This window comes from Ambystoma mexicanum, chromosome 3q, assembly GCF_040938575.1.
Source record: "Ambystoma mexicanum isolate Mex_15411 chromosome 3q, UKY_AmexF1_1, whole genome shotgun sequence".
Taxonomy (NCBI): Eukaryota; Metazoa; Chordata; class Amphibia; order Caudata; family Ambystomatidae; genus Ambystoma; species Ambystoma mexicanum.
In genome coordinates this window covers 713,317,368-713,389,456 of record NC_090926.1, presented here as the reverse complement: position 1 = coordinate 713,389,456, position 72,089 = coordinate 713,317,368, and positions in this window count along the sequence as shown.

The following is a 72,089-nucleotide window of genomic DNA, read 5'->3' as shown; positions in this document are numbered from 1 at the left end:
TAGAGACAGAATGAGACTAAAGCATCACCAGAAAGGATGACCAGGCTGAAAGTAGGGGGATATTGGGAGCTTCATAAAGCTGTTGTAGTGAGTTCACTGCTGGCTTCAGGGTTCTGTGCGCAGCCTGTGGAACAGCCTCAAATTCCAGCAAGGCTGATTCAGACCATCTCTTTTTCAGGTTGATGCATTGACTACCTATGACATGGATAACAATATCATGACTTATATGGTTGGAATGTTGCAAGATCCATTGCAGACCATGCACCAGCAGGATCCAATAATATAGTGATAACACCCGATCCGTTGCGCCGGATCGGGTGTTATTGGTCCAGGGCCAGAGTTAAAGGCTGGAGCGAAGCAAGGGAGTTTAACAAGGGTCCCCAGGCCAATAACGACGGAGTGGTTGTTAATGCTATTAGCACCCGAGGTTACCAATACAGGTGCTAAGAGCAGTGCATTCTTTTTCAATGAATGGGACAGCTTATGGTGCCCCGTTCACTGAAAGAAAATACTTACATAAGATGGTCGCCACAGAGCTCGAAGTCGGGGCTCCATAGGGAGCCCCTCTTCCATTTCCATGGCGACCGTTTTAGGGAGATGGACCAAAGCTGCGATGGAGGCGGACGTCGCCACCACCACGATCAGGTAAGTGGAAATGGGGAGGGTGGTTGAGGTTACTTAAAAATGATGGGAAAGAGGATGGGGGGAAGATGGTGCGGGGCAGAGGAAGCAGCCATTGGGTTCCATGGAACATGGGCTGAGATTAGCAGTTTCAGCCCGCAATCCAATTAAACTGATTGGCTGCATCCCCCATGCCGGGTGCTAATGAGGCATTATTGCCCATGGGGGCATGTTGACCATGCCCATAATGTCCAGCCCGCCAACTTAAGAACCTGAATGAAGCAAATGTTTCTTAAAGCTGGCAGCAGAGTCTTGACCGGCAGAGTCATCCCACCACTGTGGGTAATAACTCTGTTCACACCCACGAGGACTGCACATAGGTACTAAAGGTTCATTATGGACAAAAGGAAAACTTATCAGTGGAGAAGAGAGCCATTCGGACAAAGGGACAAGGGAGTGATGGCTGAGCAGCACTCATGCTTCTCTGAACAGTGGACTTGCACTGGCAAGTACAGCCAATGTTGGAAGCAGCCTGAGTTGCTGACCAATGCACCAAGATTGCCAAGGGCTGGTATACATCTTCTCTCCCAAAATTCCAATACCTCTTCCTTACTTATCTTTGATTTAATCAGAACATTTTACCCTCATTGGGTGGAATGTTCTAATAGCATTATGGCCCTTATGTGTCATGCTCTACTGGCTGTTAATATCCTCTCCATAGTTCTAGGTCCTGCTGGGTATATGGATTTCATTTTAAACCAACTCTCAGCCAATCAAAATGCTTAGAATGCAGTCTATAATCTAGGAGCAATAGCCAGGTGCCCTGACTGCACCAGGTGTTTAAAACTGGGCTGAGCGCTCTGGACTTTAATATGAGGCCCCAAATGTTACCATCTGGTACCGCTTGGGGACATGGTTAATATTGCTATCAGCACCCAGTGCTAATGTCCCGAAGTGTGCTCTCTGTGACCCTTTGATTCAAGCAAATACTCATCCACAATGGCCACCATGGAAGTGGAAGGTGGGGCTCCAAGTGGAGCCCCTCTTCCATTACCATGGCGATTAGGATCAAGGAGCCAAGCGGCAGTGCCGAAACGAACCGTGGATGAGTGGGAGCAGTGGCATCAGTGGTGAGCGGAAGGAAGCGGAAAGGAAGAGGGCAGGGCAGGTCAGATTCCAGGCTTAGATTGTGTGATTCAGCTGAGGTTTGGTACAACCTCATTGGATGCTGTACTCAGCACGTGCGATAATCTTAATTAGTACCCGGCAGGCGCGGCTGAACAGGAATACTCTGTGGTGATTGGCTCATTTGCGAGCCATACCACACGGTATTCCCATTCACGCCGTGCGTGCCGGCTACTCTGTTCCCGGCGAGGGACGTGGCAGCCCCTCAGCCAATGAGGAGGCTCGAAACGGGGCAATATCCCCGCTCCGAGCCTCTCCATGTCTGGAGGCTTCCTTCGTCCCCCGCCGGGGACTCAGGTAAGATTTTTTTTTTTCCACAAGCCTTTCCTCCCTCCTCCCTCCCCACCCCACTTACCTTCTATCCCACGGTCTCCGGCGGGGGACGATGGAAACCTCCAGCCGTGTGGAGACTAGGAGCGGGGCCATCGGTACGTTATTTTTCTTTTTTTCTTCCTCCCCATCCCCTCCCTTCCGCCCTCCCGACCCCACTTACCTTCACTTACCTTCTTTTTTCTTCTGGTCTTGGAAGCGTCTGCTTGTGATGGCCGCCATGTAAAGGGAAAACGGACTACGTTTTCCCTTTCCATGGCGGCGGCCATTTTTGTTGCCGTTTTTTTTGTTGTTCCGAAACGTGTTTTTCGGAACAGAAAAAAATGCCATTAGCACCCCGATCCAACGGGCCGGGGTACTAATGGCAATAAGACCCTCCGCGGGGCCAATAAAGCCGCAGGTAATGCCCGGGGCCTTCATTATAACTACGGCCCCGGGCATTACCTGGGGTGGTATTGGCCCGCCGCCTTGGGTCTTATTGCCACAGTGTATATCCCATTTCAAACATTCTGACTTCAGCAGCAGCCTGACAAGAAGCACAGAAGCAACTGATTTGAGATGTGTAAGTAAGTGGGGGGCTGGGGGGTAGAGGGGGAGCCAGGGATTTCTTGATTAGGGCCGAGCTAGGGCTAAGCCAGGGGCTCTGGCCTGGCTCTTAGAGCCAAACTTGAACCGAGCCAGGGGAATGGACGTGTGAAACAGGGGAGGTCTGTCAAGGGTTTGGGGGGCATAGAAAGGAATCTAGATGACTAGGGTCTGAGAAAAGCAGAGCTAGGGCCCGAGAAGGGGGGAAAGGGTCTGAAAAGAGGGGTGTGAGGTGGCTAGGGTCCGAGAAGAGGGGCAAGGGTCAGAGAAGAGGGGTGCGTGGGGGCAGAGAAAAAGGGTGCAAAGGATCTGGGGTCCATGAAAAGGGGTGTCAAGGGGCTGAGGGCCATGAAAATGGGTGTGAGGGGCCCAGGGCCGTGAAACGGTGTGCAAAGAGGCTGGGGCCATGAAAAGGGGCCTGAGGGTGCTGGGGGCCCTGAAAAGAAGTGCAAGGGGGCTGGGACCATGAAAAGGGATCTGAGGGAGCTGTGGCAAGGGTTGCAAGAGGCTTGGCCCGAGAAAGGTTGTGCGTTTGGCCTGGGGGACATGAAAAGAGGTGCGAAAGGGCTGGTGGCCAAAAAAAGGAACTTTCCTCTAAATTTGTCGCTCCGCTTTCGTATAACAGGAGCATATGCTCGCTTGACTTCCTGCCAAGGCCGCCTAACTTCCTGTTGTCCTGTCCCAGCCAATCAATGAGTGGACGACAGGCAGGAAGCATGCTCCTGTTGTGCGGTGGTAACTTCAAGAGCATGTTTTTTGTTTTGTTTTTACTTTTTGAGGGGGTGGGTTGAGGGAGCCTGAAGGGGCTCGTGGCCAGCCCCTGCTTTCGTCAGGCACTGACCCGAGACAAGGGTCAGGCCTGAGCTCAATATTTTACCTGGGCTGCACCAGGACCCTCCAGGCTCTTTCAGGTCTATGTGTAAGGAGAGGAGTCTGTGAAGTTGCAGTCTCCTAACTAACAAACTGCAGTGGAAGACACAATGTGTTAAGTTTATTGTTTATAGTTCCATGTTAATTAAATTGCAAGTTACTTGTGCATGCTCATGTTTCCCCACAATAAAAACACTTTTCAACTCCATGTGACACCTGCCTTATAGACCATGGTAGAGGTCATTAGGGGTCATTATAATAATACAGTGGCCCCGCCCCAGCTTTAAATATTAGTTCTTAGTGACAGCAACTATCTGACAGGGAATGCTATATAATAATGTGAGCTTATTGTCGTAAGAAAGTGGGGGGATTGCGGACAGTGGCACCTGTATAATCACAGGCACCGGTGGATTCCTTAAGAGTAGCCCCCCCTAGCCTCCCAGAGTCAGATGTCCCTTCACAGGCGCTGGCACATACCTTCCCGGGGAGCTCTTATCTTGACACGGAACACGCTTTAGCTCTAATGTAAACCTTTTTATCGTCCCCAAGGGCTGGGAAATCCAGCTATTTCAACAGTGCTCGAAGGCAGCCTATCTCCTGTTTTCTCTCTGTGTTCTTCGCTGATGCATCAAAACGGCTTGGATGACGAGTTCTAAAAATTATTAACCACAATGATTCCAGAGTGCATTGTAATGAGAACGATCGTCTGGTGCCAACTTGTCGAAATGCTGCTCCCTCCTGTCTATGCTGTGAACTGCATTCACACCCGATAAGCGATGTCGGTTGAGCACACATGCCAGGCCATTCTTGCAGGACTTTCTCACCCTCCATTGCTAATACTTTTGCGAGCTACTAACCGCAGAGTGCAAAAGGAGGGCTACAAGGCGACGTGCACACTTGTATGCTGCCCCTTTTGGCACTCCAACTTGCAAATTGAGTAAACGCTGCCTGCTATTTTCAAATGGTAGGCAGCGTTCACAAAGGATTCCTTTGGAGTTCAACTCCATAGGATTCCCCAGGACTTGCGCCTGCACGGAAAGGCATTCCGGCGCAATTGCTGCTGTATTTGTATGGTGCAGAGGAAGTGAGCAGCGGAAACACAATGGGGCCTTGCGTAAACAAAATGGGTAAATACCTATGCAAGACTTTTACACATTCCATTTACGCTACGCACAGCTGAAAATGTGCTCCATTGTCAGGAAAATTCAAAAAGAGGAAAGATTGATATATCACCATGGTAGAATTGTATCAGAAGTGTATCTATCGTTGGGATGCACAGAATAGGAAACTTACTGTTCTGCTGACTACCAAATAGTTGGCCAAGTATTCGGCCAAAGCATTTTCCCGAAATGACAAACACCACTTCATCGAACAAATTTAGCATATCAAATTACATGTGCTCTCTTTTATAGTGTGCTTATGGGGCAGAACAAGGGCAAAACGCGCATGCAAAGAAAGTGTCAATGATGTCATATGTTGTTGAGTCAATCCTGGTTTTCTTTGGGCACAAGCACCATTGTCATGTGCTTTACAATGGCAATGTGGGCATGCCTTGTTTAGAAAAAAACCTCTTAATTTTCAGTGAGCACAAGAAACATGGACAATTAAAATGTGTTTTACAGTGGCAAAGCTGGTATTTATTGGTGAAAGAAGTATCCTGATTTTCTTTTAACACAGTCAGCAATGAAATTGCTTTATATTGGCAATACTGGCATACATTGTTTATAGACAAGCCTTCTGTTTTCAATTTTTGGCACGAACATCATTGTAATGTGTAATCTGAGGTCATGTGTGCATATATTGTTATGAAAGAAACCGCCTGGCGTTCGTTGTGCACAAGCAGCATTGTCAATTAAATGTACTTTACAGATGCAATGCTGGTACACCATGCCTCTTGATTTTCTTTAGGCACAAGCATCATATAAATGAGACTAGGGAGATACAATTATACAGGCCCTTCTGACAGCAATTGTGCAGACTTTGAACCATTGCTGAGCAAAGCATGGCAGCCCCAGATATCTGAGGGGTGGGGTAAATAAAACACAGGTTCGGACAGGGTGCAAGGCATGGTGGCACCTGTTGTACAATGTAGAGGGGAACAATACAATAAGGCAATACTGTGGGGTTGGGGTGTAGCTGGTGGGCACAGGAACGTGGCTGCCTGATATCAATTTTGCAAGTGAAATGTGCCACTGTAGATTGAGGTAGCATGAGTTCGGATATCTGTGGGGAATGTTCGAAACATTTTAGGCAATGCTGTAAAGCCTGTCGGAGAACCAGGCCAGTGGCACTGATTTCAAAGAGGATGGGGAACAAATAATTCGAAGGCTAGGAGCCACTGTGGATACATTCCCAGTGTACAATCATGCCTAGGTGGTGTGCATGCCGATGGTACTGCTTCTGGGATGCCCGGGAATCAGGTCTATTGTGTATTAATGTAGTGGGGGCAGCAGGTACACATGCAAGTCAAAACCTAAAAATCTGCACCCCCCACCCTAAATTATCCTTGTATATTCCACAAACTCTGCTAACATTCTGCCCTGATTGAAGGCAACACCTGTGCTCCAGTGATTCAGCCTACAGACATCTAAAATAGTCATCAGCCAGCCAGTATCAATTGTGGGTAGGATATAACCACAATAAAAGCTCTATAGTTGCCATGAGGTTGCCAACCTCCAGAAGGAGGTCTGAAGACTCCCTTTGGAATTCAGTGTGGGGGGATGATTGAGTCTTCTGAAAGTTCAGGAAATAGCCCTTAGTGTCTGACCTCAGCAGATGTGTTGTTTCCTGTGTCCATCAATGTGGAACTGCGCATACACATTTACATTGCACTGTGTTCCCGTTTTGAGAGCGAATGGCAAAAATGATCTCATCCACCGTATGTTGTGAAGAGCCTATCATGTATTCTTGAATTCTGGAAAGAAAATGCTCAGCATGTCCCATGCCCAAATATTTAATGTACATATCCATTCTTTGGAAGATGTTGAAGGCAAGTTGGAGGTTGATGACCGTGTACAGCGGTGAAAATAGGAAGGTGTGATACTTGGCCCAGGTAGACTCTGTGGAAATGTATCCTAAAGAAACCTAGAAGTCCTAGTCCCAAGGTTCAAACATTCCCTTGATAGTCAAGATTGTTAAATAGCCTGTGTTCATTGTGAAGAGTGATCAAACACTGACCCACAGATCTGTGGGAGGCTGGCTAGTGCACTGCTTCCCATTAGACCCAGATACATTATAAATATGCTCACCTGGTTACTTGGATAACTGTGGTAATTCTAGAGCTAATACATGCCGACGAGCACTGACCTCCCGGGATGCATGCATTTATCAGACCAAGACCAATCCGGGCTCGCCCGGTTACTTAGATAACTGTGGTAATTCTATGCTCACTGGGCATTGTTACTTATTTACAAATGTACCAAGTAGTTGTTTTAGGCAAAATAAATTATGCGTAATTCATCCTTGGGCACTTTGCAATCAGACAATCTCTCGCAGAATAATACTGTGGTCACTATTTAGGTTACACACTGCACAGATCTGCAGGTCTTTTTTGGCGCCGTGCAAATTTGCATGCCCTAAAAATCAGTCAATGATTTACAGATGTGCGCATTTGTATCATCAAGTTGTTCTAGTGCAAAATGTGTGCTGCGACAAAATCACATTGTGTTTTGTATATTTTTGTTACTTGGTGCACGAATTTTAAAGTGTGCTTTGTGGCCCTTCTAAGTTTCATTTTCAACCATCAAAATGTACCCATACTCCGTGCGGCTTCTGTAGAGAGGCCCTTAATTATCTCACTTTCTTTGATTTTGGATTCAATTCTCCAATAGATTTTCGCTTTTTGGTGAGGCATCTGGAAAGAGAAAAGCATAGAAATTACACACAATCAAAATGTATCCAGTGCGGTGGAGTGTGTTGCAGTGTTTTGTGTACAAATATTTCAGAAACAGTGCATCCTCAGGCCTTGATACATGGTTTTCGAGGTTTCACAGGGACCTTCAACTTTTGTTCCTCGCATCGAGATGCTTAAAATGCACTTTATCTGGTCCTTCTACGACCACATTGATATTTTTCCAATTTCAGGCAACAGTCTCATGTGTGCAGGGGCTGAAATCTGGGGAAATGGATGGGGTGTCCACATGACAAGTAGCCAGCAATGTCCGTAAGGTCCTAAAAGGTAACTATGCCAAATTAGGTGCAGATTGGTGGAACGGTGTAGAATTGTATAAGGAACAAACTAACACATTTTCTGCTTTATATATATACATAGATGGCAACTTATATATATATAGCTGTGCTACTCTCTGACAGCAAACCCGTGGCATAGGTGATATGACATGTCTCAAATTTGACGCAAAAGCCTAGTTCCAGAAGAGAGGAGGGTGTTAAGAAGTCTCACAGTGGTCCTTTACTGCTCCACCGCTGGTGTATGTGCAGAGTGAATCTTTTTTTAAAACACATGGGACTGCTGCCAACCTTCTAGTTGTGCATCACAGAGAAGGTGGGGGAGTGTGGGCTAAAAAGGTGCTGTTCTCAACAAGTGTCCTCCACCCAAGTGCAGTGGGGTGCAAGGAAAAAATGGTATCCATCATGGGCTCAACCGTGGTTTCATTTGCAGAATTCGGCCAGTAGAATGCCAGTGGCACTGCAAATGTGAAGAATGTGCTCCAGGCAACAGATGGGAGGGCAGCTTGAAGGTGAAAGGAGCCCACATACTGCACAAGATGCTAGGTTTCTTTATGAATCCAGTTCATGTCCTGAAGCAGACTTCTTAAAAGGAGGAAGCAAACCTGCAAGTACTGAGTTGTACATACACCAAAAGGAAAGATTGCACATACATGTTTGCACCTCCGGATGCTTCCACGCATGGGAGTCTACTTATGGATTTCCTGTGGGGTGCCCAAATCTTGGAAGTGACATGACCGGCAGTTATATGACCGCATTTTCATGTAGTCGCCAACTTGGTGCAAGGGGGTGCAGAACAGTGGGAACATTGGCTAGCATGTACTGCATATGCTAAAGTCAAGTAAGAATGAGATGCAAGCCTTAGAGTTGCATTCCAGTAAGCCACCACTACCCCTTCTCCACCCCTCTATTATCATCCAGGTTGTAGTAGCCCTCAAAAGGCAGAGCAACATGACTAGGATGAGAGAACAACATGTTTGCTAAACAGATGGTCCAGCTGTAAGGTGGAGTACCAACACCAATGACAAGTTCCCGATTCAAGGGAAAACAAGTAAAGACGTTTCTTGATTAAAAGGACAACCGTGCTTTGTTTGTCATGATCTACATCATACCCTGCATACTGAGCATAACCATCAACCCAAAGTGTTGTAAATGATCCCCACAAAGCTATGGCAACAACACATCATAACAACGAGCTGTAAGTTTGTGACAAAGGATCTGCATGTCTATCTTTGTTTATTACACAACTTCTTAAATCACTGAAAGTACAGTGGTGTTAACTTGATTTTTTAGGTTGACATTATCTTGCATTCTGGGATTAGTAGTTTACCCTTCAGGATGTGAAAATGAAAGCCACAATGGTTTATTTTGGCTTAACATGTTTTACATGTTGTCACGTGGCATTATTATGCAATTTGTGTTTTTTGTAAGTAAACTGTAAGACATTACTGAAGACCTTGAAATCTAACAATTTGGGCCAAAGTGTGTGATCCTGGTCACCCCACTTCCCCACTCGACAAAAGTAACCCCCAGCTCCACTCCCTTCATTTTGGATGCAGCCACACTAGTTACTTTTCTCACCACTGATTTTGGCCAATTAGGCGTGGGGGAACGGTGTAGGTGTTTGTGTGAGGGGGGGCAGCGATTAAAATAGGAAAAGGCCAGAGGACCAGGAAATACAGAGCAGGGGGCCGCTTTCTGACCTCTTAGCACTTTGAAAATATGCAGGTAACATGAAAATCCAGAATTAATGGTTAAAACAACCATTGATTTTTATAGAATCGGCTCAGGCTGGACAGTTAAGCACTGCCAGTTTCCCAAATCACAGCTAGGCCGACACACACAGTGTCCGTGGCTCTGCAGATCGTTAAGGTGCTCAGGTGTCAAACACATTTCTTTTATCAGTGCAGAACCTTTGATATGCATGATGTGAGCAACAACACATCATAACAACGAGCTGGAGGTTTGTGACAAAGAATCTGCATATCTATCTTTGTTTATTACATTTCTCAAATCACTGAAAGTACAGAGGGTTAACTGGATGTTTTAGGTTGCCATTACCTTGCATTCTGGGATTGATAGCTACTTTCAACCATGCAAACAATTCTATGAATCAGGTCCTAAGTTTTCAACCATCATATCAATTGATAAATAAACAAATGCATAGTATTTAAAGGACTGGAACTTTCCATGTGTCAACCAGTTACTGATAAATTTGGGTAAAATCATGGCAGCTCCAACACAGTCCAATCATGAATTTTTTTAACTGCCAAGAAACTTTCAAAAATGTATCTACCAGCCATCGTCTATGTGCCGCTACTTCCAATCTAGCCCAATTATTTTTCTTGGGGCATAAGAATGTCAGATTGGGATGGAATGAAATCTATGAAAACACACCCCTAACTCCACCAGGAAGCTGACGGTCTCTGGCATCTTACATCTATCGGAATCCAAAGCCTGTGCACATTAGGCTGAGCTATTTGCACAATTTCTGAGGTCAAGGGTCACTAAACATTAAGACACCTGGCCAGAATTCAATGTAGAAACACTCTGTGCTCAGCGGATGTCTTTGCAATAGTGTATGGAATTGACTGAATTCATAAGGAACCCACCCCTCAGACTTTGCCCATGTTCTCGTCAGCATAAGCCAGTCTACCGAGTTGTGAACATGCACTCCTCGCACGCGCCATACATGAATCACATAAATCTCTCAAGAGCATGCAAGAGAAAAAGACAATAATGGCCTGCACGTACATGTCCTGGAGCAGTTAGTTCTAGCTAATTGGACGTCAAATTCTGCATGTGAGTGCATGCTCTTTGGGTGCTTTGAAACACAATTTCATTGATGTGTAAGCGCCTTACAAATGCACAATAAATAAAATAAATGAATACAATGCATGTTCAATTGGTGGTGTTGGTGTCTATCCCATGAAGCCATCCTGATCCCTGTACTGCACCCACGGAGGCAAAGTGAAGAGAGGTGCAAGGGAGCCCACTTAAAGACCTGGAGTGCCAATTTGTGCCAATTACAAGTAAATTCTGATGCCGATATATCGATTCTAAGTGATCCGGCCGCGGCTGATTTTAAAAACCGATATATCAGTGATGGATACCAATCATACGCATCAGGGAAGGCAGCTGCATACTTGTTTTATGCTGTATCCTCCATAGCATTGACACTTGCATGAACATCACTGTGCCTCACAATGACTGTTCACCGGAGGATGAGGATGATGGTCTTCAAAATGGCAGCAGTGGAACAGCAGCATTGAGCAATGTAGGACACAATATGAGGGAGGTGCTTAAGAGGAGCGTCTTTCACCTGGTGACATTCCTAAATCAACATGTACAGATCTTATACTTCTGTACACAATGCAACTGTTCTTATGCTGGCATTGAATGACAAGTTTTGAAAAATAGGCTACTATGAACAGGTTAAGTGGATGAAACATTTTTTACATTTCATGTTTAGTAAGTGCACTATTATTGTATAACTATTTAACACTTTTCTAACTGTTGCACATGAGGGCACATTTAAACAAAACAATTTCATCTTCAACCACAGGCTGAGTATGGCTTCCCTCACTTTAAAAGAGCCTCCATCCTCACATGCAGTGATGGGCGGACTGATGGGGTGTTTTATTATGAGGTATCCTGTATTACTCTGTCTATTGCCGAGCATATGATGGAATGGGTATCTGCTTTTTAGTTTTTACTATAAGGTGGTGCTTTAGTGCCATCTATAAGCTAAGCTGAAACTAATTCATTACAGTACAGCTAAGTAGAGATGGCAAACGAGGAGGGACATAATACTTGCAGGTGTGTTTGGTCATTTATCCACCCATTGACTGCCTCTCACCATGCTGATCACTATGGTCATTCCTGCCCACCCCCTGCCCCTTTCCACACCCTCCTGGGATCTCTTTGAGCTACCTTAATCAAGCCTTATAATTAAACTTAACACTAGAAGTGTCTGCCAAGGATTTTTCAAAGCAGTCTTCTGAAAGCGAATGGTTTAATTAGTGCTGTAAAAGCGCTACTGATGTAATAAAATGTCTTACCCAGACCCACCTTCAGTCACTTAATTTATAAGCAGTATGCCAGTCCTTCACTGAGGTCCTGATAAAAGCAAACATTGTCAAAGCCAACTGTTTTGGTGGTATGTGCAACATTTTCCAGCTGTGACCGTTAATGATATATAAAAAATAAATGATTGAAAGAGCTGATGATGGCTTGATCCCTTTTGCAATGGCACAGGCGGGCTAAAAAACAGTGGTGGGGAAGGTTGCCCAGAGCTGTGCCAGTGGTTCAGATTAATTAAAAAAATATCAATTGTTCCATTATAGTTGTCTCCCTATGGGAGAGAGGTTATACCCAGATGTGGGTCCCTTGTTTGCGGCGCTATAGGGATCCAAGCTGCACCTCACTGATGAGGCCCAACAAGGCTAAAACATGTCTGTGGTTGCTTGTGTTTCCATGCAGAGGCAACCTGGCCTAGAAGTTCTGGCTGAGCTCCTACCATTGGTGGCAGTACCTGACTGACTTGCACATGGATGGACCCCTTTTGCAATGGTGCAGGCAGGCTACACACCATTGGTGTGGAAGGTTGCCCAGAGCAGTGCCAGCGGTTAACCTTCCCTCCATCACTTAATTGGTTAGAATTTAGTAACTTCACCTTACCCCCATCTAGATCAACACGCTCCTAAAGCACATTCTGACACTTCCCATGATAAACTCCTCATAGGCTAGTAAATACAAGATTGGTTGTTCCTCTGCCCACGGTGTACAAGAAGCTATGCCATCCTATTTGACTGTCACTGAATCCTCTGGGGCACTTTCTTAGAGGCAACAACCTTGCTGGGTGCTCCTTTTGTTGACTTACAGCTCAGTATATGCGGTAAAATATAGCCTCTGAATGTCAGAAAGAAGGAGGCCAGGCCAGGCCAGGCCAATATTTAAAAGTGAAGCTGGCTGGTGCTGTCCATTGGAAAATGCAGGTGAGTGACATGGAAACAAATGGGCCTAGTTAAATTCTACTAAAATGGACAAGTGGAGAAAGACACTTACTTTTCACAAATGAACTGACATTTAAATGGAAAGGCTTTCTTGGAGTATTAAAGGGGATATCCGTTTCCCCTGGTAATCAATGGCCTATGCGTGGACAATACCGAAGGGATACTCATGTCGTTTCAAATGTTATATTAAAGAAATACATAACACATGGACAGATTAAAAAACTGCAGCAGTACACATTGGACGAAAAGAAATAGTTGAGCATGTGCAAGCTAAAATGTAGGAATAATGCCTTTTCGATTTGGAAATAAAGTCGAATGGCAGACTGCTTTTATTCAGTAATAAGAGACTTGATTTCTGCACATCAAAATGACATTTGTAAGAGAAAGGCCTATTTCGGTTTTGATGAAGGAACACTGATTCCCTGTGCTAACTATGGCCTATTTTGTATGCAGGAGATTGTTTCATTGACCTCTGTCCTAATATTGTATATGACATGATAGGTTATTTATAATGCGCTTAATACCCAGAGGTTTCTAAGCGCAGACCCGGGGATCGAACCTGTGGTGCTCCGTGTCGTCTTGCTTCCAAGGTGAGCTCGTTGCCCCTAAGCTATCCTCCCAAGACCAGATACAGAAAATATTATATTGTGGACAACAGGCTATGATGCAGCATTGACTTTTACAGGTACACGGTAGGTACATGTAATATGCTAGCCTTTCAGAATGGTGAACTGAAACTTGTTCTCTCTGAGGTGAAATCTTCCACTGACATTTTAGCTGGATAGTGCAACTGGATCCTGACCTCACAGCCCTTTGGTTGATGCATACCAGGAATGCACGACTGGTTTCAAGTACAGGCTTAAATATACAGGGAAAGAAATCGGAATTGTGGTTAGCAGCGTATAACACGACCAACAGAAATTACCTTTAAGGTCAGGTTCCTCATAAATGGTTCATTAGCTTTGAACAAATACCCTTTGAAAATCAAATCTCAACTCAAGACCTTTTGGGCTGGGCCCACCAATGAAACAGGTCTGGCTGTCAATTTAAATGCTAAAATATACATAGAAGTAGATTGAAATTATGTGAGTTGCTGATAACATGTCCTGCAGAAGTGACCTGAAGGTCAAACTTCCCATAAACAGTCCATTAAGCTATGAGCAAAGACCCTTTTGAAGCCCAGGATGAAAAGGTTAAGATAAACATGGATAAACCAGATGGCTGGTCATATGTTTTAAGTGAAATGGAAACAGCTTGGGTCTGATCTGAATGTCAAACTGGCCATGTTATGCCCTGCCATTGATTAAACATTGAACATATTTTTCCTAAATAAAAATAGCATTGTGTGTCCTATGGAGCCCACCGCAGGTTCAAATTAAAGGGAATGAAAAGCCAGCCGTGAACAAGTAAAAACAAAATTTGTGTGATGCACACCAAATCAGTTATGTGGAAACTTCTGATTCTGCCATTTTCATACATCTGTGAAATGGGAAAGTTGGCAAAGGGATAGATCACGAAACTAAGGTTTGAATTGGAAATGGTCTCATTTTTAGCTATTTTTGGCACTGCAGCAAACCGCGAAAAATGGTAGCTCAACCCAGGAAGGGCGTGCTGAAATAAGCATGGTATTGTATGACTCGCTGTAAAATATAGAACTCAAAAACATATATATTCATGTGGTTATCTGAAAGATCAAGGGAGTTACCAAATTATGAGATTTTTCAGAACAGAAAATGTAAAACTCTGTGTCATTTTAAAAGGCTGTATCTGTTCTCCTCCCTCAGCCTACATTATACATATCGGGTAAACAAAGCGGGCACTAGTATTAGGTGGACTGCTAAGAATATACACTTGGCATCAGAAGCACTAAATATTGAAAACTGGCCCCAAATACCCAATTTCAACGATATGTCTATTGAAGCTATAGAAACTTGGATCAGTGTTTTCTCTAATACTCATGCCTCAGCCCCCAACTGGAGTATGACTAGACCAGAGGGTGGGATACTCCCATTTAATAAAAAGATCAGAGACACTAAGAGGGAATTTAGAAGGGAGCTACGCACGATCAAGCAAAGATGCAAACCTATAGAAAATCTTAGGGTGGCTGTTAGGAAAAGCAAAAATAAATATAGAGCCAATATCAAAAAGCTACGGCTCGCTGAAAGATCTCTGGCATATCAGAAATTGATACACACCATTTGTTCGAAAAACACAGGTAGCATTTGGGCACTTCTGGGTGAAGCTAGGGAAACAGTCAAAGGGCAATTGGTAAATCCCATCGGTGCAAAGGAATGGGAGGACTTCCTGCAGAATCGTAATGCCATCTTGCAGACAGAGGAGAGGTTTCCACCGCTACCTCCAAGATCCAGTGTATCATTTGATATGTCATACACTGCGATATTCTGTAAGATAAAAACTCTAAAATCCTCTAGAGCCCCCGGCCCTAATGGCCTAGCCAATATAGTTATCAAAGCCCAGCCCGAGTTTTGGGCAGGATTGTTGGCAATTATGTTTGAGAAAATTTTGAACCAGGGGGCGATACCTAAGTCGTGGCAAACAGCCGTGTTGATTCCGGTATTTAAAAAGGGGAATCGGCTAGATCCGAATAATTATAGACTCCTTTCTATGCTGGATACGACAGGCAAATTGTTTGCCGCCCTGTTGCTCAAGGATCTTCAGACATGGGTAGACGAGGCCCATATACTATCTAAATTCCAATGTGGCTTTAGAAAAGGCTACTCCACCGGGTATAATCTGATGGTAATGAACCTATTGAGAGCTAGAGCCCGTAAAAGAAATGAGCCACCGCTTTATGCACTTTACATCGATTTTAAAGCAGCTTTTGACCTGGTACCTAGAGAACGCCTATGGTCTAAACTTGCTGCTCTAGGCTGCCCTGCTGGCATACTGTATTTTCTTAGATTGTTACATCATAATACCTCGGTCAGGTTAAAATTAGACCAGGAGGGACATCTGACTAGTAAGGTACATCAAAACAGGGGGGTCAAACAGGGCTGTGTGACTGCCCCCCTAGTTTATAATCTTTATATGCATGATATTCCGCTTGCTCTAACTTCTGCCTGCAATTGCCCCCCTAAAATCGGGGACTCTGTTTGCACCGTTATGGCATATGCAGATGATTTGGTCATCTTTGATCATACTATTGGTGGCTTACGTAGATCAGCCACAGCATTATGGGAGTACGCCAAATCCAATGGTCTCATCATTAACCTAGATAAAACTAAGGTATTGAGATTTTCCAGCAAAAGAGTGTCCCGTGTGAACCTCACGGTGAATAATAACTTGATCCCATACGCCCCACTCTATCGCTATCTAGGTATTGATTTTGAGCCCAATGGGGAATATGTGGCACTTAAGCTCTCACGTACAATGCGAGCGGCGCAAGTAACATCTCTTATAGCCAACTTCACCAATAAGCAAGGAGGATTTACGCTTTGGGGTACGCGCCAATTGTATACGCAGGTATTTATCCCTATGATGACTTATGGCCTAGAATCACTTCTAGACTTAGATCTTAGTTGGCTTCAAGCCATCAAGGGGAAATTCTGGCGTCGTATACTTGGCCTGGGTCCGGGAGTTCCGATGGCAATTATTCGATTGGAATTGGGACTACCCTCTATGAAGGCTATCGTCATGAAAAGGAGATTGGGGCACTTCTTGAAAATGCCTAGTGTAACATCTAACCCTCTCCTGACCACTATCTTCCAAGAACTGTGCAAGAAACAAAATCTTCAGTCTCCATCTGCGATGATGATAAAACATCTTGCTACTATTGGTTGGACCTGGCGAGAAGGGCCATATTCTAAGCAAGTTCAAAATGCACTTGACAAGCGGGTAGAAATGTGGGATTGGTTAGAGAATTTCGCTCACCTTAGCTCGTTGAAAAGCTACGCATTTGTACAATACAGGTTGTACTCATTCATGCAACCACAAGGGTATCTCAATCTCTGCTCTTCTAAAAAACTGCGACGATTTATTCTTTTATTAAGGCTGGACCAACTCCCTATCCTGTTGGTCACGGGCAGAAGACTGCAGTTGCCAGTGGAACAACGCACTTGTCGGTTGTGTAAAGGAAGCAATGTATTAGAGTCAGCAAGACATGTTTTGACAGAATGTGGTACTATGATCAATGTAATCCAATGTCACATTGGAAAGTTCTCCCATAAACTGGCATCAATCGGAACGTCATTATTCTGGCATCACTGCATGAATTCTGAGAGTATGCGAGTGATGTTAGCTCTCTTCAACATCTGGACTAGGATAGAAGAAATATTGGATATTCAGATCTGAAATTAGTATCCTAAAATAGTCACTACCCCTGCCTTGGGACGAGGTAATCGGCTGTGCTGTGAGTTCCCCTGGTACTGTAGTTGTGAGAAATGGACTAAGTCCAGTTTACCTCCTTGAATTGCTGTCCGTATATCATAGTGGGCATTGTGGGTGTTATTGTGTAAATTTGTACTGTCTCTTTTTCTTTCTTTTTACATGCTACTTGAGCTTTTAGATTGATTTATATTTGTAAATGGTTTATTCTTTATCATATTGCTATATTGCTACTATTTTGTTTGTTTGAAGCTTATTTTATATATGTGTTTAGTTATCAATATGTGTAAAGTTTATTAAATAGACTGTATCACATTAATTAAATAAATAAATTATACATATCTCCCAACTTCTGGTCCTATGAGGAGCCAGTGGGCCTCTTGGTGGGAGGTGAAGGATGTGAGCTAGCCAATCCTGACTGTTGGAATTATGACCATGTTGGAGTGTCTTCAGCCCTATAAGAGGGTGTGTTTGTATCAAAACAGGGCTTTCTGACATTATTCAGGGAGATAGCCTGCTGCTGGACAATAGCGAGCAACAACTATCAGAGAGGCAAGGAGAGCTACCTTGACCATCTTGGTAAACCTTGTCTGGAAACCTGGGAGCCCTATCTGAGAGAGGCCTATCTGGCTGTGGGAGAGGCCTGGTGTGAGCTGCCTTAAAGAGGGTCCTAAAGATCTGGCTGGCCTCCTGAGCAGTAGAGATTACAAAGCCATCAATTGCGTGGGGAGGCACCTGCCTTCATCCCTTTCCATTAATGGGTAAAGGGGGGGGGGGGGTGAAATTGGCTAGGCCCTTCACACAATTTATTAAATCTCATTCAAATTATTTCCCACTAGAAAACCACCCACTCTGTTGAAATTGAATTTTGTTGGGAACTGCCTGCCGTAATCCTTGCCATTAAATTGTGGGGGAAGCGGGAGACACTGTGCACATTTGATTAAAGTAAATCAATTAATTCCCATGTAGAAAATCATGGGATGAGTGTTGATAGGATGCGAAACTAGCAAAGCTCATGCCCAGTGTGTTAGAGCCGGTATGGCCCATAAAGACTTAGTTGATTGTTTTCTGAAACCCTTAACTTCTGTACAGAAGGGGTGGGTCCTTAATCCCAAAAGAAGTAATCCACAAAACACTGCCTTTACAGTCAGTGTGGAGGGTGCAAAACTACATTTTCCATTCATCCCCATTCATTTTAAAATCAGAATTACAAAGCCTTGCATCTCATCTGTATGTGTGTTGCAAAACAAAATTCCCCCTTTGTACCCGGCTTTCTCTGACCCAAATTACAAAGTCCTGCCTTTCATTTTCTTTTGTGTTGAAAAACAATTTCCCTTGGAGTTCCTTTTCCCAACTGTTCCTTTCAAACGAAAGCCTAAAAAACTAAATTTTCCATTGATGTCATTGCCTCCCAAAGCAGAATCCCAAAGCACTGCCTGACCTTTGAATGTGTGTTGCACAACTATTTTTCCATTGTATTGTGAGTGTTTTCTATTGGTTAAATTGAAATTAAATTTGTTGTTAGTTGTGACTGCATGTTTCAAAGTAATTGTGTCTGTGTTGTTTTAATAACCAAGTTATTGTTGTGATATTGGGTGTTGGCTGCTTGTTTCCTTTGTCAAACCTTAAATAAATAAATAAATAAATACATGTATACTCTTACTATACAGTGGCCTGGTTCCTACTCCATTGGTGACACACAGTATTTGTTGGGGTTGGGTGCAAGATGGGGTGGAGGTCTCACCACAGTGAATATGAAAAAAAGCATATTATTGTGCACCTCCTTGCTTGTGGTGGGGAAGGAACTGAGTTGAGTGTGACTGCCTAATAAACTGCGACAAGTATTGGCTACTGTTTCTGTGCTTCTTTCTCTTGCCCTTTAGGACAACATGAAATACACAGAAGTCCTCACACCGTGTTCTGCACAGCACAACTGACCTCCCCCACACATACACTGAAAACAGTAGTTTGTCACCGCCTTGGGCATTTGCCAGATATCAATTGGCCTGAATTATAAACAATGGGCCCAAGTGATGTAAGGCCCTTTCCAACAACGAGATATCTGTCACCAACACCATTTTCACCTGGCAGTAACCTGTAGAAGGAGGCATTTTTGGCATGATATTACGGAAAGGGATGGAAGAATGACAAAGGAAGACACAGCAGACAACTGGCAATTGGGGCTGAGGATTTATTCCAGCTATAATTCCCCCTGCCACAGTCTTTCTGCAATGGTACTCACACAGGGAGTACCACCGTCGATTTGAGAGCTATGCTTCTTAGCCTACAGGTCTTTCTTGTGTGTTCCACAATGTAGGTTGTACCACCCATTGTTACACTCTTCAGCATCTTTTTGTTGTGCCAACATCATTTACCCTCATCCTATTCTTCTCCCACATGGCTGACATTATGGGCAAGGGGGTGTGATGGGCAGAAGACCCATGGAGCTGGAGCTAAACTTTGCAAACTTCGGTCCTCATCACGAGTTGGGGAATGAGCACTAAAAGTGGCGGTAATGTAATTAGCGGCACCAATACTGCTCCGCCGTATCACGAGCTGGTGCAAATATTGCCTACAGTAAAATCAGCCAGCGCTATTACAGCCAGCGGTATCTGCACGTGCAACACAAAGCGCAATCACAGCCGCATCACAAGTCCATGTACAGCGGTATTAGCACCAAAAAACCATCCCTATTACCGCCGCAAACACAGTGCAATTACCTCCTGCCTCCAGCTGGAGTTACATGAACACAGGTTTTAAAAATTAATCCACAGGTGACCCTGATGCACTCCAGAGAGCTAGAAAAGGCATACCCCTACCCCAAACATGGTTTCCAACAGCATGCTGCCACTAGACACTGTGAGCTGGGACAGGCAGCTGCTCATGCTGCACCCGGAAGTAGAGATGCAGGACAACCAGTCTTGGTCACAGGGAGTACGGGGGGGTGGGTCCCTCACCCTGGTCCTTCACTGGCAGACAGTTGGTCAACCTGTACTGCCTCAACAGGGATACCATAACTGAGATGCTCAACACAATACAGGATGACATAGGGAGTAGGATCAAACATCCGGACAGCTGTGCCCCCACTGCTGAAGCTAGTGTCTGTCCTACAATTCCTTGGAACTGGCACCTTCCAGCACTCTGTAGCCATGATGCACGGCATGGCACAGCCAGCATTGTGTGCAGTGTTGGCCCAGGTGCTTGATACCCTCCTGTGGCAAGTGCAAAGCCACATCTCACTGCCTACCAACCCTGTCCAGGACAATGCCATGAAGTCACAGTTCTATGCCATTGCTCAAATGCCAAATGTGATCGCAGTCGCGGACTGTACCCATGCTGTGTTGTTGGCTCCCTAGGCCCATGAAGCAGTGTACCGTAACCGGAAGCACTACCACTCCCTGAATGGGCAGGTGACCTACAACCCCAACCTGTACATCACCCACTGCTGTGCCCGCTACACTAATTCCACCTATGATTCCCTGGTCCTACCAAACAGCACACCACCAGGATACATGGAGAGGCACAGAGGACAACAGATGTGGATAGTGGGTGAGCAAAATTGCCTGCATGCATGTGCATCAAAGCACCTGACCATATGGGGGCAGATGCTAATGACTACACAAAGCATGGCATGACAAGCAAATGCAAAAGTCGTACCTGACCACCTCCCGCACCAATATCACAGTACAGCCCAGGGAGCATACACATGTTGAACCTTCCTGGATGGGGAAGCTGATGAACACATACAGTAGCAACACCTAACACAAACATAGCTACAGATACCACAATACAACATGCACAACCCTGCCAGTACCACAGCCATGCATCCATGTGCGGCAAGCCCCCAATGCTGACCCGGTGGCCCCGGAAGTCTAGTGAGGATTGATGGCAAACCCAGCATGCCGCATGCATGGGAGAAATACAATGCCACAAGACAGCCACCATGTCAGCTGCACATGTCACAAACAGACACCCCACATAACATCTGCTGCAAGGGAACAGTGTGCATGTGAATTAAAAACAATGTGTAGAGGAGGAGGTACTGGTCTTCTCCCTAGTCCTGCACCCTTGCCACCATCATATTCGGATGAAGGACGAAGAGCCATGATGGGGTACCCATGCCTGAATCCTTGCAATGATTCTACACCTTGTCGAGTATATTAGAGACAACATGCACTCAGACAATCCTTCAGAGTTTACCAGCAAGCTGACATAGTGGAGAAAAGTTACCAAGAAGGATGTACTTTGCCAAGCTGTCGAAATGCAGCCATGAACAGAATGGATGTGCTTTAAAACAAAGTCTGACAACAGCAAAAGGATGTCATAAAGGGGATGTGAGAACCTATGCTGAAATAATATGAACATACTAAAGAATAACGATGTAACTGAAGCACTAAGAGAAACTTATATTCCATGATGCAGTACTTACGAACACAAAGAAGAATGAATTGACTCACTGGTCATTAACTGTAAATATGCTGAAACGGAAGGTAGAAAGAATATATAGAAGCTTGCATATGAGAAGTATATATTCAATGTTTAAGACGATCATTAGACGACGATGTCAATCAACCCAGCTAACTCAAACTACGAGCCCAGGATCTTAAAGTGGAAAGATGATGACAAAGTTGTTTTCCCTTGAAAAATAGAACAGTATATTGGCTTGGAACCAAGGATGCCATTTCAAGAGATGGAGGAAAAGCACAAAGTGAGACCAATGAGCAGACCATGTGCGAGGACATATATCCCAAAGATTACGAGGAACAAGAACGTTTATGGATGCACTATTGGACAATTAAAATGGAATGAAGTTTATATGGGATAGAGTGAGGAAGTCTCTAAAGGCCAAGAGGAGCAACTGCATCCAGCATAATTGAATCAAATGGTGTTAAATGCACTATCGACATGGACAATTTCATGGTCTCATAACACATAAAGAAGAGCTGACAAACAAGGGCTGTTCATTAAGTCTAAAGCTAAGATAATGGTGTGCCTACACTCCCACGAATTTCCAGAGACAATACAGATTGGCAAGGTCAGCCTTCAAACAGAAGACACTAGCATGAGGCCTACCGATGAGAGAGGGTAGACTAATTGGGAAAACAAGGGGAGAGCTGACGTATCTCCAACCACCTGGGTTTTGTTTCTATGTAACAGCTGCTAGCAAGCCGAATGTCCAAGGTTGGATTTGGGTTGCCAAACAACTAGAAAAGCCTGCCATGCACTTTTTCATGTAATGTTGCAAAGTATTATTCTGCTGCCATATTCTCTCCTGTGACGAGTATATTACACCACGTGTATCGACGTAGCTCGGGGTGTGTCTCACAGACAAGCGACTGACAATGAGGGACTAACACACATATTTTCTATATGTAGACATATTCCCCTAGTCCAAACCCACCCCTCGATAGGTTTTGCGGTTTGCCACGTAGGATGGCATCATAGATGACGGATCTAGCATTATATAAACTGAGTGTAATCAAGAAGACATTGTGATTGTGCATGAATCGATTTGATGAGTGCTTATTCACCATGCTTTACTTCTTTGAGATTAAATCAGTATTTTACTATCTCCTTTCAGTCTGTCCAGTTATTTGCTCTGAAATATTTTATTGATAATTCCATCTAGCACACAGATGCTTCATGGTGCTAGAACACAAATGCATGATACGAGTGACACAGCATACACAGACATTGTACAAACACATGCCACAAAATGAAGCCAAATATGCATGCATATGATGTCCATTGCCCTGATATTTTGTAAGACCACCCACACACATTGCACTGAGACTGATGTCTGTGCCTATCCCCATGCAAGTGACTAAGGATACCCACAGCTACCCTGGCTGATAACCTCTCTGCGTGATCCACAAACACTGCAAGATATTGCCTACAACCACACTCTAAATAGGACCCATGTGTGCATCTAGCATACCTTCGGCCTCCTGAAGGCATGATTCCACTGCCTTACCATACCTGTGGAACCCTGAAGTACGCTTCAGAGAAAGTGGGTAGAATTGTTTAGTTTAGATTAGTTTATTATTCATAGAGCGTGCCTAACCCTCAGGCATCTGGGTGCTTAAGCATACTTGAAGTGTTACAGGTACAGTTACAGGAAAGCAGCAAAATCATGAAGACCATTTAACAGATTGGTTAGGATGACTACAATGGTGTTACATACAGGAAGCTGAGGAGTGATCCTCACTACACAATTAGTGAATGGAGAATACAGAACCCGAAGTGCGGCAGGTAAGTAATCTACAAGGTCAATACATTGGAATTACAGCGGTCATAAATAAGAGAGGCGAGGACAGCTAAATTGATCTAAATAGTTGCTGGGCAAATAGCCAGTCTTTCACTTTGGATCTGAATTTCCGGAAAGAAGATTCGGCTCTGATGGTAAAAGGAAGTGCATTCCAATACTTGGCTGCTAATACCAGGAAGCTAGATCCCCCTGGGTTTTCAGTTTATACTGGGGAATTTTGAGGCAGTGAAGGTATGAGGATCTAGTAGGTCTCAGAGGAAGGTTCCGTGAGAATTTGTCAGTCAGGTATTTGGGGACAGTGTTTGAGAGGCATTTATGTGTGATGACAAGAGTGCATAGCAGGATTCTATCTTGTACTGTGTGTACTGTCTGATGGCAGAGATGTGATGAGAGAGTGGAATATTAAGGGCAAAATTGTGCTTGTGTGTGCCATGCTGCACAACATCTGCCTGAAGAGAAATGTTCCACTACTCCCTGATGTGGACATGCCACCCAAGAAGGATGAGGATGTAATGCCTGTGGTGGAGTCAAATGCAGGCATTGCCAGAGATGACTTGAGGGATGGGAGACTGGCTCACCAGGGACTGATAAACAATTTCTTCTGACATAATCCCATGGCGTCAGCAATGTACAACTGTGTGACACTCACCTCTATTAATGAGCACCACTATGACACAATCAGGAATGCCCTCGCATTGATGACGTTCAAGAGTTGTAATTGACTGATGTGCACCAATTATCCACCCTCGTCTCTGCCACCACCAACTCCCCAGCACACTATCCCTCTTCCCCCTACCTCCACCAACACCTCAGCAAATGTACTGCCTTCCCCCACCCACCAACAACTCCCCAGCACACTATCCCCCATCCCACCACCAACTCCCCAGCTCACTACCCCCTCTAACCACCAAATCCCCAGCACACTATTGCCCTTCCCACCACCAACTCCCCAGCATACTATCCCCCTGCCCCTCCCACCACCAACTCCCCATCACGGCCACTCAGGGCAAAATGTGTCTCAGTGTTATTTCCACGGCTGCTTTCCCCCATGCCAGCTCTTTTGATCTGGGACCCAATTGTGGCTGGGACCAGTGCCTGGTTGTACTCTACTGCGACTCCTCAGTTGGTGTCGTAGAACTGGAGGCTATCGAGCCTGGTCCCTGGATGTGCTGGAGTGTGACCTCTGTGCTCTGGCGGATTGCCTCTGCAAGGGCTGAGACCCCTTCCATCATCTCCCTGATGCCCATAAACAGCCAGAGCGACAGTACTGGCAGCTGTGTCTGCCTGGTTCCTTGACATGGCACACACAATCCCACAGGTGAAGCTGAGGGAGTGGGTGGAGTGGGCTTCGGTGTGCTCCTCGTTGTCTGTGGTGTTGCCATAGGCTTGGCCTTGCTGGGTCATGGCATCTCACAGCGGTCCATCCACCTATGTGTAATCTGTGTGCACCTTTGTGGGGTGGTGGTGGTCGCTGGCCTTGAGGGCATGGAGGCGCCACTTCCAGATGGACCTGCCTCCTCATCCTCCTCCAGTGCCTCTGGTGATGCGTGAGTGCCTGTAGGGGGCATATGAACTTTTGACAGGTATGGTTCTTCCACATATGTTGGCATATAAAAAACATTTGATATGGTACAGAATGGGACCCAACATATTTGGGCATATGGGCATGATTAGTCTGGGTACATTGCATGTGGGCAAAGCATTGTGGGAATGGTTGCAGCAATATGTATGCGACACATGGCCAGTTGTCCTTTGGCCTGTATGTGGCGAGGGCAGGGTGCCCATGCTGGGGTGGCCAATATATAGCTTGCATGCTTGTGGTCCTTCAAGCCCCCACATCCCCTCCACAGATAGCACACACCTTGTGGGAGTGGGTGTTGCGGGTTTCTCTATGGCACTGCCATGGCTCTATGGGGTGCTGCTGTGCAGCTGCAGTGTTGCGCTATGGTGTACAGGGTTTGCCTAGCTGTGACCATGTCGGTGTAGGGGGACATGCACTTCCACGTGGCTCATCTGCCATGCCAACATGTGGCAGGCCAACTGGGCCAACAACATGTTGGTGTGACTGCTGCATGGTGTCATGGTTGCTCATGAACCACAATCCTGCCGGCAGGGGTGTGGTGTGCATGACACTTGGATATTTCACTTGCCACCCCTTCTCACTGCTGGTATGCTCAGTGCTGCCCTTGGTGCCCTGACCCATTCCTGCTGTGGAAGGTGGCTGTTGTGGCACCCCATTGCCACCCCCTGATTGGCCTGACCAGCTTCTCGGTCTGTAGACATATGTCCCTGTCCACTGGGGCGTCTTGTGCTAGGCTGACATGTGTGCATGAACGTATGCCAGGGGGGTGGGGTTTGACTTACGTCCTGGCTGCTGGCACCCGCCTCTGCACCTCCGACTCTCTCTATACCCTCCATGTCCAGGACCATGCTGCACTTCTCCTCTCAGGCTGTAAGGACCCGTGGTTCTACGTTACCACCTCCGATCACCAGGGACTCCTGGCGGTATTGGGCAGGAGTCCACGCATCCTGACCCAGAGGTCATTCCATCACTTCCTGCAGTACTCCCCCACACGGGGTACGCTGGACCAGGCAGCCACCTTCTAGCTGATGGTATGCCAGATGGCTGTCCAGCGATGGCCTGAGGTTTTCTGCTGCCTATTGCCATACAGCTCCTCACAGTGGGCCACAACCTCATCAGTGAGGACCACCAGCTCTCCCTCACTGAGCTTTGGTTTCCTCAAGTGATTTTCAGGCAACTTGCCTGTCCTGTGCCATGTTGGCTTGTTCCCAAGTCCGGATGGCTACAAGAAGTGGGAGATTCTGGATGGATTGAGTTTTTCAAGATGTTCGCTGCCATGCTTCACGTTCCGGTGATGACACAATTTCCGCCTGCGCTAATAGTGCCAGCGCTAAAAGCACCGGCGCTGGCGGCAGTAGCACTATTAGCACAGATTTTTCGGCATTACTCATTATTCTAGCGCAGTTTCTGGCAGGCGCTAATAGCATTACTGCCGCTGTGGGGCACGCATTCACGCCAGGTTGTGATGCAGCGTTAATATTGCCGCACATCCCGGTGATAACACTATTTCTACTTAGTGGAAATTGCGCTAAAATACCTTTGGGCTCGTGATGAGGCCCTTCATCTACTAGAACCTTTGATTCCCAAGTAAAAATATTGCCTTTTCTCCTCCTGTAGGCCACGCAAGCTATTCTGCGCACACTTTGCTTCCCCTCGTGCTCTACGGTGGGACGCTACATGTTCTCCATGCTGTTTTATGCTGAATGATGGTATCGACAAGTTTGCTTTGAAATGTGAACCAGGGACGTCATTTAGGTCTCCCTTGCTACACCTGTGGACTCCCTTGCTACCCCTAAAAAAAGAAAAATGCACTTTTTATTTTGACTTTTTTACAAATGTAAGCTGCTGGGCTGTGGCCAATGCCATGTGGCTATTTGTCTTTCTGGAATGCCATACAATAATTGCTAGACTCATTAAAGGTTTATTTCAGGCACACTTCAGGGGGTGAGTCACTGATTTAGTCTGTTCTTAAACAACTCAAGTGCACAATGCAGACAAAATCCTCCAAAAAGCATTTAGAGTAGAATAAGCATCCCTTTCGGACTATGTATTCTGCTTTTCGCAAAGTTGCAGTTATAGCATTTTTTTTCTGCAGATACATATGGTGATCCATTCTTGAATTACATTTATGTCACGTTACATTAATATTGTAACCATATTTTTCATAGTGTACAAGGGGTAAACAGTTGTGTTCCATCGCTTCCTGTGTGGTCACTTCAGGGTGGGGTCAGAGGTCAAGGGCCATATGATGTCACTTCCGCTACCCCTGGCATTTTGGTGAAATGACGTGCCTTATCTGATGTGAACTGGGAAATAAATGCAGAATGCAGCCTTTTCTTCTGAATACTCTCAGCATTACATCTGTGCAGACACTCAAGGCCTCCCAGGTGTGCATGGACCGCTGCGTGGGCTGAAAGTGCCCATTTTATTTATTTCCTAATTTTTGCTGATAGTGTAACTGGCTACACTCCATTCGTAGGGCAGCGCAAGCTGCAGTTTTTACACAACAGCAGTTTTATCCCATAGCAATATTCTTATGGGACCGACTTTCACTAAACACTGCAGTTCTCTGACATAAATCAGCAAAGCAGTACACCGGCACTGGGACAGAGCACTAACAATCTTGTGACTTGCACCCTCTAAAACAACACCCACACCTAAATAGGGGCCTTAAAAAGTAAGGGAACGTTTAATCAGCAGATAATAATAATAATTGATCGGAAGTTAACGCTGTTGGTTTGGCTGGCCACAGCCGGACTTAAAGACGTCCCTTTCTGGATTCACCAAAGTGGACACCATGGGGACCAGTAAATCAGAAAACGCGTTTACAAACTAGGCATCCCTTAACTGAAGGTATCCTGCTGCAACCAATCTGCTTGCGGTATATGCTCTCACGATAATTCTATGAGGCTGTCCAGTGGGGACACACAAAGTTTTCTGAAAGCAAGCTGCGTGTCATATGCATAGAACCGGAAGTTTGAGCAGAAAGCAGCAATACGGTGGGCGAGAGGTGCCAGGTATTGGTTGAACAGCCAGGGAGAAAGGTTAGACCCCTGGGGAACCCCACAGGTGGCAGAGTGATAGAGGAGAGGAAGGACTGACGTTGAACCTGGGATGGTCGATCAGAGAGGAAAGAAAGCCAGGCTAGAGTCAGATCAGTGATACCCAGGTTATCACAGAGCCGGTTGAGCAGTATGGCATGGTTGACCATGTCAAAGGCAGGGGGGGCAGAAGAAGAGGTGAGGCTGGAGGGAGAAGCAGGAGAAGCTTATAGGGTGGACAGGATGTCCTTGCTTTTTTAGATGAAGTGGGAAGCCAGGACCGTGCAAAGGGCCTGGGAAGGAACAGGAGAGGTAGAAACTGCAGCAGGATTGCCCAGTTCCTTGCAGATTTTAAAGAGTTTGGCCAAGTTGTTAGATGCTGCAGAAATGCAGGCTTGTATGTGAGCTCTCTTCTTAGTAAGGGCAGAGAGTCAGTATTGCCTTTGGAGCAGGCGACAGGCCAGTTTGTCAGAGGATGTACAAGATGCCAACCATTTCCTCTCAGCCACCCTCCACTTGCATTTAAGGGTGACAAGATCTGAGTCATACCAGGAGTTGCACTTGGCTTTGGGCGTCATGTGGATCCTCGTGAAAGGGGCAAGTGCATCGAGAGTATCAGAGATAGAAGAGTGGAGCATGGAAAGGGCTGTGTCAGGGTGTATGTGAGCCTGGGGTGCAGAAGGGACAGAGAAGGAGGCAGTGAAAGCCTCAACTGACACATGCTTCATGGGTCGAATGACTGAGAAGGTGGGTGGCAGTGTGGGGGTAGGCTTAGCCTGGGGTGTAAAGAGAGAGAGAGATGAGAGGAGAGGAGAAAGTGGTCACTCCAGGAGAGAGGAGTGGTGAGAAGGTTAGCGAGGGGGAGGTCTGAGGAGATCAGAACATCAAAAGTGTGCCCTGCAGAGTGAGTCGGGCCAGAGGGAAGAATAGTGAGATGGTAAAAAGGGGCCATGGTAGATGGAAGAGGGGCTTGGTAGAGAGAAGGTGTCTAATCTTTTCCTGCAGTGATGCTGAACAGGGCTGTTTAGCTTCAATGGGAAAGGCAGGGTAGATCCACGCTGGAGGGGCTGTGATGAGTCAACTTCTGGGGCACCAGTGGTCCAGCGATGTATATCGGTTTCTAAACCATCAATCAGCCCCACACCTCTAGTCCACTAGAGGGGATCCAAACTGATTGGAAACACAAACAAATTATAAACCTTCTAGTTCGATTTTGGTAGCGTGAACGGAATGCCAAGCGTGTGTCCAAAAGGTTGTGGATCGCTGGTTAGTTGCAACAAAAAGTGACTGTCCAGTCAAGGTTGTCTAAAAAATATCTACTTTATTATCACAACAGACAGTACTAGCACACTATGAAATACAACCCGCCCTGTCTAGGAATGCAGAGGACAGATAGTTTCAAAGAAGGAAAAGGGACGCATCCTGGATTCTGACAGGAGGGTAGTCGGTATAGTAATTAATCGCAATAGTTCAAGGATACTTGGTTTCAACACAAAGGGAGCAGTGGGTTGTAACATGTCATAAGGTGGCTTCGGAGAAGGACCAGGGGGACACAACTACAATGTACCTTGTGCTGTAGAAGATCTTGGTGCACATAGGGACAAGTCTGTTCAAGGGCACTTTGTAGCTTCTGCGACAGAGTACAAGATGGGAGACATCTGCGGGTATTAGGCGGCAGGCAGTTCGGCCAGCAACAGGCAGGCCTACACGGTGGCTGCGGGTCAGGAATCAAGTCTCAGTGCTGGTCGGAGGTACTGAAGAACTGGTTGAGGCGACTTGGACGGCTTTTTATCGATGGCGGCATAACAACAGTCAGTTGCAGCTCCAGGGGCTCAACTGGCTTGAAAATGTCCTTTGAGGTGGACATCGGTAGATGCTTCTCGATGCAGTTCTCCTAGCTTCTTCACTGGGCTGATGTCATCCTTTAAGGTGGACCACCCAAAGCTGAGGAGCGCATTGCAGGCAGCTGCCTTGTCCTTGGGTTGGTTCAGACACTCTCTGGCACTTCCCACCTATGAAGCTTGATGCAGAGCCCAGCAGGCCACGGTGTGTGCTGGCTGGGTACTGGTTCTGGAGCTGCTGGAGGGTCCTCTAGATTCAGTATCTCCCTCTGATCCCTGGGAGATGTTTAGGGGACGGATCTTGCTTCCCTCTTATAGGTCCTGGTCTTTCTTCACTGGCAGAAGATTTAAGGCAGACTGTACCTTTAGCCAGGGTCCAGTGATGAGTTCTGCCTTCTGCTTCCGGGGAATCCTTCAGATGATCTGCCAAAAGAGGTGCTTGTCCCTCTTTTAAAGCCAACTAAATCACAAGGATTGATGCAGGCTAAGCCCAATCTTAATGACCCAATCCTGGGTTACAACAAACAATATCCTGTATGCCTGAGGTTATAACCAGAGTGTTTTGCAACATAAAAGGTAGAGGGGGGAAAACATGTCAGTCCCACCCATCTTCCTGTATGTTGTGGATCAAAGGGTTCCTCTGTTTAATGGAGCTCTCTGTAGTTCCTGATTAAAGAGGCAGGTCTCCCTTAAAGCCAGAGAGAGACCAGACTTTCAAACCACATACTAATACCTTCTGAATGCAGTAACCCTGCAGTGATGACTACTGTAAACACGCAGTCCCAGACATTTCATTGCCAATCAATACTGAGGGAGGGAGTTGGCATCAGGTTGACACAGTGCATTTGAAATTGTGTTGGGGCTTCCTGTTTCCTTTGTTAGCCTCTGCAGCCAGTCCCCACCTAGGCCTCTTTTTTCAATTAAACTCTGATTAGTATGTGAATGTCGTCATCAGCTACAGGGTTCAACAAAAGGACAGGGCGGCTTGTTATTTAATTAGGGTGGTCATGGCAGGGGGAAGGCTTGCCCCTCCCCTTCTATAGATGCATTGTATATTCCACCTGTCAGATCCCAACTAAATATGACAGAAGGGACTGCGCCTGTAGGCTGTAACCAGTCATAGTTCTAAGCTAACCAGAGTACACGCACCTATGCGTATGTCATGCGGTGAGCATAGGAAAATGTGTGCGGATTAGCCACACACATTTTCCAGAGGTTGATATGCCATTGGTCCATTTCATTTAAAGTTTCAAAAAAGACCAGACAAGCGCACACCCACCATGCGGATGGTCGAATTCCTCACAGGGGCACATTTCAATCAGATTGGCACAGTCCAGCTGAGGTTGCTATGGAAAAAGCAGCGATGATCCAGCTGAAAGTGGTGTTGTCGAATTGATGGCAATTAATAAACACTTCCTTGGCTGGGCACTGGAACGTAAACTATCTATGATGCCCATTTGCTGCTAATTATAGGCCTGGTGCAAAAAATCATTAGATGGGACGGTTGGTGAATCACAGACCTTCAGTTAACAATATGGTCAGTGACTGAGCCGACAATGGCACGGATTGGCAGAGTTCTTGAGGGCTCACAGCACTACCATTGCAGACCACCAGTCCTCAAGTTGCTCTTGAGGACTGTTGGTCCACCACTCCTCCACTCTGCTCATCATTCGCAGCCACTCCTCCACAGGTGAAACAGATTTCCACAGGGCAGCATCTGGCACGAGTGTTTTGCTTGTGTCAAGATAGATCAATCCTAAATTACTTGTGAATGACGTGGAATGACCGACGTATGGACACCTGCTTCAGGATGAACCTCCTGGGTCGACGCTCTTCCCCACATCAATGGATTGCGATTTCCCCATTTATCCGGCTTTAGGCCTGCAACAGCAATATGGCACCGGGTATCTGGTTTTCTTCATTAAATATATACGTAAAATGATCTTCCAGGGCTAACACATGACCCTTGGCTACCTAGAGTTACACATATCTTTATAACTGGGCTTCTGGACTCGGTCAAAGAAAAGGTGAAAGTCTGAGAACGTCAACTACAGAGCATTTCACCACCTTGCTTCATAAAAAATGAAAAGGATCCCTACATTCCTGCATTAGGCACACATTGTCAGAGAAGGGAAGAAAAGAGGAGACTATACTTGTCACAGCACCTGTCCTCAACAATGAGAAACATAATGGATCATTTTGAATTGTAATTGTATGAACATTTTACATTAAACCTTTAGAATTTTACTACACAAGAAAGTAGACAAATACGTTAAACACATAAATACGTTTCATACAAACAACATCCTATCTACACATTAAATATGTTCTTGAGTTAGTATGAGATAAAACAAGTACAACACGTAAAACATCTACTAAGATCGAAATAAGTAGATACAAATAAATGAGTAAAATCAGATTCAATAATGAACACAGATCAGATTGGGCTGTGCCTAACACACCTTATCTGTTACGTTAATCCCAGCAGATAAGGTCAAATCATTTGATCATTGCTTCAGCAAACATCACAGCACTTAGATACCTGATAAATTAATGTTCAGTATTCAGCAGATTTGTATAATTAATAACTTTACAGTTAAAATATCTCACAGCAAAGAGTACATGACAGTAGATAACACTTACATTTAAAAATCATCATAAAACAATAACAGCATATAAATGAACATAAAAACTTTAAGATAATCACCATCCTACAAAGGGTGCTATTATAAGCACCACTGGACATCCGTTATTCAAATAAAGAGTTTTTACATTGTAGATAATCTGACACTATGTATACACCCCAATAGCATAACATTGTTGTTTAAATAGAATATTTGCAAACAAATTTATATTTCTTTGAATTAAAAGAATTGTCACCTAAAAGGCATGCCTTTTGCGCTATTTTACAATTCCTGTAGCTTTTTGTTGATTATATCCAATAATCATACCAATGCAAGGACCAAAGTTTGGTTGTTCCTCTACATGCATCTGATCCATACATTTTCTCTTGACAACTGAGAGTTATTTACTAGATATTGATCAAAACGGTCATCCGAACATTCTCAAAGTAGGGGCAGTACATTACCAAGTGTTTGAAGCTTTCAAGCTCTGGTACACAGGCGACAATTACCAGCATCACTGTTTGATTAATTCTTATGCCAAGATAAAATGCGTTCGTTGGTGTTGAATTGATTTAGTGTGAAGCGCATATATGACATTCTTTGTTTCTCACATGGAAATTTGAGTAAATACACTGGCGTAACAGGGCCCCCACATCCCCCGTGGTGCGGGGGGCCACACCATCACATGTTCTGGGAGGGGGACCCACTTGGAGAAAAAAAAAGAAAAATATTTAAAAAAAAGAAATTATTTTCTTTTTGATTTCACTCTGCTTTCCTGAAGAAATTATTTTTGTAACAGAAATAATTTCTTTATGAAGGAAGAGTGTCTACAAAAAGAAACTTTTGTTTTGAAGTTCGAGGGTTCCTCCCACCCCATGCCATGGAATAACCTAGGGTGGAGGCCTCCATGTCATGGGGTGGAGGGAGCCCTATTACTTCAAAAAGAAACAGTTTATTTTTGAAGTCACTCTGCATTCATAAAGAAATTATTTCCGCTATGGTTCGGTCCGTAACGGAAATAATTTCTTTATGAAGTCAGAGTGACTTCAAAAAGAAACAATTTCTTTGTGAAGTAATAGGGCTCCCCTCAACCCCATGACGTGTGCGTGTGAATGTATGGTGAAAGGGTGCACACTTAAATGTATGGGTGACTGCCTGGGTGTGCCTGCATGGTGAAAGGGTGCACACTTAAATGTATAGGTGGCTGCCTGTGTGAGTGTATGGTGAAAGGTTGCACACTTAAATGTAAGGTGGGTGCCTGTGTGTGTGTGCCTGTATGGTGAAAGGGTGCACACTTAAAGGTACGGGTGCCTGCCTGGGTGTGCCTGTATGGTGAAAGGGTGCACACTTAAAGGTACGGGTGCCTGCCTGGGTGTGCCTGTATGGTGAAAGGGTGCACACTTAAATGTAAGGTGCCTGCCTGGGTGTGCCTGTATGGTGAAAGGGTGCACACTTAAATGTAAGGTGGGTGCCTGTGTGTGTGTGCCTGTATGGTGAAAGGGTGCACACTTAAATGTATAGATGGCTGCCTGGGTGTGCTTGTATGATGAAAGATTGCACACTTAAATGTGTGGATGGCTGGGTGTGCATCTGTGTATATGCTGAATGGTGTGTGTGTGCTTGCGTTCAGGGGTACAACAAAACCTACATTTTGGGGGGGGCTAACCATCCAAATGTTGGGAGAGGTGCTAACTTCACGGGCAGTGGGTGAGGGGCAAACTTATTTGTGTGGGGGCATCTAATTTCTTTAGGCATTTTAATGAAACTGTTCTAGTGCAGCTTCAATGTTACAAGCAGTTAACTCTCTTCTTTAAGGTTGAAAGCTCCCACTTATGGGCTGCTGCGAGAATGAGTGGTCTCCTGTTCCCTTTCTACCCTTCCAATCACTTCCCTGGCTTGAAAATACTAAACCCACATCATGATTTCAATTGCCTAAAAAATGTGGCATTTGAATGCAGGTACTAACAGTGAAATGCTTTATGTTAGTAATTGTTGGGCTCTTGTTAACAGTGAAACCCAGATTATGTTTAACATCTGTGTCCTGTTCTGTCCGGCAACTGCTCTGAAGGTTAGCCAGGTCGAGTCAACATAGCACAACATTTCAGGGGGTTAGGGGGAGTGCTGAATCCCAGTCAACTCAATGGTGTTGCACCACTACTTGTGTTTAATGCCTTGATTACTTATTGGTAATCTTAATGACTCCTAGCCCTATTCTTCCCCATCCCAGTACTTGTGTATGAGGCACTCTGCCTCACATACAAGTACTGGGATGTGATAGAGGTGCATGGAGGTAATGCCTGATGTAGCTACCAGTAATCTTCATTACTCCTCGTCCCACTCCCCAGTACTTACCTATGAGTCAAGGAGCCTCATACATAAACTCCGGGACAATGAAGAAGGATGTGGAGGTAATACTGGGCCAAGGAGCTGATTTTGGCGGTTGGGGTAGGGGTGGGAGGGAGATGGGATGGTTGTGGTGGGGTGGAATTGTGCGACAAATCATAATGGTTGTCCATGTCTAGGCTAAGCAGGCATGATATGTTGTATTAGTGGCTAGAGAGGCATTTTGGTGCAGTCAGTCTAGTCATTCCTCAGTTTGGTATGACTTTTTTTTTTATAACTGGGCATTTCTGATAAAGCAGTCCAGCTAAGTGTAATTACCTGGCTAGACTGGCATTTGGGTGCTGCCAGACTAGCTGTTTCTTACTGCGGCATTGTATATTTTTCTGGGCATCTGTGATAAAATGATATGATATAAATCATTTATAACGCGCCTGTACACACGTGTTTCTAGCCGCGACAAAACAAGGGAGGGAAGATAGAGGGAGGACAAGACAAACGATCTTACTAGGCCTTGTGTCATTCAGATCATGCAGGTGCGAGAACGAGAAGTGCAAGGGGAAAAGGAGGGGGGAAGTGCAAGGGAGAGGGGAGGGAAAAACAGGGCAGCAATGCTCTGAGTACGTGCAGCCAGGGCAGCACAGCTCTGGGTAGTGCAGGGAGAACAAGGGACTGTAGGGTTACAAATACAGCCCCTAAGTGCGTGGTAGGCCCAGAGGCAGTGCAGGGGTGACTGATCAAGAAAGAGTCTGGACTCAGTGAGTCTCTGAGGGTAGCCAAGCAACCAGTCGGTACAGCAGACAGGTAGGTCGGGTAGGCCAGAAGGGGAAGGAGAGAGAGAAAGCAGAGGCGAAGAGGAAAGTTTTGAGCTGCTTCTGGATCTTCAGGTGGTCTGTCTCAGGTTTGAGAGGGGCAGGGAGGCCTTTCCAGAGGGAGGCACCTGCAGAGGAGAGATATGTACCCCCCAACTCTCTACCTGGAGAAGTGTCTAACCCTTAGAGAGTTGGAGGTAGCTGAGCAAAGGGCTTGAGAAGGAAGGTATTTTGGAAGAGAGAGTTGGATGTAGTGTGGGCCCGGGCCCAGAAAGCTTTGTGGACAATGCAAAGGGTCTTGAACTTGATCCTTGCATGTAACCAGGAGCCAGTGGAGGGATTTCAGGGATGGAGAGATACGATCCCTGGGCTTGAGGCTAAGGATAAGTCTCACAGTCGTGTTCTGGTTTAGTTGCAGAGGGCGGAGAGTAGAGGAAGGAGGGTTGTGAAAGAGGCTGTTGCAGTAGTCCAGCATAGAGAGAACCAGGGCTCTGGAGACAGTGATATTCTGGGGGAAAGTGAGAAAGGGAAGAGTCCCTTTGAGGAGTAACAGCTGGTAGTGGGACTTCTTGGCGACGTCTGAGATGTGAGACGATAAAGAGAGAGTGGAGTCAAAGATGACAACAAAGTTTTTTGCCTTGCGGGAAGGCGAATGAAGAAGGCCCAAGGTGGACGGCCAGAGTGCGAGAGGGAAAGCAGGGGCAGGGGTCCCAATGAGAAGGATCTCCATTTTACTGGCATTAAGGGAGAGATTGTTGGAGGCGCACCAATCCTGAATCGCGGATAGACAGTCAGGAATGAGAGACGGCGTAGAGGAGTCTGAGGGGAGCCTGAAGGAAAGCTGAGTGTCATCTGCATAAGAGGAGAATGTAGAGATCAGGTGGGCCAAAGGGGCCAAGGAGAGGTTGAAAAACAAGGGTGAGAGGATGGAGCCCTGGGGAACGCCACAGGTATAGAGAGATGTGGTGGAGAGAAAGGGGCCAAGTTGTATCCTGGGAGGGGCAGTCCAAGAGGAAGGAGGTAAACCCCTCAAGGGCATGATCCATGATGCCCAGGTTCTCATGCAGTCGATTGATCAGGATGGCATGGTTGACCGTGTCAAAAGTAGAGGAAATATCAAGGAGGATGAGGACAGAAGGAATGCTGTAATCAAGGTTAAAGAGCAGATCTTCACTGGTGTTCATGAGATCAGTTTCTGTGCCTCTGGCAGCTCTGAAGCCAGACTGATGGTCATGGAGACAACCAACAGATTCAGTGTGGAGAGTAAGCTGTGAGATGGCCAGTTTTTCAACAGTTTGCCTAGAAAGGGGTGATGGAGATTGGTGATAGTTTGCCAGGCAGGCAGGAAAGGCGGACGGCTTCTTGAGGAGTGGGTGCACAAAGGAGTGCTTAAGGGGAGAAGGGAACGTTCCAGTGGTGAAAGAGTGATCACAGAAATCGGCCAAGGCTGGAGTGAGGGTGTCAATATGATCCTTGATGGTTCTAGAGGAGCAGGGGAGCAGGGGAGGACCTGTTTGGACAACACTTTCATAGATCAGACTTGTCTAGAAACCTCATCAGGTATTGTCAGAGAGAAAGAGGAGAAAGAAGGAATAGAAGTAGAGATGGCCAAAGGGGGGCCAAGAGAGGAAGAGGGAGAGGAAGAGGAGATGGAGGACAGGGTGTCCTGAGTTTTAGCAGAGAAGAGAGAGAACTGAGCCATAGAGAGGGCCTGGGAGGCAACAGGAGAGGTAAAGACTGCAACAGGATTGACCAGTTACTTGCAGATTTTAGAGTTTGACTGTGTTGTTAGAGGCCACAGAGACGCAGGCTTCAACGTGTATTCTCTTCTTGATCAGTGTTATTGCTTCGACTGGCATTTTGGTGCAACCAGCCTAGGTATGTCTAAATGTGACCTGGCATGCTTTACTGTACATGCTTTACTGTAATGTTATTACGTGTCTACACTGGTCTACATTGTGCCGCCAGTTGGACATGTTTTCATTGTGGCATGGCATTTTTAATAGTAAAGCATTAATGTTCCTGTGCACTGTTGGTGACTTGCATGTATTGGATTGGTGTTACCCTGGAAAACCATTGCAAACACTAATGGTTTTTAACCAATTTTTCTCAAAGTGTGCTGTATATTGCATTAAAACACATATTTATATCTTTCTCCTAATGCAGTGTGTGGCATACCCCTTCAACAGCACATTTGTGTGTATTGCGCAAGCTTGATAATCTAGGCCGGACCAGAGTGTGGCATGACCTGTGATTTGTTGCCGAGTTGATGGGGCCCCCTCAGCATGGCTCGCAGGGGGGCCCCCACAGTTGGTGTTACGCCACTGAGTAAATATGGGGCTCTTTCCCCATGTTTCCTGGAAAATTTTGGCATATTCCATGTCATATTTATAACCATAAATCTTGTCCATTTGCATGCACCAATCATGATCCTTCAATTTCCGCTTTACCCCAGGTAATAAAGCACATAAGTCATTGGTGGAGACGTTAATCACCAATAGAATTGTATTCATTATTTCTGCAAAGTTTACTAAATAAGGGGGATTACCATCAGTAAGCATTAGGGAAAGATCTTCATATGAGGAATTCCTAAGAGGATTCATTATTTTGACATAGTTTGAAAGCAACCACCAATGCCAATTAGATGAAAGTGATGATAGGTCAAGTTCATGGCAAAGTATGGAGTTGGGTATAGAAGAAGCTAGCCCCTGCGTATGTTTCCAAATATTGACCTGAATTACATCCAAGGTATGATCTATGTCAATCAAACACATATCTAAGCCATACAATAATACGGCCTCAACCTTTAACTGATAGTATTGAAAGAAAAGAAAGCAAAGAAAATTTGCAGTGTTTGCGATAAATATGTTTCATCTGTCTCAAAAGTGGTTTGATTTTCATATTCAGGGAATCCTTCCACATGGCTATAGAATTTGTATCAGTGAAATTATATCCCAGATAATGAAGTGTAGGGGTTTGCATGATTTGCGTATCAACAATTGTCCATGTATACTTAGAAGGTTTTCTTTTTCAATTCATAAACATGACAATGTGCGACTTGGATGGGTTAGGAAGCAGGTTGTGCATATTAGCATATTAAACAAACATGTTCAGTTTGTTTTGCAGACCGAACGGAGTTTGATCAAAAAGGATTAAATCGTCCGGGAAGACTATCCAATTGAGCTTCAGTTTGCTCAAGCGGACATTGTAGATGTTATCCTTTTCCATAGGTCATCCATGTCACACATGTATAGGTTGAACAAAACAGCTGCTAAATTGCACCCCTGTTTAACACCAGTACTAGTAGGTATAGGGTCAGTAAGGGAGCCTTCAACATTAAGCCTCACCCTATAATTCGTATTGTGTGTAATCAGGCTATAATGGCAACCAAATGAGCAGGGATTCCTAGGATATTAATTTTTATCCATAAAAGATTTCTAATGACTCTATCAAAGGCAGCTGTCATATCCAGCAGGGTCATATAGACAGGCCCTGATTGAGATTGTTTGTTTTTTTGCAAAATATGTGCCAATATTGTAGCATTAAGTGGACAACCCATATATTTGTGGAACCCCACCTGATATTGTGAAAGTACATCATTTTGGACAATAAATCTTTGTAAATCCTCCAGGATTAAGTGAGTAAATGCTTTCGATAGGGCGAAGGGCCGATAATTATCTGGGTCATTGGGGTTTCCCTTCTTATATACTGGAATAATGAGTGCAGAGCACCATGATGAAGGATTTCAATATAACAATATAATCAATTTTTAGCTTAAGAATGGATGCCCATAAGTCAGGATCAATTTTTAAGGCACATGGAGGAACTCCATCCGGGCCAGCTGATTTCGAATTTTTAAGCTGTGCAATAGCCCATTTTACATCTGACAAGGACCAAGGAGAGACGTCACAACTCAGCATTTCCAAGTTCTCACATGTGACATTCCGATGCTGACTCGGAATCTGATATTTGAGTGTAATATATTCAGACCATACACCCACAGAAAAAAGGGATTGAGAGTGCCTAGACAAGTAACCGGTAATAGTTCTAAGCACAGCCCACAGGTCTCTCAGATTATGATTAATAAGGTTATCCAGCATACACTGATTATCAGCAATAAACAAATCAGTTTTTATTATTTTTATCTTATTTTTGTATGATTGGCATAGTAGTCATTTCTGACTAACAAAATCCAAAAATGTATTGGCACATTTCTTTGCATGCCTTATCAATGTATTTTTCTCTCTTTAGGCATGCACAACAGCCATGTTGTACATATGAAGATGATTCACTACAGGGCATTTGTTAAGTTTTTGGTCAAAAAGTTCATTAAGGCAATTTTTTATAATAGCAACATTGTTTTCTTCCATTTGGGCGGCATTGCTACCAGTCACAATGCCATTTGTAGAAAACACTTATCATGGCTGATTGCACGGGTAAACTTTCTGCACAACTTCGGTGACTCAGTGCTTAATTTGTAAATATCTTCTAGCAAGCCTTTCACATATCAGGTTTTCAGCTCCATGCCACTGTTGCCAAAATCCATTACTTTTTTCCTAGTACGTCTACATATGTGGGTATAAATCTGCAACTCGTAGACGCTCAGAGGGGCTGCTATCTGCACTGAATATAGCATGTAAGGGATTTACAAATATCAATCACTTTAACAAATAAAACATACACAATATACTAGTTGTTTCACAACATGAGAAATCTGCTTAAGCGTTTCTTTAAACACAATAATCTTTAACATTTGGCTATGATTCTTCAGGTGGTAACTGAAACGTATTGATGGTCTTACCACAGTAAACAGCACAAACATGCTTTCCTCCTTTGCTAAATTGATGGACAAATGCATGCAAAATCATTACTGTACTTGCTGGTTAACTCTCCTGTCAAACACTGCAGCAAGATCTTCTGTTGTAGATTGGCACTCAGGTCAGGCAATCTCAGGCACTCCTCTTCGGCAAAGGCCTTTCCCCTGTCATCACTCCTATGTGGTTGTTGTTCTCTGCCCTGTTGTTGTCAACCCACCCTGCTGGTTAACTGTTGCCAGGTATTACAGTATGGGAACTGCACCAATAATATGCGGGCTGGCCGGAGCAGTGTGCGGGCATGGGCAGCATGGCCCCCCAGCAATGTCACCTTCTTACTTATTGTTATTCATAAAAATGAATAACTAGCACTCCAATGCCAGTATGAGTCACCATTTAATGAACTACAAGAGCCAGCCCCAGTTGCAGACACACAGTACAAGCGCACTGTGAGGTATTTTCAGCATCATGATAGAAATGCACTGCAGCTTGCTAAGTAGTCCCAAAAGTGTAGACATATGGGAAGCGGACTGCGGGCTGTCAAACCCAAAAGGACAGCATTGAACTTTCAACTGACAAATATCCAAAATGGTCTACAGAAAAATAAAAATAAGAATATAAACATGTGTCCTGTGTTTTAGTGACAAGGCTGAAAGAAATTAGGTCTATTTCCCACTACACGTGACAGATGCACTAAACAGCAAATTTGCTAAAACAGAGAGCTGCCATAGAGAAATCTCTGAACTCTGCAGCATTGAAAGACTGAACATTTTAAACATGAAACTCCATTGTCAGAAGTAAATTCAAAGGCTCACATTAAGGAAATTTGAGACATTGGGCCTCATTACGACCCAGGCGGTAAGTTACCGCCTGGGCCGTGACTTTACCACCATGGTGTAAACTATGTTTACGCCATGGTGGTAGGCGGACTTACCGCCCCATTCCGAGGTCGGCGGGGCGGTAAGTCCCCAATCCCCATTTACCCTTCCCCATTCCCATTTTTGCCCCATAGGGCATAATGGGAGTGGGGAAGGCGTTAATTACGTCACCGTAAATTACGGTGGCGTAATTAACTCCATGGTCCCTTAGCGCCATGGATTTAAACCTCCATGGCGCTAAGGGACCTCGTACTCAGGCGGTAAGGGTCGGCGCTGTTTACGCTGCCGTAAACCCCTTACCGCCTGGGTCGTAATGAGGCCCATTGTCAGCTTGTCAAAACTGTTTCAAAATAAAGATGTGAGAATGAAGATGGAGACAAAGGCATCATGTGTGATGCAAGAGATTGAAAATGCAGAATTTAAAAATACTCATTTCTGTTTACCAGAACCCTGGAAGCTGGTGTCTAAAGCCCAGAGACCTTCCCTCATCAGATGCAGAGGGCAAGTGCTGTCTCCCCCTTATATCTGCAAATCTATTTGAAGCTTCCAGAGCTAGGAAGGGAGCAGAGCGTGTGCCTGGGAAGAGATTTATTGGGGCGAATTTACCAATATTGAGCAAACAAAGACCCAGCTAATGGACGTGAACTTTGAATAATAGTCTAAATTAAATTTGGTTTTGTAGTAAAGCCCAGGGGCTGATGACAATTGACATGTTACAGGAGAATGTCACATGAGCCAGGGGCTGGGGTTATCCCCTCTACTCAAGGAAGATAATGACACAGACGGTCAATCAACCCTGGGAGAATGAATGTTAAGTGCTTTTTTTGCAGACTAAGTCAACACAAATCCAGATGGCCCAGACTACAAGTTTTAAGAAAAGAAATGCGTTGTTTTGTTGAATTAATAATATGCATATGATTAGAGATTATCATAGAAGTATATGGGAGACCATATTTTGTCCATTATCTCAGAGGCAGTGGCACTTACAGAAATGGTTCACATATTCTTGACTAGCTTATAAAGAGCCCAACCAGTTTATATGAATTCCCTCAAAATTCGACATTTGGAATGAAAGATATTAGCTAAAATGTGATTACAGCTTTCCAGAATAAATTACAGACCAGAGATTTGGTAATATGGTAGCTCATTGAATTGGACACCTGTGTATAAAATCTCATGACACTAATCTTTATCCTGTTAGAATAAATCACAAAATCTGCCATTTGCACCTGCAACTGCGTGCCAGCATGAGACACAGTGCATTGCCACTGGCATGATCCGACCAATTTAAACATATATAGCTTGGGGCACTTATCTGTAATTTGAAAAGAAAAGTTTCCTGTTGATGTTTTTGACTTCACATTTGAAGTTGTTCAGAAATTCCATTTCAAATAGGTGGATTCACACCTACCAAAAATGGAGCCTAGTAACTAGATGAACAAATCAGAGGGAAGGGGCTAGACCCTGTGTTGGAGGGACACAATAGATGGCCAATCAGGACTATCAACCAATGAGTCAGAACATCATAATGTAGATATTTTGGGGTGTGGTTAGGAGATTTTTAAAGTAGACACACAATGGAAAAAGGGGAGACTGAGCGCTGGAGGGGAACCAACATTGCAATTGAGACAGAAGGAGGTGGATGAAACAAGGAGAAAGGTGCACTAAAATCTGGAGGGAACCTGGAGAGAAGCAGAGGCTAGGCCACCTATAACCCAAAACCAGGAGAGGCAAACCAAAGGATTGATGCTAGCAGCCATCCATAACTGAATCTGGAGAGGAAGTCTAACCAGGACCCTATGCTTCCCATGCGATGACCCAGGAGGCCTGATGACTTTTCCCTGAACAAAGACCTAGAGTGATTTAAAGTAAGTACATGAGGAAAACCAAGGGCGGGGATCTGTTTGAATTAATATCTTCTCCTTATTAATGGGGTGGGTCCAGGGTAGTTACCTGGCATTTTTTATTCATGAATAATTTAATGAATTCACACATAGTCAACGGACACTGGGGAGATCTTGGGGAAATTCAAAATCTTCAACATCTTTCCAATTGGTAACAACGCTATAGTCATTAAATTAATTGGGGATTATATACTAATATTTTTTCCAACCCCAAAAGCTGCTAAAGGAAAAGGGTGTATTTAAAAAAATGAAAATCTGGATGGTTTAAAAATCCCTAAACCCTGTACAAAAGCAGAGGGGGTGCTTAATCATAGTTTAACTGAACCTCTGGGTTTGAGCTGTTCAGAAAAGTGTCTTCCTGGTTAAACAACGTGAAATAACTGATTTAAATGCACACTCGCTACTAAGAGTGAGAAAGAGACTCCAAATTGAAGAGAGATTTGTCACTGCATAGTGGTAAAGGAAAAGGGTTCAGTATATTGAGAAACATGTTTTATTAAATAACGGTTGTGCAAGTACATTGCTAGAAATGAAGAGTGTGCAGGGAGGTCAGAAATAAAGAACGCTGTACATGTCAAATTTCTTTTTACCCACAGAAACACGCTGCAGGCATTTAAGTGCAACCACTTACCACATATATTGTCAAATAAAATTGTCATGTTATCTTCTAGGTGTTGTATTGATTAAGATAATATTAGCAGTAATTGCATTCTCTAGACCTGTGTTTCTCTTTCCCATGTTAACAGGGGTAATTTGAGATAAAAAATGAAAACTGCACATGGTGTCCAAATTGTTGCTATTGAAGTTTTGTCAGAATGAAAGATTTTGTGCCACAGAGGTGGTGAGCCCTGTGATGATTGTTGTGTGATGTTGATTTAGCCTATTGTTTAATAAATATATATTCTTTCTATATACCGCCCTAATTCTTGACTCACCTATTTCAAAAGGGCGAGGGATAATAGTAGTGTGGTATTTGTCAACGGAAGAGCTAGTCCAAATCTAGTAAACTGGTGTGGTGCTTGTGAGTGAGGGGAGGGACGAAATTCCCAGTATTAATACTTGCCACATAAATATAGTATACAGCACACTCCTGTTGCTTGTTGTGTGTATATTAGTGACTGACGTTTAAAAAAATACATTTGCCAAAACATCACATCATAATCAAACTGAGTTTGTGACACCTTGCCCTATTAAGAGGGGCCAAGGCACCAGGGGTGGTGGGGTCAGGCACTCCACATGGTCAGGTGAATTAATGCAGAGAACAACAAATATGACCACATTGCAAAACAACTCAATGGGCCTCATTACGAGGTTGGAGGTAGCCATGCCGCTATTTGCGGCATGGCTGCCTCCAAACTCGTTCCAACGCCGGCCTGGTGAATGGAGCAATTACTGGTCCATTCCGAGATTGGAGGGACCGTTAATTCCCCATTCACCAGGGCCATTCCCCATTCCCATTTGAGCCCCCATAAGCCTCAATGGGAAGGTGGCAATAATGGTACCGCAAATTGCGGTACCGTTATTGACCCCGGTGTCCCTTTGCGGGTCCCTTCCTTATCGCCTGCAAAAACCAGGAGTTAAGGAAGGACCCGCAAAGGGAACTCGTAGTAGGGCAGTAAGGGATTACCGGCACCAGTGCCCTTACCGGTGCCGGTAATCGCTTACCGTCCACCTCGTAATGAGGACCCATGTGTTGGATCAATTCTGATCATTTAATACAATTGATAATGTGCTGGAGAAGTCACAAAGAATATCTCCTGTGTTTCTTAATAATAACTTGTTTTTAAAATTAAATTGTGGTAGCATACATATCCAACAGAAAACATATATTGCAGAATACAAATTATGAAAACAAATGTGAGCCAAAACAGTAAACAAATAATAATGATATAGATCATCACACAATGTAGTAACATATATAACAAAATATGTAAAATACAAGATGTAACCATAAACCCAATTCTAAGTGAATACAAGATACATACAGTAGTATTTACTCACTGAAGTTGTGAGTTACTATAGGGTGTATTTAGCATTACCCTATGGTACTACGCTTAATTCAACAGTGCTCATGTCTGGGAATCTACATACAAGGTACATTTATCATTACCCTGAATGTTAACACTCAATCAATGATCCTGTCTAACAGAGCTGCCTGTCTAATGCAACATCCTAATATTTCCAGCCCAATACAAGAAAGACTCTACAAGGTGTCAAGAAAGAGTTGCAAGCACTCAAAACTCCAGTTACTGTGAGTGAGACGGGAAGCTTAATCCTGCCAAAACTAAAGCTCTGTGAAAAGCCAAATACACTAACACACACATGCATGCACCCACACACCTTCAAATCCAAGACTACCTTGAAATTAACCACCCATTAGGATCACGCCAGTCTGGCTTTTGTCCCCAACATGGCACGGAAATGGCATTATTAGACCTCGACCCAAAATGATGAGCTGAAGGAAGACAGGAAAACAGCAATGCTACTCCTCCTTGAATTATCAGCGGCCTTCAACCTGGTGGATCATGCAGTCTTGTGCAAACACGTTGCGTCAGCTGGCAATTTCTCAAGTGATCCTATAACTTGGGTCCAATCCTTTCTAGCAAACCGCACAATGAGAGTCTTCTCTCCATCAGCCTCTGCAGACCCCATCCAAATCTCTTGCGGTGTACCACAGGGATCCTGTGTCTCACCCATCATGTATAATGTCTTTACCAAGCCCCTCTTCGACAATTTGGACAGACTGGGTGTCACCTACACAAACTATGCAGATGACACTCAGATCCTCACACCCCTTTCGGGCAACTTTGTCGAGAATACGGCCTTGGTAAACAAAATATACATCCTCATTCAGGCATGGATGGCATCCCACAGCGTCTGCCTGATCGACGATAAAACTGAGATCCTAATCCTGAGCACAGAGTCCAACATAAACAAACTTAGCACTAGTTACGCCTCTTTCAATATTGACAGCAATACGATTAAGGTGATGCCTGTAGTAAAAACACTAGGTTTTTACTTGGATTCCACTTTAACATTCAAAAACCAGGTCAACTCCCTGGCATCCTCGATGGCCTATACTTGTAAACTTATTAGAGCCTGTTGTTCCTTTCTCTCGGAATGTAGTTGCCTTACACTTGCTAATGCGTTAATAATGTCCAAATTGGACTATTGTAATGCACTATACTCAGGGGCCAACAAAAACATATTAGATAAAATTCAAAGACTACAAAACAACGCCCTAAGACCAGCACTAAATATCCCTAACAGAGAGCATATTTCTAATTTCAGAAGAAATGTCCACTGGCTAAAAATAAAAGATAGGATTCTCCTTAAAATTGTATCACTCACTTTCAAGTGTCTGAATAACATAGCACCCCCTTACCTTATAGAAAGAATAAACAGGAAAACCTCACCACGTCTTACCAGATCAACCAATGGCCACCTCCTTGAGATTCTGAGATTCAAATGAACCAAAGCTGGCGGCTCCAGCTTCCCAGTCAAAGCAGCCACATCCTGGAATGCACTTCCCCTAGACCTGAGAACTGAACAACCTTACCGGAAATTCAGACACAACATGCTCTACTGGCTACGATCAAATGACCACTAACACCTGATCGTCTCTGACCTATCCCTCGATCACTGTTTACCACGAACCTAACACCCAAACTTAAACCCTACTGACACGATCATTGCACCCAATGCATGTACTGCAACCAAGTTATGAAGTCCCTGTATTATGTGTCCGCGATTTGTACCTTTCGTTCCCTGGTCCTATTAGCACCGCTGCACCTCTGTAACACACACATGGTGGCCAGTGTGTCAATGACTGTACCCTGTACCCTATCACCGTTAGCACTGCTGCACCTCTGTAAACACGCATGCGGTGACTAAGTTGGCCGTCTTGACTGTATTATGTGAATTTGTTGTAACTAAGCTTGAAGCCTACTTATCTCTGTTGCGCCCAGCTACCTAAGGGTTCGGAGTGCATTATCAAATAAATAAATAAACAAACAAACAAACAAACAAACAAACAAACAATGACAACTCCTGTCTTGTCTCTCACAATCAATGATATAGCAACCCCGTCTTGTCTCTTTCGGCACTCGCTGCCCTGCCCAAAAACACACCTCACCTTTTCTTTTGTAGGACCTGAGGCACCCAGAGGCTATGCAGAAGGCAACTGCCATGTAACAGCAAGCCCTATTAACATAACATTGCATAGTGTTGCTTGGAAAAAAGTAACCTCCTGCAATATGCTTCTCCAAACAGTTCCCTTTATGGATCACCAGGGAAGAGCAGCGTCAGAGCGGTTCCTTGGTAAGATGTATGCATAGTGATGCACAACTTTTTTTTTATCTAGACACATCGAGGATGCAAAAGAGGTGAAGGATAGGAAAGTCTTATGAGAGGCCGTATGCGACCCATGAAACGTTTCATATGGCAGCATCCTTCCTTATAACGTGGCCAGATTCTATTTTTGTATGGTCACAGTGGTGGCGCCCAGTGTAGCTGTGGTGGTAGCGCCCTCGGCACAGTATCATCACCATCGAGGATAGTGTGATCAGCCCCCCTGGCAGGGGAGTACAGACTTGTTTCCTGCACAGCCAGCAGGTGTGGACCACGTGTACAGACACACACAGGAGGACTAGTAGCCTCTGCCAAATAAAGCACAGAGCAGTTAAATGTCTGGTCGCAGAAGCTAAACCACAAATTCCACTTCTTTTGCAAAGTACCACAGCTTTTCTCAGAATATGACTGAATGCAAAACGCCTCTTTAGTGCGTGCGTCCTGGGATTTCTGTCAACCTAATGAAAGTTGCCTTTTGAATCCATGGCAGGGTTCCCTTACCTGGCCTGTGGCACAGATTTTGTGCTTCTAGTGCTACTTTGATGCGCCCATTTCAGAGATAGTATATTTGGTATTGTCTTGCCCTAAAATGGGACCCGACTGGTCCTTCTGGTACTTCTGCAAGGTCACTTCATTGTATGTACAAGTTTGTCTATTTAGAACTGAACAAAAAGAATGGGACATATAAGAAAACATGTGCAGCGTAACAACTGCAGATTGGCATGTTATAAGCACCACGGCAAACATTGCACTGTGCAAAAAATATACATTTTCATAGCATTGTTTTGCAGCAGGGCAAACGTTGCCTTAGTGCTAACACAGATTGGTATTAGCATTTTTGTAAGGTTTGCCCTGGCTCAATAATGTATTAAAAATGTATCCTTTTTGCCCTGGTGCTTATACGCCAAACTGCACTTGTCACGGTGCAAAGGTTTTCTAATATGCCCCTGTGTTTTTAAAAATAGGGCAAAGTTTTCCCTAGTGCTAATGCCGAGCATATTTGCACTACCACACAGTTTCTGTAATCCGGCCCCAGATGGTGTAATGCCTACGCCCAGTGTTGGGTCTCACTGTTTCCCATGCCATTGGGTCTCACTTTTTCCCATGCCATGTCTGCTCTTTGAAAGAAGAGTTGGAGGCCACATGTTTGTGTTTTGCCAGATGCCATTGCGTCTTCCCCTTAGCACTCTGGGTGACCTTGTTTCATTTGAAATCCCAGAAGACTAATCCGAATGTTGGTGCAATTAAAGTCATGGGGCTACAACCAGAGAACGTGGCCAAGTGCAGTGCCTGATTATTCATTAGGCCAAGTAGGCACTGGCCTATGTGCCCCACTCCTTTTAGGGGCCCCTCGACAATGGATCAAAATAAAGCAGTGCAGAAAATTAAAAACGTATTACGAGATAATTGATAATTTTTGCGAGGGTGCCCCGACATTTCGACACTGGCCAGGTGGTGGCCGACGCTTGCATTCCTGAACTCTCTGGATTGCTTCTGGTGTACAGACTAAAGGCTCACCCGTCCTCCCCCCTCCAGCCGAACGACTGGAAATCGTTACCACTTGCATAGAAGGAGCAGTCTAAGGAGGGTGGGTGATCTCAGAGATTGGAGCTGGTTCAGGAGCTGATGCCAACCGCTGACAGCCGGAGAGACAACCTGGAAACCCCAGGTTCTCCAAGTCCAGCCTCCCCTCACTGATGCAGTGCAGACACGGCCTTTAATCACACAGGGAGGAAGCAGCTGCCGCACTGCGGGCTCTCGCGCAGGCGCTATTCAAGCTAATGCGCTACACCTGATTTGGAACACATTTGAGCAAAATGCTGAATGTAGACCTACCTTCCACTCCAGAGACTGACTGTGTGTTCCAGTGGCGGCTGTTGTAGATACCTACCCAGTTCCACAGTTGTCAACATGATCCATTCCATTTTGTAGGTGATTATGGAATCCTGCTTTTTCCCTCTGCATTCTTGGAGTGTAGTTCCACTTTTCCCATTATAAAACTTACACTATACGTTCCAGAATCCAATCAAAAAACCAGGACTGGATAAGCACATACAGATTGGAATGGATCGTGTTGGCAACTATGCCCAGCTGTGCTGGATCCCACTTCGCCCTCGATGTAAACAGTGGGTATACTGCTCTGTTCAAACAATCAACATAAAATATTTCCTGCTTCCCTCTGTTACTCGTTTTTTCCGCCTTTTGTTCCTGCTACGCTTCTCTTCACCCTCAGTGCAGCGCTTTGAAATAAACTTGACAACAGAGTGAGGCACTATACAAGCAACCGACGTAGCATGAAACCCTTACTTTTGCTATGTTCTGAATGTTTGCCATAGAGATACATGTCTCAGGCTTCAACAATTCCCATTGATGGTATTGTGCGCTAAATAGTGTGCCCTATATAAAATACCCTCTACAAACGTTAAGATTTCGTGCTCTATGTACTTTAGGCCCCTCCCATGACCTTACTTTCTCCAGCACTACATTTTTCTCTGGTCATAGGGGACTAACCTGCCCTCATAGGGCCCGAGACACCACCTTCCGTTTACTCTGGCCAGCCCACCCCAACCGCCCCACCTTCTACATGTGTATCATCAACGAACCACCTTTCAGAAAAACCAGTCCCCTAGTCCACCCTTCCCTATGGAAGGGCTCAGTAATGCCACTGGGGGTGCGCTTGGACGGGGCGATGTGCTCCAACCAAAGAGTAACGAAATGGTATTGACCAGTGCCCCACAAGGAGCTCTTTGCCCCCCCCCTTTAGTGAAACTTGTCTTCCCTACTGGCAAGGCTGACCTCTTTCAAACCCTACTTTTAAGCTTCACCAACTTAAAACTGACTTTCAAACGCTTGACAATCTCACACTTCTGGGAATCATCATGAACAGTCGTCATATACTGTATGCCAGCTCAAATACAGACGTGTGGCATCCTAGGCCACGTGCAGCCACATTTTCCCACCCTTTACTTACCCCACACACTCTTATTATAAGGGGCAGGACGCCACGTACATTGGGATGTGTAGGTCACTACACATACACATTTTTTCCTGGTAGTAAACCCTTTCCCTGGATCATGTACCCAATACTAAGTCAACATTGAAGACTAGGAGGACATGTTGGAGACTCAAGTTGTCAGCTGTGAACAGTTCTGCCAGTTCTTGCCCTTGCTTTGCATTGTGGTATTTGAAGTTTTGTCCATTAAAATTGCAGACCCTGAAGTACTAGAATACAAAGAAAAAAACTCAGTACTGTGAAACAACTAATACCTACTGCAGAGTGAACAAGTGGAACATCTTCTCTCAATACAATCAAAACCCCCGTGTTGAGAGCCCTATGCATGACACTGCTGTCCTTTAAATGTCTTGCTTTGTAAAGTCACTCTGAACACTGCATCCTCTTAATCCCAGAGTGCATTCAAAATCAAAACGCAACTCTCTGAAGAAACGCTATCGTCGCAAAAGAATCACTTTGTTCAATATTCACCAAGATTGACATTAGGGGTTTATTGAAAATCAGATGCTTTGCAAAACAGTTTGTTTCTAATTCATTATGCACTTCTACCCCTACTATTCAACATCTACCTGTCCCCACTGATGAAAATCATTCAAACCCATGGACTTATCGCCCACAACTACGCAGACGACCCAAAACTGATTGTGAAAACAAACAGAACCCAGGAACAAAAGAACAGCCTCACAAACATATATAACTGGATGACAATGAAGAACCTTAAGCTAAACCCGGCAAAAACAGAAATAATGCTCTCACCCGCAGGATTCAACAGAGGGAACCCACAACTGGATTGGCCGATCGGCATTGGAATGCAACTAGAGATTACCGATGTAGTAAATAACCTAGAAATGCTCATGGACAATGGCCTATCACTGGAACCGCAAGTCAACGCAATCATCATAAAATGCGTCTTCCTCCTACGACTGCTCAGAGGTTTACTCTCCTATCTCTCTTCCCCTACAGAACCCTCACAATCATATTCCTGATACTCACAAGAATTGATTATGCAAATAGCCTCTACCTTGGAATGCCAGAAAGACTTACCAAGAAAACTCCAAAGGGTGCAAAATACAGCAGCCATGATTCTACTAAGACTAAATAAAAGAGATTGCATCACTCCAGCACTGAAAAGATTACACTGGTTACCTGTAAAAAAGTGCATGAAATTCAAAGCACTCCGCATCACCCACAAAGTCCTACACAGACAAGGAGCAGAATTCCTCCAAGACAAGATTACCCATTATCGCCCAGGAAGGGAACTAAGATCCAGCAACGACCTACAAAGAAAGGCTAAACACTTGGAGAAAAGGAAGTTTGGTGGAAAAGCCTTCTCAGGTCTAATTGCTAACATCTGGAACAACATGTCCTAAGAAATTAGAACAACAGAAGACCACATCACCTTCGAGAAACTGCTCAAAACCTGGCTATTCAGAAAACAATGACAAACTTGAAGGGACACCGGCAACAACACCCCCACAGACAAAGAACTATAGAGGAGACAAAATGGGCCAAAGGCCCACAAAGAAATACCTAGCCAGATACCGTCAAGTGGCAACAAAGTGCCATGCCAGAGGCTCCAACAAACAGACTTATTTACTAAGACTTTTTCCCCCTTTGTGCTTCTCCAACATAACTGACGCCACTACACCAGACCTTGGACTAGCTACACCTCACATAAAAAACAGTGAATCAATAATATGTCACCACCCAGCATCTACAGATGCTAAAGCAGACCTAGAGTGAAACACCCTCATAGGCCATAAACTATCAAATGCAACTATACACCTAGATACCAAATTATCTCACAGCTACGACCATCTGGGACTCTTGATCCCGTATGGACACTTTCTAACCAGTGCACATGACGAAACTCACCATAACCCACACATAACATTAAGGTTTACCGTTCCTATGCTTTTCTTTTAAAAAAGAAACCATCCCTTTGTTTTAAAATAAGAATGTAGAAAGAAGTTGAAACTTGCACTTTAGTGCACTGCACTGAACGTTCCCTTAAACAGCAGGCGCATATGTTTGGGGGTTTGGATTGCGTGAGGAATTGGCGATGCAATGGGGTTTGTGGAGAGCTGGGGCAGGCCAGCAGGGAGCATAGTTCCACTACTTCGCAGACTGGCATAGCTGCATTCTTATGGTAGAGGCATTGTGCAATGTGTCTTAGGGTAATGTAATTGGTGGCTGGGAGGTAGTCAGGGAAGTGTGTGAGACTAGTGAAGTGGGATATATTTTATTGGCTTGTCCAGTCACTGATGCGGAGTGGTCCAAATACACCCCCAGACTACAGACGGATTGTAATGTCAGCACCTAGGAGAGAGGCTGCCTCATAAACTGCTGTACTGTTTAACGCTGAGTGATTGGCGGAACCAATTAAGCATTCTCTTAGAAGCATTCAAATTGAGCCAATTGCAATTCCTCTAGTGCTTGATGTATTTGAAAAGAAGAACTATGCTGTCGAAGATCTCCTTACCATTCCTCCAAAAGTTAACTATCATCAGCATTGTTTTGGAATGAAATAGTTTGTGAAACCAGCCAGTCATGGAAAGGTTTCACAACATTAAACAGCAAAGTGAAAAGCTGCCCCCCTGCAACTCAATGTTTGCTCCCTTGGCTTCATGAGCCCCAATCTGTACTCTGGCTATTCCGTGCTTCAAGAAAGATAAGAGGTAATCACTCCTGTTCCAGCTACCTCACTTAGCCTAGCTACAAGTGTGGAATGATCAAGAGTATCGCATGGGGCCGAGAGATCTAACCTGAGCCATTCCACTGAGCCACAATGTTGGTCTTTAACATCAATCAGCGAAGTTTCAGTGCTCCTGCCAGTACGGAACCGGACTAGATGCCTAGAAGATCTTCCTGTTCCAGGTGAATTCGGAGCTCTGAGGTGGCCACACACAGGATATTAGCACTGGGGATGCAGTTTCTGGGATCCTTAGTTTTGAAAGAAGCTTTCTTTAACAGGAGAGTGAGAAACGTCTTCTTGAACGAGACAGGGATCCTACCCTCTGAAAATAATCTATTCACAAATTCCAAATTGATAAGAGCAAGTAATGTAGTGTTTGAAAACGATCAATAGCTAGGGTCTCCTTTGCAAGTTGTGGCATCTGAGGTTACTGGTAAGAAAACAATTAAGTGTCTCACCTTTGGGAGAGAAACCAAAGGAAGTGTTGTTCGGGTTGTGCTTCTTAATAGCTACCTTTGCTGCTATGTCATTCCTGACGTCAATGTTTTTGATTGAAAAGCAGCTGAACGTGAATTACATCAATCTTGTGAAGACGGGATGGAGTTAATTGATTAATGAGAATAAAGAATTTGGACAAAGGGAAGCTAGAAGCTGCCCATGACAGCTTCTTGCTGTCCCCTCACAATGGTCCTCCCGTTAGGTGTAACTCCCTGAAAGCACAAGGACAGGGCACTTCAAGATTCTTATCTTCAATAATCAGAGAGCAGTGTTGTGTGAGACACACTTGACCTCGCCACACATTGTTTAGGGTTTACCCAGCACCAGTTGAGAGACTTCCAAGCACTTCTACCTGGAGTGCAGCCCACTCCAGCCTACCAAACCCTCTTTGTCTCTTCCAGTCAGCAGAGGGGAAAGGTCTTGAGAACCACCTTAGAACCATATGTCATTCTTGGTGTGAAGAGGGTGCACCACAAACACATAAATATATTTTTGCTAAGAAAACTGGGCCGGAAATAATCCCTAGTAAATGTTACAAACGTTCTGCTGTATTTATTATTAATGTTGGTCGCACTCTAATACAAAACATGCTGTGGTGGTTGACTTCAATGAAGTCACCTATGAGGAATAGATTGAGGTCAAAGGATGACGGATATGATATGATATAATATGGCATTTATAACGCGCCTATACACACGTGTTGAGGGATATCATTGCTGCAACATGCACTGGTGTTCAGTACCCGATTCAATGAAGTGTTGCTTTGCCCAGCTCTCCAACCCAACAATGCTTTGTGGCTTTGCCACCCCAATTCCTCCAACCGATACCAAAAACATATGTTGTTCTAACCCTGCTCAATTCAGAAAATGCACTCAGGTGATTATAAGAAAAGGGTTATTGCAAGACAGCTTAGCCGTGGGCACGTTCTTCTACTGTACATAGCACAGTTGTTTTGAAACATGTCTGCAGTAATACATGCATTCTAAATGAATAATAAGATTTTCTCTGCACCAATTGACTCGTAAGAGGTTTTCTAGAGTCTCGGATTGATTTCCAGGTATCACATGTTTCCCTATGGTATGATGCACTGATTCTCCTAGTCCATTTTAAGTTTTTGGCTATTAGGTGGCGCACACTACCTATAAAGCCAACACCATTGACACTGGAATAGCAGATATAGGGGCGACGGCATGTGAGGTGGCACACACAACCTGAAGATGTTGTTTGGTTATTTGTCTTCTCAGTCCATAACCAATCTAAGGCCTAAATGACTTCCCTACTCATCCATGCCCCTCTCCATGCAAACTATGCCCATTGCAGACTACTTAACTGTGTTGTCAATCAGATGCATGTCTCATAGGCTGTCAGAAAGTCTGTGATGTGCAGCTGATTAAAAATGAAACATTACTTCACATGGATCATCACTGAATCCTCTCTGCGAGGTCCCTGCGCATCACCAGCCTTACCTGGAAGGCAAAGTGCTGTTTGCTCATCTGTTTTTTCAATTTTTATTTGTTAGTCTATTTGCTTAGTTTTGTGGCAATGGGGTGTTTGGACCTTTTTTCTGAACTGATAGAGTTATTTTAGATCATCTATCAGGGGCCTCTGCAGATTAGAAAGATATAGGGAGCCCTGCGGTGAATACATTTATGTTACATACATGCATAAACAAAGCATACACACACACACACACACACACACACACTGCCCCTCCACACATCCACTGCCACATCACACACTTAACCCACCCACTCTGACGGCCCCCCTTTACAGGGACGTCATTTCACCAAAATGCAGGGGTAGTGGAAGTGACATCACATGACCCTTGACCCCTGATGACATCACAGGAAGTGATGTCATTTGACCTTACCCCAAAGTGATATCGCGGGAAATGATGGAACACGACCTTTCACCCGTTCACAAAAGAGGAAGTGGAATCACATAGCATTGTACACTACCAACAATATGGTTACAATATCACTATAATGTGATGTACATTTCATACCTGAATGGATCACCATATGTATCATTACGATCAGTGTGCATAGGCCCATATTACCAAATTACTGTGATTGCAAGCAGACGCCCATGACCAAATGATAATGATGTGTTATTATATAGCACTTAAGCTTAAGCGTTTTACATAGAAGAAATATACACCCAATATCACCCAACCTGTGTTGGTACCCATTTATCGACCTCAGAAGGATGAAAGGCTGAGTTGAGGCATTTGAGAACAGACTAAATCAGTGACTCACCCCCTGAGGTGTGCCTGAAATAAACCTTTAATCAGTTTAGCAATTATTGTATAGAATTCCAGAATGACACATTTTTTGGCATTCCTAGTCTTTCTTATTGAAGTTCAGTGCTGAAAGTGTTAGACTTGTGGCCCTCATGTTCTTACCTTTCTTCTTTTTTTAAGGGGCCTGAACAAGAAAGCCTGCCACGCCAGAATTAAAGAGCCACATGGTGCTGGCCACAGCCCAGGAGCTTGCATTGCAAAAAAAAACAAAAAGAAAAAAAACTTCTTTTATTTCTCTTTTTTTTAGAGGTCGCAAGGGAGACCTCAGAGGTCCCACTTGCGACCTCTGGTGACCCCCAAATGACGTCCCTACTGCCTAACCTCTACAAACTGACCCCGCACAATGGCACACGGTGCCACAACAAACAATGTCCACAGACACACTACTCCCACACACACTACCAGTCCCCCAATCACACTACATGTCCCGGATCCCCGCAAACACATTACCCACACATACTTTCCACACAACGCCCACACACACTGCCCACTCAGAATACAAACACACACACACACACACACACACACACACACATTGCCCCACCTACTACACCCACACACCCACACTGTCCCCTGCACACTCATGGCAGACATGTACTGCCCCACACACTGCCTCCCACTCACTGAACCCACTTCATTTTGTGTTTTGACCTTTTATTTGTTTTCTTACCTTTTCCTGTCACCTTATCTGCCTGTCTTCAGCATTACATTTAGTCAATACAAACTCAAGAACATGTATGTGTTCTTTTTTTCACGATCATATTATGCATAACTTTCACATAGTCTTTCCCATTACAGATTATCCCCGGCAATGGAAACTACCATTGCACAAGCTATTGTGTTAACATCTCTATTTAGTTGTTAGTACATTTGCACACCTTTTCATTCCACACCTTAAATGGTGTCTCATCGCTGATGTAGTCCTGCCACAAAATATGCAGAAATTAACCCTGAAATGCATGCAACGTAATGACTACTTTTCCGAATGGCAGGAAGGCTTCTAAGGAAATTCAAAACTTACACCACACTCCCGCTACAGAAACAGGAACATAATATACAAATATACCGCATATTGGAAATAATGTCATCCCAAACTAAGCAAAATCTTGAGTGACAGTATGTTTAAAAAGGGCAGCAGGTGTGTAGCCAAATTGAATAAAGGGACACCATTCCTTTCAGAATGTGAGATCGCTACAGTTCAGTTGTTTTAAAAGAGGCTGCTCTATATGCTTGTCGCATACTCACATATAACATACACCAGCATTCTTACTAACAAGTAGGACAATTAGGACCCGATTCATGGAATATTTGCACGGGTCAAAGTGACTGCACTGGCAACACAAACCCTGATTCATGGAATTGTGCAAAGTGTATATTTGCAGTGCAAAGTCAGTTTGTGCTGCAAAAATGACCACTTGCACTGCAAAAAACGCTTTGCACAGTTCCATGAATCAGGGTTTGTGTCGGCAGTGCAAACTCACGTTTCAGCAGTGCAAGGTCACTTTGAACCGCGCAAATATTCCATGAATCGGGCCCTTAGTGTTTAACCCATGAAGAATATCCTGTGGCACATTCTGACTGATGCAATTTCTATGCAAGCGGCGCCACTGTCTCCAGGAGCACCAAGCTCGTGCAGCAGTGCCAACCACTCGCCGTAACACCTGTCCATCTCAAGTTCACAAGATACACAGCGAGCATGGTCAAAGGCTCGACAGTGTGCACGGTGAGAAGGAGATTCAGTCCACACAGGGATTCACTATCGAAGACACACTCCAATGGCTGCACACATACACAGAGAGCTACGCTGAAATAAGAAAAGACCACTTTAATATCATTCTGTCACTTGGAGACCTTATAAAACCTATTATTCTGACACTTGGGGTTACGAGCGTCATGGCACTGCTGCATTATGAGTACTTCAGTGTTTTTTCATTTTTTTCAAATCCAGAATTGTATATCTAGAGGTTCAAATCTTCAGCTGGCACCTGAGTCCCATTTCTGAGAATGTTGTGGTAAACCAACATCGACACACATCCTGTGGCCCATTTACCACACTGTGCCATCAGGCATGTGCAATGGGCCACGGGGTGCTCCACACGCTGCACTCAGTGAAAGATGGAATTACGTTTTTGAATCAAACCAGACATCATTCACTTCTAGAAACAAAGGGTGGGTTGCATGACCAACGAGAGCAAACTGTACCAGCAACAACTGTCCACATTCAGTGGCATGATTATCTGCATGCAGGTGGCAGAGGCAGCGTGTTATGCCAGGTGGGCAAGTGTCACCTGCGTCGAACACTGGCATTGTAAATCATTTAATGTCATTGGCAGCAGGTGAATATTTTTAGTGGAGGGTCATTAACATGTCCACGAATGAGTGTGAGTGACTGCGCGCAGGGAAAATACCCGATTCACGTAGGGAGTCACTTTAAAATAAAATGTTGAAATGGTGCATTTTACAGCAACGTTGAGAGAATTGGGTAAAAAGACATTCAATTTACACAATTTGTTTTCTATGGTAACGCATAAAAATAATAATAGATGAAAAATGGTGGCAGGGTTGTCACAGGAAGTGACGGTGTAAAGGATGGTGGGCATTGTTTAAAATAAGAAGTGGACAAGCCACAAACAATATATCATGGGACCCTGCAAACATGTATTTGGGACACTAGGCATGGTGGCTGGTGGTGTTGCTTGCACCCAGTCTGCATATTGTAAATACATATCACTGTCTTTAAATAGCAGACCCTCTCCTTCGGTATTTAAACAATTCAATGTGTCTGACTCATTTTGTTAAAAGTGGCAATTGCGTAGGGGGGATCGCCAACATAAACCCTTACACGCTGGCACGTTTCATCCAGACAATTTTTCACTTTCATGAAACGAAGTACAAAAGAAAAGAGCAAATACTGGAAAATTCACCTTTTCTCTTTACATTGTATTCTTTGTTTTGGTTAACAATGTAAAATCTCTGTTCAAATCACCATTATCAGGCAGCAATTACAATAGAATCCTAATCTGCCTGCTTTTAGCATTTGCTTAATGCACGTGGACTCAAAAGGAATCCCTTCGTTTTATGCCTGCATGAGCATCTCTTTTGCAGGTGGAGCAGGAATGAGGAGGTGGAAACGACGTTCCCAATCTGATTGCAGATTGTAGATGCTTTACAATTCTCGTGAGCGGAAAAAGAAGTGCAAACATGTCCATAAGCATTTTATGTCTTGGTTTGCACTTATTTCACTTCACTGCAGCAATACGGCCTAGTTAGACATCCACATTAATTCTGTAAATAAATCAACTACAGTAAGGGGGCGGGGGCTGTAATTTGCATCTGGCTACGTTGCATGGAATCATAAAACATTTTAACATACGAAGACCGCAGGAGTTTACATTTGACAAATAGGTCTTTGCTAGAGATTTAGGACTAAAGTCTTCTGAGAGCATGCACAATGGGCTTGGCGCTCATGCCATCTGCGACAGCAATCACCCTAACAGTAACATGTCTACAAACACTGAGACATATGCAGATTTCTGGCCAGCATTTTCTTTCATGTTAAAGCTTGGTCTGTGGACGCACTTTCAGAGCTTCCACACGGATTTGCCCAAGCCCACGGAAAGCGGAATGTGGAACATCTGGGGCGTGGTGGACCAAAGGTGTTATTAGATATTTTGCGGGGGTCGGGACACCTCCTCCTGGTGGTTGCACCTATGGAAGTGCCTGCCATGCTTGCGCTACTGTTCGGAAGGTTGTTTTAAGAACACTGTTGCACTGGCAAACAACATCGCCCAGCTAACCTCCAGAACTCTGACCTGGGTCCTGAAAGCAAAGGTTACCCAGTTGAGTAAAAATATCCTCCTTTTCGATGACTACAACTTCACAAATGAATTGAAGGCAAGGTGTGCACCGATCAGGCGTTACAAATATGGTGAGGTTCAGGTTTTACTCCCACACACCCAGACACTGCCCCCTCCATATTCATCTCATACATGCACCCCCACACACTGCCCACTCAAAGTGCCGCACAGACGATGCCCCCACAGACACTGACCCCAATTACACTGCCCCCAAAAACACTGCCGGACCCTTGCTGCCCCACATACATTGCCCACACACATAGTAAACTTCCCCTGTGCACATAATGCTCCCTCACACATGCACTGCCCCAGCCCACACTGCCCGTGTGCACACACAAACACTGCCCCTACACACACTTCACCACCACACACTCAAACACACATTGCACCTCACACACTCCCTCTACATGAAGACCATCTCCACACACACACACACACACACACTATCTGCCCCATATACTGCCACTCCCACATCCTATGCACACAGTCCCCCATACAAACATTGCCCACAGATACTTCCAGTGAACAAGCACAAACACAACCACAACCACTACCCACTAACACAAGCACTGCCCCTACACATACACTGCTCTCTCCCAAACATACTCACAACACATACTGCCCCACTACACATGCCGACCCTGGCCCATTTACACTCTCCTGCCCACACTTACTATACCCACACACACTGTACACACACACTGTACCCCCCACACACAGACCACACACATGCATATTATCTCCCCTCACACACACACAACCTCACATGCTGCTCACACACGCTGCCCAAATCACTCCCCACACACTACCCCTGCCCTCACACAGAGCTCCCTACACAGACCCCAAACTACCCCTCACACACTGCACACACCAACATTCCCCCATGCAGACTTCCCTGTAGACACTTTGGCCAGCATCACACATGCACATATTGCCCACACACATTAACACTGCTTCCCCTCACACACCACCCAGCACATTGCCCTACATACCCACACTCCCCCCACAGACACACACGACAGCCCTATCAACTACCACCAGCCCCCATATACATTGCCCACACACATTGTAAACTTCCCCTATGCACATAATGCTCCCTCACACATGAACTGCCCCAGCACACACACACTGATCTCTCCCAAACATACTCACCACACACACTGCCCCACCACACATGCTGACCCTGCCCATTTACACTCTCCTGCCCACACGTACTATACCCACACACACTGTGCACACACACTGTACTCCCCCCACACACAGACTGCACACATGCATATTATCTCCCCTCACACACACCCACAACCTCACATGCTGCCCACACACTCTGCCAAAATCACTCCCCACACACTACCCCTGCCCTCACACAGAGCTCCCTACACAGACCCCAAACTACCCCTCACACACTGCACACACCAACATTCCCCCATGCAGACTTCCCTGCAAACACTTTGGCCAGCATCACACATGCATGTATTGCCCACACACATTAACAATGCTTCCCCTCACACACCACCCAAACACATTGCCCTACACACACACACACACACACACTCCCCCCACAGATACACACAGACAGCCCTATCAACTACCACCAGCCCCCCGACACACACACACTGCCCCTAAAAATCCACACACAATGTACCAAGCACACACTTCCCTCACATCCACACTGCCCCCCACATGCATACTGCCCTACACACATGTACATCACCACCCACATGTACATCCACACACACCCACACACACACACACACACACACACACACACACACACACACACACACACACACACTGCTTTCACACCAAGGCATTCTGTACACAACATCCGCCCCCACACACACCTCACCCAAGTCATACAGAATGGCGCAGTTAGGGTTGTGAAGGGCTTATCAAGAAGAGACCATGTGTCGGAGGCTCGGCGCAGCCTACAGTGGTTACCGGTACAGGCCAGGATTATGTTTAGACTGCTCCTTATCACTCAAAAATGCATACACAGAGTTATGCCACTCTACTTGAAAGAACTAGTCTCAGTAAAAAATAATATCCGATCCCTTTGGTCGGACGAAACAAACACTCTGGCTAGGCCACATGTGAAAACCAAAAAATCCAGAGACTCAGCTTTCATCTCAGCAGCCCCCCTTAATTGGAATTCGTTGGCTGTCACATTGAGGACTACCACCTCCGTAGAAATTTTTAAAAAGGGGCTGACAACCGCACTCTGCTCGTAGGCCGGACTTTGACCTGTGTATGATTTCTGCATATGAACCTGTTTTGGAGTTGGTTTCTACTCTTGTCTGTTTTCGTATTGTTTGTGTTGTCGTTTTCTAAGCGCCCTTAAGCCTTAGGGTACCTGGTGCACAATACAAATGCTAAACATAAACATAAACACAGTCACTCACACTCATTGGCCACACGCAAACTCCCCACAAAAACTCACTGGGCCTCATTACGAGGTAAGCAGTAAAAACTGCCATTACCAACATGCCTGTGCACGTGTGTCCCTGCATGCCGGTAAAACCCCACCCCCTGATAGCGGCATCAAGGAATCTGTTGAAACCTCCCCTATCACCGTTGGCACCCTAAATAATGGAATTGTCACTACCGGTACCGTCACTACCGGCACCGGAAAGTAAAGTCATTGCACCGAAACAGGAAATGCACCGGCGGCCATCTTTAAAAACACAATCCATTTCAATCCTCCGCAGACAGGACCTGAGCAGCCAGCTTCCCAATTGCTACTGGTGGACAATGTAGAAAGTCACCAAGAAAGGCGCAGCACATATGTGAAAACCACATTTCAGAGATAATGAGCTGAATACGCTCGCTGATATGCTAGTGGAGCAGGCAGATTTAGTTTTCAGTGCAGACCTGCACCGTCCAGCACAGCTACAGAAGAAAAGAATATGGCAGTAGACTGCCAGAAAGGTGAGTGCGGTTGGAACCACCTCATGGTCAGTAAAAGATTGCAGCAAGCAGTGGGATGATCTACGCCTGCGGGTCCGTAACATCCTATCAATCAACCGCAGCCAGGGGCAGGAAACAGGTTGCGGTCCAAACTCCCCCATAAAGCTGTCGAGGTGGGAAGAGACCTGTAACTCCACCATCAACATGGAGGCCATAGAAGAAGTTGGTGGAGTGGAGTTTGGAGTCCCTTCATTGGCTGATGAAGGTGAGTGACCCTTTGCGCACCACACAAGTCCCCACAAACACCTGGCATCCAAAGTAAAACATAGGCCAACAAATGTGAACCTGATGAGAGCAAATACAGGGCCCATAATACACACATACACACATCCCCATTGAGAAGCTGGACCCACCACTGTCACATCAAAATGCATGCTGCATGGCGCTCCTATACCCAATACACAAACAAAAATTACATTTCACACAACACGCAAGCCACAACACACCTGTTAGCCTCACAGCAGACACCATGGAAAATATGACTAAACCTGAGGGATGCCAATACTAACCCATCCCCCCATCTTGCAAGCACCCTGTCCACCACGCCAACAAGCATGCAACAAACCACAAGGCCCAAACTGCACAAACACCAATTCATGCATGATTCAAGTACTCCCATCACCAATACCCTGCCTCTCTGTCCCCCACAGGCACCGATGCAGACAGGGATGAGAATCATGCAGCGCCACAGCCCAGGACACCTGCCAAGAGGTCCAGGGGTCAGGACGATGGCACCAGGCCATCCACGTCCAGGGCCACAAGGATGAGCCAAGGGGCTCACAAGGCACAGACCAGTGACCAACCGGCTGCACAGCCCCCAACACCAGTCCAACAAACACCTGCCCCTGCCCCCCTGGAGACACACATGTCACAGGATGAGCCCAAATCTGTGGCAAGCGACCATGATGGCATACAGTCGGCAGCCACAAGTTTAGTTGGGGAGGTTGCTGCATCCACACAACATAGTGCCAATGAGGACGAGGGGCATGAGGAGGTCCCCCATGAAGAAGGCAGAATGTTGGGGTATGGTGGACAAATGCCCAGCCCGCAGGACACACCACAGGTCACCCTTCAGTGTGAGCCTGAAGGCCAGGCAAGCCAGGAGGAGTGGTCTCCACCAGAGGACAACCCCCTCCTTTGCGTATCCACACCAGCCATGGAAACATCCCCTTCCCCCGCAATACAGGACCTCGAGGGATGTTTGTCGAGGATGGAGGGCAGTCAAGAGTCCATGCATGCCCTTGTAAAGCAATATGTTGCCGATGGGGAGGCAACACGCTGGGCAATTCAAGAGAACACTGAGGCCATCATCAAGGCTGTAAATGAAAATTTAGAGCGGGTCCATGAGGGCTTTGCAACTGTGGCCCAGGTACTGGAGAGAATGGCCAACACCATGGAGCAGCAGCATCCTGTGGCAACCGAGCCACATCCATCCACTTCCTGCACTACCATGCCTGCCAGCTCAACACAGACAAGCCCCATGTGCAGGTCCCTGTGCAGCATGCGGTGCACAGACATGCAATCCCCTCCATCGGAAAGTGGGCGGCAGTAGCAGGGGTATCCTTCATGTGTTCACTGTTTGTGCATCTGGACACATGTTGTGCTCTTGTTGTGTGCACCTGTTGGCGGGTGGGAGGAGAGGGGAGGGGGTGCGTGGGGGTGTTGAGGGGAGGGGGAGGGGGTGTTTGGGGGTGTTGGGGGAGGGGCTGGGTGAGGGTGTGTGGGGGGTTTATTCATGTTGAAAATAACATCTGTTCAATACACCTGTTGTGTTGTGAAAAATAATCACGACTGGACACTGCTTCTGCAGCGTGTGTCAATTTATTGCATTACAGTGTACAGTGCGATTTCTTCCACAAACCCAGTGTCCATATTCCCCAATCACAGTGCCCAGGCTCCCACATCCATAACACCCTTTGCATCCCAGTGCATCAGAAACTATGGTCTATCACTGATTGGCGTACAGCACGTCACTCATGTGCATCGTGGCCTGGCCGATGTGCAACATCTTCTCCTTCCTCATCTTCTTCTTCAACTGGTGTTGGCTGGTCCATGTCAGGTGGCAGATGAACGTTCTGCCGGATGCAAATGTTGTACAGCATGGCACATACCATGATGATCTTGCCACCCGACCTGATGAGGCAGCAAAATCATGACTTCAACAGGCCAAAGGTCTGCTCTATTACCACACGAGTGTGTGTATGGGCAGCCAGCATCACCTGCATGGGAGCACAATAAGGTATGTGTAAGGGTATTTCTTCAATTCCATTTGTGCTCAGCCTGTACATCATTCATGCTCATATGCAGTATATCGTGAATGGCAGCTATTGACTTCACATCTGCGCAACTATCTGCCCTGTACACAACTTGGCAATCCACGGTGCTGGTCTTGGGTGACGTACACAATTTAGAGGCCTTGACATTGGAATTCCCAACCACCCAGATGGTGTGACAAGGTTCATGATGTACTCACATGTGAGGGCTGTGTGGCAGGGGATGAGACCAAATGCATGTTGGGCAGTGTTTGATGCATTAGGCTGATGCCCAACGTGATACAGCTTGTTTAGTCTATCATGCATTTAGATAATTGTTGATGCCATGCACGTGTCCCTCGACGTCTTCACACCAGTCACAATGGCACAATGTGATTGTTGGTAGGGTCCCCCAGTGTAGGGATGTGTTCCTTGGATGATGTAGGGTGTCGACTTGCATGCTGGTACTCACGTGCTGTGGGTGATTCCCCCATCAATCACACCCACGTAGGTGTTGTTTAATACTGCATGTGTCCAATTTGAGGCATCCTTGTCACATGTGTTTTCCCATTTGTATTCATCTGCACATGTTGCCATGGTGTTATGCAGTGTTACTATCAGGGAGGGGCATTGACAGGAGATTTCCCTGAGTGGGGAGGTGCTTCGATGCGGTCTTGTGTATTCAGCTTTGTGACTGCATGATGGTGCTTTGTGGTGCTGTGGGTACGGTGAGGTGATGTCCAGTGGGCAAGTTCATGGGTGTGCGCTGATCGTGAGTCTGACATTTACACACTGGTGTGTGGCCAGAGTATGTCGGCCTCCATTTTCTGTGTCATGCATCTTATTTGAATGATTATGGGTACAGTGTTTGCCAGCATGGACAGTGTCCAGACACCCCATTGAGGACACTCCCATGGCCCAGAGGGCAGACAGGTTGCATATGCATGTACCCCCCCCCCAAAAATACACTCCTATGGCCCAGAGGGCAGAGAGGTTGCATATGCATGTACCCCCCCCCCCAAAATACACTCCCATGGTTCAAAGAAAAGACTCATCCAGCAGCCAGGCACGTCGTGCAGCATCTCGTTCCATATAGCGGGGTAGCGAGGAGTTCCGGAGCACCATTGCATCATGCGTGGATCCTGGGAATCTGGCACAGCAATGTGTTATCATCTTGCTGGCATCACACAACATCTGCACATTGATGGAGTCGTATAGCTTCCTATTGCGGAACACCACCTCCTCGGCATGCAGGGCTACCAACTCCACATGAGTGCATTCGAGGGCACCAATGACATTGGGCATGCCTACTAGTGCATGAAATGCTATTTTGGTGTTATTCAACTCCTTTTCTGTCTGTGGTAGGGATATGTGGGCCCTTGAGTGCTTTAGGAGTGCATCCAGCACTTGGTTTAGCACATCGTAGAAACATGGTTGCAAGATACCATACAGCTGGCCCACTGTGTGCTGTTAGGTGCCTGTGGTCAGGAAGTGGAGCACAGATGCCATCTTCAGCAGAGGGGGGATGGCGGTGTGGATGTTCATCAGGCTGACCAAGTCTTCAGGTATTAGATCCACTATGTTGGTGATGCTGTCCCTGTCCAGGCGGTACAGGGTCATGATCTATACTGGGGTTAAGTTGAATGGACTGGCCCATATGCAAGGGATTGGTGGCTGCCTTCGGAGAAATACTGCCTGCACTGGTAGAATTTGTTGGGGCGGTCTCACCCTCTTTCTCCTCCTGTGTCTCCTCTGTAATCCCTGGTGTACTGCCTGCTCAAGGAGTAGCAGTGCAGGCATGTCCTCCAGCTCCAGTATCGCAACTGCAAGTGGAATCATTTTGGTCTTGGGAGCGGTGTGGTGTGTGGGTGTGCTCTTTTTGTGCAGGGCCAGCCTCCATTGCCTCTACCTGTGTTGATTGTGTGCACCTGTGGCAGTTGGGAACACAGCAGTTTACTATGAACGGGTGATCTGCGATGTCAGTATTGCCGGCATCATGGTGGCCCTTCTTACCAGGATCTGGATGTCATTATGTGCATTTCCGTGCAAACCGTAATGTCCTCTTCCTAGCGGCATGCCAGTGTTACTGACACGCCAGCCACGCACCCATGTGCCTGCCGGTATGGTGGTGCACAGCCACAGCGGGTCCTTGTAGATGCCAGTAGCGCTGGCATTGCAGGTCGTGATGGGCCAGTCCGGTAAACGGTGTCGGTAATGCCTTACCGGTATCATTATTACCGCACTGCCAACCTTGTAATGAGGCCCACTGTTACGCATTAACCTTGCCACCACACTCTGTACCCCCACACACAGCCTCAAAACACACACACTGCCCCATCACTTCCAATATGTGTTTCTGCTTTTCCCCTACACACCACTGACCACACAAAGTTCTCCCCCTAGACACACTTCCTCTGCTGCCCCCACACCAGGCAGTGTGCACCAGACTCATTCCTCGCAAAGACACTGCCTCCCCACATATGCACTGCATCCTCACACACAAATGCTACCTCCAAACTATTCGTAAAATACATGCACTGTTCCCACACCCAGACACCACTCACACTGTCCCCCCACACTGCTGCCCCCTAACACAATGCCCATCAACCCCCCATGGAACCCCGCATTGGATGCCCCCCCACACAAAAATGTTGTGAGTACCTCCGCATGTCAGGGAAATTCATGTCAATAGTTTGTGTACCTGAACATTTATAGTTAATCCATGGCGATGATGCCAGTACATGGACATAACTGGCCAAAAGCTGAGAAAAGGTGTGAGTAGCTAAACATATGACTGTAATAACTGATTACTCATACCGTATCTGCTGCAAAGCCAAAACTATTGGCTTTGTCAATGCTTGTATAGTTTTGGCTCAGAAATAAAATTACTTTTTTGGAAAGCATATGTGGACTTGGACCGTTTTTCTGGGCATTTGTGGATGGTTACATAAATGCCAGCAGCCAGACACAGACCCAGCCCCAGTCTAAACTGAAGAAAATGAATAATGCAAAAACGCAAAAAAGGGAGCATTATTGGGTAAAAATGGCGCAAAACTCATCAAAGTCATTGTATAAATAACATCCCCTTTCCACGTAATATCGAAGGTGGCATTTTCCACTTTGTGATTCGATAGATCAATTACTAAGCTTCAACTGATGTGTTTTCCAGCTGAATCACACAGAAGCTTGGAATGTAGGCTTTAACAGGCGGTTAGAGACCACTTGCCGAACTTGCTCATTGGCTACAGAACTGTAAAGCCCGAACATTGATGTCCTGCATTGCAGTGCACAGTGTCGAGCCATCAGGAATTGAAGCATTTCACTGCACCCCTGCTCAGGGCTTTAAGTGGGGTAAGAAATCAAGGGTGGGGGCTCATTTGAAGCGTGGCTTGCGGGATCGACGTGGCCTTAACAAGTACACAAACCATATTAAGGTACGAAAACAAATATAGGTATATGAATGAAAAAACTTTGTTAAAGGGACGTTATGATTACGTTGCGCTACTAAAAACCTATCAAATTCAGTGAAAAAATGTTGTTAAAGGGATGTTATGGTTACAAGTAAAACCGAAAAACCCCTGAAATTCGCCAGTTATGGTAAGCTAAACAACCATAACTCGCGCCACCACCGTGCACTGCTAAGACTAACACCCAGGACATCAAAGATGACATCAGCCCAGCAGCCCAAGTTATCAGCCCAAGCAAAGCGAAGGTGGATAACGAGGTCTCTGGACCATTATCCCCCCATTCCAGCCCCTGAAATGGGGGATGAAGGCCATTAGCAACCTAGGTTCCCAAAGGGGGAACCCGGGTGCTAAAAAAGAGGATTTTTCTTCCTACACCGGGACGCCTGTGGGGTCCCGATGTAGGAAGGAAAATCCTTTTCCAAGATGGCCACCATGGAAAGGGAAGGTGAGGGTTCCATCAAGGGCCCTCTTCACTTTCCATGGCAGCCTGCAGAAGACAAAAAGAGACCCCTATGACCATATTACCACAAGCACATTTTTCTTCCCTTTCAGATCTATCCTAATTTCGAATAACTTTACCACAAAGCCAGTCCCAGGTGGACATGGCCACTTTAATCCTATGTTTTGTCCCTTGTGGTCATGGCCAGTAGCCAGATTGTCCGGATCATGACCTTATTCCATGACCCGGACAATCTGGCCACTGCCCATGGCCACAGGCTACCCCTCAGTCACTAAAGGTATACCGCTATTTTTTGTAGCTAAATTATGACACTTGTCAAATAATAAAACACTGGCACATTTGCAAAACCATGCTTGTAGGTTCTTGCCAATGCTCCTTACGCAAGTTTGCTGGAAATCCACCCATATTTTATTTTTTCAAAAGTGTCAAATGTATGCACATACAATCATCATATAACCTAGCCCCCACTTGACAAAATCCATTCAGACTTTACAAAAACATCTATATCTAGATCTATAATCTTTTTGCAAACCTTTGTGTAGATTTGTCAAATGACTCCACATTTATAAGCCTTTACAATATTTTGGGACACCCCCTTTAATTTTGCTCCCTCTTGACAGAATCCCACCAAACTTCGCAAAATCATTTATATCTAGATCTATTATCAGTTTGCCAAATAAAGTGTAGATTCGTCAAATGGCACCTCATTTATAAGCCTTTACAATATTTTGGCACCCCCCTCTAATTTTGCCCCCTCTTGACAAAATCCCACAAAACTTCGTAAAAATATTTATATCTAGATCTATTATCAGTTTCCCAAATTAAGTGTAGATTCGTCAAATGGCACCTCATTTATAAGCCATACATTATTTTGGGACCACCCCTGTAATTTTGCCCCCTTATGACAGAATCCCACCAAACTTTGTAAACTCATTCGGAATCATTTCAGAAATATCCAATCCCATCCTCATCACCCCTCACCTCCCCCGAGATTATTTGATAAGTTTGACAAGTGTAACGCTCAGAAAATATTATTGTCCCGAGGGTTCGGGCATGTATTTTTATACATACGTTGATCGGTCGCACAAACATTTCCAATGCACCTTTCCTTAGTTTTCCTCTTTTGTACACATGCAAAATCAGGCAGCAGGGCGTGGCCATCTTGTGCTAATCTTATCCGTTGTTGCATTGGCCTAAGGTGAACTACCCTGACGTCACTAAATCATATGCCCTGCCCCTGAGCCTCACATCAACAAACATAGTGATATTCTCTGCCTTTCTCAGTGACGTTCCTGGGGAGCGTAGCCAAACACGCCCAGTCATCACTTACGTGACATGATGCAGAACCCGAAAATCAACACACATCGTCTCACAACACAGCACGTCACAATTCGGAATACTAAACCATACTTTAAAAGGAAACAACAAGACTGTACAATTTGTAAAGTACTTTTATTTCACAATGAACGCTCCGAGAACATCCAACTATTGCCATAATCAATCAAATTGGAAATTTGTTTCTTCGCTCGCGATCTGAAAATTTTTATTGTGAGTCACGCGTTGTTCTTTTTGCGTACACAAGGTGTTCATTTTCGGGAAACAGTGAATTCCAGGGCTTGTGCATCAACTTAGGGCTAGACCACCGTAAAGGATGTTATGTTGCTCCTAATCTCTAGTACAGCGTAAGGGCATATGGGCCCTTGGCGAACGTCCCCAAAGAATAGTCAAATATATCCAGTTGTTTACAAGTATCTGCAACTGCCGGTTAAAGAACCCGTCAGTTGGCACCTGGAATCTATGACAATCGCAGAATGGCAGGATGTACCTGTTTCGAAAACATAATAGAAATGTGTCTCAGTAGCCGATCTTTATTACAATTTATCTATTGACTTATTAATTCAGCATATAGTTTAAAGTAATGATTTGCACATACATGAAACAATGTCAACAGAGAGAAAACAGCGTGGAAGTACACAATTTTCTTTCGAGGACATTGCTATGTAGTATGATCAACTCTAAACGGGATACGGAAGCTGGCGCTACAATTCTAAGTGCTTATAGATGGCATTTTAATTAAATATTAGCGTTGAACCTGGGAGAACCAAGTAGTGGTCTACATGCATCTCAATCCTGCCCTGCCCACCTGGGCGGTAGAAAGAACATTACACACAAAGGTTATACTTGTGTTTCATTGCAATGTGCCACAAAGAACAAACAAGTAGAATATAACCCAGAAATAATGGTCAGATAATGATAAATTGATGCTCATTCTGGTATAAAATCGTCGAAAATCAAACTTACATTATATTCGCCATTTCCATTCTCTTGGTGTAACTCAGACCGTAATGCAGACTCCGTTCGCACCAATGGTTTTTCATGAACTGAATTTACATGTTCCTTAGTCCAGTTTTGGAATGCATAACCTTAGCATGTCTTACATTATTACAACCCTCCTTTCATTCAATTCCTTTCGGAATGGTCCCTTTCTCTCAAGGTCAAAAAACAATTGAACCTTATACTGTGTGTCCGATGCGTGGGCTTCCTTAGCTTGCAAGCAAACAAGCTGGTGACCTTCACTCAGAATCAAAATACATTCTTAGTTTGCAACAACTTGCCTCACCGCATGCATGAGAATTGTAATTCTGATGCACGGGCAGGGGCCGGTCTTTGCATCAGGCAGTTCAGGTGTCTGCCTGAGGTGCCAGGCTCTAGTTGGCACCAGTATGACTCCATTATTATTTTGATTACATTTTAACACAGACATGAATAGCCCTTTCTTTGCCGCGCTCTGGATGTAGCACAGCACATCACTTTATAAAGATCAAGCATTTTAATTATGAGTGTAAACTAACCTGAAATTGCTTCTATTTAATATTAATAAATATTGTGCAACCAATATAAACAATATAGAGGAACAGGCATTCGAAATGTAGTATTACTCTGTAATACCACAAGGTAAGGTTGGGGTTGCAGAGTACAGAAGCAACAA